The 72,089-nt window shown below is 38.9% G+C and overlaps 3 protein-coding genes and 3 pseudogenes across 3 annotated transcripts; all 6 read right to left on the bottom strand.

The window, feature by feature from the left end:
* Positions 1 to 19,473: 19,473 nt before the first annotated feature.
* On the bottom strand, positions 19,474 to 26,853 carry LOC103435990 (chloroplast envelope quinone oxidoreductase homolog; annotated as a pseudogene).
* Positions 26,854 to 27,718: 865 nt separating this feature from the next.
* On the bottom strand, positions 27,719 to 28,396 carry LOC103435991 (chloroplast envelope quinone oxidoreductase homolog; annotated as a pseudogene).
* A 10,402-nt stretch (positions 28,397 to 38,798) lies between these two features.
* LOC103435993 (chloroplast envelope quinone oxidoreductase homolog) lies at positions 38,799 to 39,929 on the bottom strand (annotated as a pseudogene).
* A 2,932-nt stretch (positions 39,930 to 42,861) lies between these two features.
* Positions 42,862 to 43,976, bottom strand: LOC103435887 (chloroplast envelope quinone oxidoreductase homolog). The gene is made up of 2 exons (XM_029103487.2): positions 43,964 to 43,976; positions 42,862 to 43,650 (listed from the first exon to the last, which is right to left on the bottom strand). Exons 1-2 carry the CDS (start codon positions 43,974 to 43,976, stop codon positions 43,019 to 43,021), a joined length of 645 nt encoding a protein of 214 aa, XP_028959320.2. The 3' UTR covers positions 42,862 to 43,018.
* On the bottom strand, positions 43,899 to 46,621 carry LOC103435886 (UV-B-induced protein At3g17800, chloroplastic). The gene is made up of 2 exons (XM_008374315.4): positions 46,017 to 46,621; positions 43,899 to 44,873 (listed from the first exon to the last, which is right to left on the bottom strand). Exons 1-2 carry the CDS (start codon positions 46,355 to 46,357, stop codon positions 44,075 to 44,077), a joined length of 1,140 nt encoding a protein of 379 aa, XP_008372537.3. The 5' UTR covers positions 46,358 to 46,621; the 3' UTR covers positions 43,899 to 44,074.
* A 19,902-nt stretch (positions 46,622 to 66,523) lies between these two features.
* LOC139196192 (cyclin-dependent kinase inhibitor 3-like) lies at positions 66,524 to 67,292 on the bottom strand. Its single transcript, XM_070821859.1, has 3 exons — positions 67,075 to 67,292; positions 66,923 to 66,983; positions 66,524 to 66,652 (listed from the first exon to the last, which is right to left on the bottom strand). Exons 1-3 carry the CDS (start codon positions 67,290 to 67,292, stop codon positions 66,524 to 66,526), a joined length of 408 nt encoding a protein of 135 aa, XP_070677960.1.
* Positions 67,293 to 72,089: the final 4,797 nt, after the last annotated feature.

Here is a 72,089-nt window from a genome sequence, read left to right as displayed (position 1 = left end):
CTTGGAACAAAATTCTTGAGACTGTTGAGGTGTGCCTTTATAAAGCATATTCTTAGCTTTTAATGATTAAGGTCTTTATGCTTAATATATTTTTGTATGTGTAGCATCTGCTTGGAAAAGGTTTCAACTTTAATGTCTGTATGTGTTATTACTCTTCACTGATTGTCAAGAACTATGATTAAAGAAAAGCATCCTTTGAAGTTTAAACTAGAAGGGGGCATGTTATAAATTACAGGTGAAATGAAACTAGAAATATATAGTCTTATGATTTGTGTCTAAAAACATAATAAAGGTTATTACGTCCATCCATTATAATAATAAGATTGTTATTTATGTGGTTATGAGTTTGAAGTCTCTTTGATTAAACATTTTCTTTCTCACTCAGGGGTTTACCATGAACCACCTCTTTTTGCAGCTATTGTACTTTGATTAGGAAGAGATTGGTGGGTTGAGCCTTTGCCTACAAGTACCAAGACTTTTCATCCTTAATTTTGTTTGATTATGAACTATTAACGTAGTTAGGCACTACAATAAGATCATTCCTTTGACTGAACTATAGAATATAGATTTAGAGCTGGGTGACAGATATGATGAATTGAAGAGTGGAGTTGGGGGTAGATAGGAAAATGGTATAGTGGGTTTTCAAGAATAGCTATGCGGCTTGGGAGATGAGACAACTATGGTGGTTTTGGTGCCTAGGGGAATGAATATTATAGGTTCATATTTTTTGGATAGGCCTATGAGGCTGCGGTATGAGAGGTTGCTTATCATATGAAGGTCACCAATGATTGGTAGGTTTGATTTTTTTGTCAATTTCTTTACTGTTATCCCATTTTTTTTTTATAATTTTAAAGGTTCTGAATTGTTAATAGATTTACCCTCTATTTTTTTATTTCAGAATTTTGGGTCGTTGGAGGAACAACTTGGTTGCTTGACATTTTAAGGTATATAATTTGCTATACTTTTGTTTTAGGTTCTTCAGTTAAATGTAATGTCGCATATTTGAGTCAAAATTTTCTCACCTGTAATGGTTTCATTGTAGAAACTGATTCCATGATGTTTGAATAGGAGCTAAAGGTTGTTGGTTGAGATGTTAATAAGCTTTTCTAATATCTGGTTTTAGCTTTTGAATTCTGCTTGAACAAAACTGAAGTCTATTTCATCTGCTTGATTCAGTACAGTTTTTGGGGAAAGAAATCGAATTCTATATGCTTATTCTATGGTTGCTTTCTTGCATTTAAAATTACTATCATCTTAAGCAATAAAGTATTTATTTGGTATGAATTGCCTGTGATGGTGGAGAAATCTTCATGCAGGTCTATCTGGGAAGCAGTATGTATCTTATGCTGTCCAATGTCATTTTCTTAATCGAAGGTTTAAGTCATTTATCTTTATTTAACCTTTTCCTAAGTATGATATATTAGCTGACATTGTAGAATATTCAATTAGCATAGGTGATTGTATTGTTAACATAAGGGATCTCTTTAAATTTTTTATTGTGTACTGACCAATTGCAGGTAAACGGTTCTATGCTCACATAACTTTCCTGCTTGATTATTTGGATGCCTTCCGTGCAATGTTTGATGGTGGCATAATTATCTAATTTCCCCTTTGCAACAATTTCTTCTCCTTTGCTTGCATTAATTTTGTATTGTTTTTTTTTTTTAGAATTTTTTGTGCATATTTTTGGGAACTTTTATTTGGTTAGAGAAAGGGGAAGAATATAAGGAGAGTAGAATGATTTCCTTCGAGTTTCTAGAAGTTTTAATGCATTTCGCGTTCTGCATTTTTGTAACGTTCGTACAAGTTGTCACTTAGATCTTTTCGTTTCTGGCTACTTTAGTTTTTCAGCATTGAATTGTAGGATTAAAGTTTTTGATTGAGTTCTTATTTAATTCCAGATTGGAATGGGTACAATCTGAGCACTCCTAAAACTGAAAAGTTCTCCAAAGATTGTGATAATGGCTGTGTCAAATATGGTTTATCGTCCATGTAAGGATGCTGTACCACAATGAAGGATGTTGTGAGTACATTAAACTTTTCTCTTCCTATTAGAAGTTTTCAAACATAAATTCTTTTATGACTATTCTCAGAAGTTTTTACTGTTGTATCATTTTCTGTCTTTATTCAGCATGCTATAGTTTGGATTCAACTGAATATGATTTTACTTGACATGTTCAATTGATTGCATAGATCTAATTCCATTACCGGATTATTATATGTCCTTAGTCTGAATGCGTCAGTAAACATTGTTTGTTTCACCACCAAGTACGATTACAGAAAACATATATAATAGAGAATTTATTTACTTTTTGACATACTAGAGAATTTGTAAACATGCTAATAGAAAATACTCCTGATAAGCACTAGAGAATGATGTGATACATATTCCGGGTCCTATACATATAGTTAGTTGCTGTTCCTTATGGAAACAGAACTTTTTTGGCAACCATGTCTTTGTGATCAAGAGCGTTTAGTTTCTTCTTACTAATTATGCAATGTCTTTACATGTTAGCTTAGTTGAATGTATAAAAAAGTGAAGCTGCTTATCTTATCAACCTTATTCACTCATGTGTCCCTCTGTTCTTTCATGATTCTGTTGAATTTATTCAGGTTAAATGTGTCTTGTTCATACAGTTATGCCTGAAAGAGTGGTTCCCGCCGCAACACACGAGCTTATTTTCTAGTATATACTAAAAGAGTAAAATTTAACTTAATTCCATTTTATCCTTTTAGACTCAAATTATTGTTAATTCTACAGTGGATTTTCGATTTTGTCCTTGCCCATTTTTCTTTTATTTCAACTTTACCCTTTTTGATTTGCTGTCAAATGAGTAATGATTTTGTGATGCGTGAGATCCTCGATTGCTTCCTTCCTTCTTCCCCTTCCCTCCTCACCTCATCTGGCAAACCTTCATCCTTCTTCACCTCATCTAATACCATGAGTCGGAAGAGAGACAAACCCTACTTCTCCCACCACGCCCCCTACTCTGGGTTAAAACCCGGTCGTCCCTTGCCTCTACATCCGAAACCCGAACCTGAGCTCGACAAGCCCACTTACAAGCAACCTACCGTGCCATCGACTCCCCTCAAGCTGCCATCGCTGCTTCTCTTAGCCCATCATTCGGTATCACCATCAAAACCAAAAAAGTACTGATCCTTTCTTTTCAATTGACCCAAAGAAGCTTTTTTTTTATAATTTAATTTCTGGGTTTTATTACGCCTTAAGCAACCCAAAGGTGGGAAGGTAAGCTCTGTGATAAATCTTCTAATTCACTTTATATTTCTTTTTTCATCTGGGTAATTAACTAATTTCAGGCCAGGTCCAAACGCCGCAGCGGCCTCGCGCCATTTTCCAAAATCCTCTTGTTCGGGCAGAAATTTCACTGGGAAGGGTCCCTGGCTCGAGCACGCAGCTCCCCGAGGAGTTGGCACTTTGGTTTGCTGTCGGGCTCTTGCTTGCTCGTCGGGCTACAAGAAGAGGACATAATTAGTTCTGAAATGTGCCTTTGTCGGGCCTTAGGTGTAGGCCGTGAGGCTCACAATCAAAACTAAGTAAGTGCTGAGGTGTGCCATTGCTATCTCTATATGGCAGATGTAGCATGAGTGTATTTAATCTGATTACTTGCACCCCAAGTTACTCTAACTTTTCATTATCAAAGGATTGTTGTGGATGAGTTAAGTCCACATTAAGTTCTTTTTTATGCCTTGAAATTAAGGCATAAAAGTTTATCTTGTATGCTTCAAAGGGTGGAGGTCTAGATCTAATCAAAACATCAGTTTCATTTACTTTCACGATAGTAAAAGTACTAAGTGAACTAGATCTGAGAGTTAATAGAACTTCGGATCGTTAAGAAACCAAAAATGACTTGCATATCTACTGAGGGATACATTATAATACCATATCTATAAATGGAAAGGCAAAAACAAAGAGAGTCGGGCAAGATTTCACCTTGTCGGGCAAGGTTAAAATGTCTTGCGGTCTCTTCCTTTAGTAGTTTACAAAAAGGATTGAGTACTAAAGGGGATGACTGGAAATGAGTTTACACATGAAAGATAGATACTGCAACATTTAGGGAAAAGGTAGCAGAGCTTTTACATAGACATAAATGTCTTTCTAAAGAAGTTTAAGGCTAAAAAGGTGCAGAGTTTGGACAAAGCATGACTTTCAGGGTATTTGCTTAGCTGAGAGACAAGTTTTATGTTTGTTTGTTTGTTTGTTTGATTGTCCTTGTCTCTGGGCCCTCTTCCTCATTTTATAGACGAATTAGCCCAACTGTGTCATTTCTGTTCTTGCTCGAAAGCAACTGAAGGGTAGTGAGTCACTAGTCCTTTTACATGTTTGCCATCCAAAAAGTACTTTTGGGCCGAGAATTGGTGATCTTCCATCGGTTGTCACTTTTTGTAAGCAACTGGCATTTGCATTGATGGGGAGCTGCCATAATATCTTCGGGCAAAACCTTATTTATTGAATTCTCTTGGGCTTTCCTTCCTGAAAGCCCAAGGTTTAAATATTAACCCAAACAGTGCCTTCTTCAATCAATTTTAAGCATGCAGATCGATGCGTAAATAATGATTGAACAGCTGCTTCTTCAGTAACCACCTTTGCACGTCTTTACTCGGAACCTGTGCCTTCTTTAACGCAACCGTTTATACACTGGATCTTTTGCACTAACCCATGAATTTTAATCATTAATTAACCGCTGCCTCATATAAATCTCTTCTTTCAAACCTTTTGGTTAAATATCTCAATCTTTCCAAGTCTTCGTATTTTCTAGATACTCAGGCCCTTAAATTTTCCCAGATTTTCCTATTTCATCATCTTTTCCATATTCACCTTCTAAATCTGTCTAATGGCCTCAGAAACCATTCAAATTCAACCTTCCTATGAATCTGGCGAAAGTATCGTCATTATGCGTCGCTTACTTAACGACCTTCATCGTTCTCGGGCAGGCCTAAGTACTGAACTTCTTTTTGAAGAAAATAGGGTGCATTCCTTGGGTTTTGCATGGACCTCTCGGGTTCCAAGTGTAGTAGAGACTAACATACCTAGGGACAATTGGTTCGCCCTTAACCCATTCACGGTTGAGTCAGGCATTTCTTTATTTAAGTGGTCGCAATATCGTTGTGGCTTTCCTCTGATGAACGACCCGGCATGGGTTTAGTGGATAAATGATCTTGAGCCAATTTTTAAACGGAAGTGGATAAACAATGACATCTATGAGTTGATAATGCTTTCGAAGACTAGTTGCCAAACCTGAGTTACTCACCATTGTTTTGGGCACAAATACCTTCGATTTTAGGATGGGCCCTATGTCCCCAACGATTCTAGATATCGTACAAGTCTTCGGGCTAAGCCTTCGGATAGAATCGTGGATGTTACTCATGGCTAGGCTCCTCCTTCACGTCCGACTACTGAGAGTTCTGGTTCTTCAGCCTTTCCAATCCAATTGGAATATAACTCTGCAACTTTCAAAAGCTATAAGACTTCTTTCAAAGGTTTCATCCTTTTTGTGAAAAAGAACTTTGGTGCTGGTTCTTGTCATGCAAGCTTAGCTCATGAGCACATGTACTTCATTTTATACTAGTTTAACAAGCATGCCTTCCTCAACAAATCCAAAGGAGTAAAGGTTGAATGGATCCCTTTAGTATAAGCTCTTCATAATTTTGACGATGTTGCCACGGGCCCGTTCGTTCTGTCCTATATTTACCATCTCCTTTTGTAGATGACTCGGGATGAACCATCCGAGACCAACCTTAATGGACCAATCCGGATTGTTTAATTATGGTTGCAATGGTACTTCCCAGAATTTTGGGCAGCTAACTTGGAGTTCCCAGAAGGAGTGGCCCCTGCCCGAATCCTAGCCGAAGCTCCTTCCACTGATCATTCCATATTTGCCTGCTTCTATTTCTTTAGGGTCTGTAGAACTCGGGCATACTTGGAGTGAGGGGCATCCGTCTTTAGGAAGTATCCATGGTTCTCTGATCAAGCCTTTCAAGATGCTTTCGGGGAAGATGCCAACCCTTCTTGCAATGAGAGATTTATTAGTTGTATTCAATTAAGGGACATAGCCTAAGGAGTCCGTAGTGATCGCCATGAACGCAGGTTGGAAATTTATCATCCAAACTTCTGCAACAGGCAGCTAGGTTTCAGGCAGACCATTTCAATACCATTTTTTTTTAATTTTATCCATTGTGGTACTTCTTATCACCTTCACTCCCCTCATGAAGATATCTTCCGAGCTGCCCGACGTAGCCTCGAAGTTATGAGCAAAGTTGCCCATAAGCCTTTGGCCTTTAATTTTGAATGTACCTCGACTTTCTCCATTTGGTGGGAGGCTAAATGGATCAAAAAGTATGGAGGGGACTTACGGGAGGCTTACGACCGTCTTTTTAACCAACTTTCTCTCAAATATTACCCTAGCTTGGGCAAGCTTGAGAATTAGAAGGAAATGGTCTATCAAAAGAACCAGCTTCTTCTGATAGGTACTTTTCTGTATTTTCAATCTGCATTCTAAGAAAATTTTGTGAATCTGCTTATTCTTTACTTCTTTTTAACATTCGCAGCCTAAGGGACTACTGAAGCGGCGGACATTAGGTCAGAGGAAGAATCCGCCGATGCACTGATCATTCAGAGGGCTGTAGCTGAGGCTAAAAGGCAAAAGGCTGGAGAATGTGGGGATATCTCCGAGTTATTGGGAGAATTGGAAGCTGAAGAAGAGCTTGAAGTCAATATCCAAGCACCTAAGTGGGCACAAACAATTGTGGTGGAAACTTATGATTCTGAGCCTGAAAAGTAGCCTAAACCTAAGTTGGAAACCTTAACTAGGAAGAGTACAAGAGCTCAAACTTTTAAGTCTTTAAAAGCTGTCTCTGCCTCAAACCCTTCTACCATCGCGGTTCTTGTGGTGGACAAGCGAAAACAGAAAACCTTCAGTAAGTGCTTCTTGCCTCATTCTTTCACCTGTAACTTGCGTTTGAGGGTTTACCAATTCAATTCTTCTTGCCTCTTAGGACTTTAAGCATCCAAGAAACCTACTATTGTTTCAAAGAGGGATCCATTAAGAGCTCAGATGTATCAATAGACTGATGCATTTTGAGAGTTATCTTTTAAAGAGCTGGAGGTACGATCTGCCGCTCTTTAAGTGTTACTTTTTTTTTTCTAAGTATTTGCCCTTAATAACTCTCTGTGCCCCACCGCTTGTAATAGGAGATTTGGGCAGAAAAGATATCACCGACCGAAACTTCTTCTTTCTTACCCCAGTCGAAGCAAACTCCTTCTTCTCGAGCAAAATCTATTCCCTTGGAGGTGACTCCAATTTCTCATTTTGATCGTTCCACTGGGAAGGTGACAAGGTGACACATTATGTGGAGGACGACAGCAATTCGGTAAGTACCTCCTTCTAATACCTTTATACCAAGCAACCTTCTTCTTAGTACTTAATAACTTTTATCTTTTCTAGCCTTCTCAAGCATAAGAATTCCATCAATCACTAGCCTCTAATTTCGGGGAGCCCATAGTCGCTGAAATTCCCACGGTTTTAGAGGTGGCTAACCCACAAGTCTCGCAGGCAACTTCTGCTGATGTATTTGAAGTGCTTGCATTCGAACCTCAGGTTCTCCCTTAGGTATATTATTATTCAGACTTTCTGTTTTCTTCAAAACTTATCACTGACTTTACTCTTGCTCTTGTCATTTGTAGGTTTTTGTTGAAAGATTGAGCACCGCTTCTCCTTCCTTAGTCGGCCATGACAATCTCTTTCAGCAATCAATTGAAGTAACCCCTAATTCCAAGGCTCTAGACTCAACTTAGGTAAATTTGCCTTGTCTCCATTCGTCTTGTGAGTTCTTCTTTTTAACATATTTGTCTTGGCTGCAACAGGGTTCTGGAGAAGGTTCGGGCAACTCTCAACTGCGCCTGATACGTAAAAGAGATCTTCCACGTTCTTTTTTCGACCTCTGGGGGTACATGAACCTTCATTCCTAGGCCTGAAAAACGAGCCAATACCACAACAGCGACTACTCTCATTCTTGCACCTGCTTATGCTCTTGCTTCTGCTTTTACGATCTCTCCTTTTTCTTCAGTTGATGTTGCCCCTTTTGTTATGGTTGAAGGTACGAGAGGTGAACCTTTTGCATCACCAGCATCATCCTTGCCTGACTTGGTAAAGAAATTCGGGCAAATCAAAACCAAATTGCAGTCCCCTTCACCATCTTCAGAGTCTCCTTCCTGTTAGTTTGCAGTCATATCTTCAAGGATTGGACAAAAAAAGATTTTACAGCTTCCTTTAGTCTTAAAACCCTCAATGACGCAGATAAGACCCTCATTGAGCTATTCCAAGCTCAGTTATTGTCCCAGGTTCAGTACAAATCTTTTCTAAGTTTCTTTGAGAATTTGCAGGCATTAAGGGATCGACATTAGAAGGCGGAGCGGGCAACAAATCGAGTGAAGTGTTTTCAAGAAAAGCATGTAAAAAGCACAACCATGCTTCGTCAGTTAGTGGAGGAAGGGACAATGATGAAAGGAAGGATTGCAGTTGTTGACTACAAAATCCAGCGTTTGGAGGAGCATTTGGCTTCTCTTAAAGCTGAGAAAGTAACACTTACCAACCACCTTTTTCAAAACGTAGAAGAGATGGAAAAGATTTCCTAGGAGGTTGAGGATTCCAACTTCCAACTTGTGAACAACAACATGTATTTAGGAGAACCAAAGCAGATTTTTACCATCATGCAAACTTACTTCTCTAAAGTAGTTGCTCTTACTGAAGATGTAAAGTTATTAGACTAAGATCCCTGTAACCCCTTTAAGAAATGGAATGAAGCCTTCCTTTATTTGAATTCCACTTTCAGAACTTTTTAATAGTAAAAGTCTTTCTTTTATGGCTACTTTGGATTTTTCGGGTACTTTGAGAGTTTCCTCTGTGGATCCTTCATTCTGCTTCTGCTTCCCAAGTGGCTTTTCTTCTTTCTTTCTTGGTCCATATTAGGTTGACTATGTTTATCGGAGCTTTGGGAAGGGATTCGTGTCAATCATCATGTTGGCTTGAGGTTTCTCCAATAACAATTTCCCTTTAATGATGAGATCCTGTATCCAATCTCTAAATTGGACACAGTTAGTAATGGAGTGATTGAAGGTGTAGTGTAGCTTGCAATACTTTTTCCCTCTTAATTCCTCGGGCTTAGGCAGCTTTTTAGTGTTGTCGAGCATAATCACTCTTGCCTGCACCAATTCTTCATAAATTTATGTGGCTTTGGTCAAGTCAAAAGAATAGCTTTGGTGTTTTAAGGGTTTCATGAGGACGAAACCACCATCATTCATTACTACCTTCTGGTCCTTGACCGGTTGAACCAATCCTTTAACTATCAAGGGGGTAAAGGGAGTGGTCATCTATGCTGCACACATGTCCATTGCTTCTCTCCCTCGACCATCATCTTCTTCCGACTCTCCCTCAAACTCCACTTGGTGAATGGCGGCTTTACTTTTGTAAAAAGGTGGTGTTTTAGAGGAGTACTTTAGTTGCTGCTCTTCAATCAACAGTTTCTAATACTGAATGGCTGCAATCACGAACTCTTGTAGCTCATTAAACTGTACATCATAAAACTTTTTCCTTAAGGGTAGTCTTAAGGCATTCTGAGCGATAACTATCAGCTGGACATGGTTGATAGGAAATTGGCATCTCATCCTTGTCCTTCTAAACCTCATAATGAAGTCTTCAGTGGATTCATGCTCATATTGTTTTACCTCAACTAGATCGTTAATGGTCATCTCTGGTTCCATCCTGTAACACTGCAAATGGAACGCCATTTCCATCTGCCCCTAGTCAGTGATAGAATTTGGGGGCAACAAAGAATACCATTGAGATGCTAAGCGTACCAAGGAGTTTCCAAACAACCTCAACTTATAGTTGAGATTGTTTTCAAATGTTACACAGTGGTTGGAGAACTTGGAGATGTGATCCCTGGATGACAAATTGTTATCTTCTCTGCTGAATGTTGGAAATGCAGGCATCTTGAAGTTGAGAGGAAAGGGATTATGTTTATCGATAAACTCCGGGTAGGGCTTATGATAAACGATTCTAAATAGCGGGCGAGCTTGTGGTTGGGCATTCTTCTTAACTCAGCCAACTCATCTCTGAGTTGTTGGTTGCTCGTATTATTAGGTGGAGTATAAGGACGTGGTTTCCATTTCGGTCTACAATCATTGCCCCGAGTTAATCTCCTTTCTTGGCTTGGGCTTCTTCCCCTTGAACTCTCATCCTTTACTGGCCATTGGTGGTGGCCTATAAGGTGGAGGCTTATCTGCTTTGGTAAGCTTTCATTTCCCACTAGATTCCCCGATCCACTAGGGCATTCCATACTTCATTCTCTCTTGCTCACTCTGCCCTCTATTATTTAGTGATGATAGGGGGTCAGGCAACTCTGCTTCCAGTATTTCTTCTAATATTGGTTGACTGGCTTCAGATTCTTCCTTATTCTTTCGTTTATCCCTTTTTTCCTCAAGTAAAGGAAACAAAGGAATAACTGGTCCCTTTATCGGGCTGACTTCCCTCATGGTTTCTTTAGCACGATCATTTTCCGGGGTCGGGTACTCCAGATCCAGCCTCCTTTGTAGATATCCTGTTAAGGAATAGAGTCTGCTTACTTCCTCTCTTGTTTGTAGAGAGTTCCTCTCTATGCTCCTTATCACAACCATTATATTAGCCTGTAAATCTTCATTTGTGACCTTTTCTCCTGATTTCTCAGAGGGGTCGGGCTTTCCGTCAAGATGGATCCTTGCAAGTTTTCGGGGATATTTGCCATACTAGATCCTAATGGTTTTTTTGTTCTTTTTTCCACCTGAAGGTTTGTTATTTCCTTCGTCATCTTGGCATACAATATCTTTGAATCCCACCGGGCGTGCCAAAACTATGTTCGAGGTAGGAATTTCACTGGGAAAGGTCCCTGGCTCGAGCACACACTTCCTGAGGAATTGGTACTTTGGTTGGTTGTCGAGCTCTCGCTTACTCGTCAAGCTACAAGAAGATGATAGAGTTAGTTCTGAAAGGTGTCTTTGTCGGGCCTCAGGTGTAGGCCGTGAGGCTCACAATCAAAACTAAGCGCTGAGGCGTACCACTGCCATCTCTATATGGCAGATGTAGAATGAGTGTATTTAAGCTGATTACTTGCGCCCCAAGTTACTCTAACTTCTCATTATCAAATGATTGTCATGGATGGGTTAAGTCCACATTAAGTTCTTTTTTATGCCTTGAGATTAAGGACTTTTGTTTATCTTGTATGCTTCAAAGGGTGGAGGTCTAGATCTAATCAAAACATCAGTTTCATTTACATTCATGATAGTAAAAGTACTAAGTGAACCAGATCTGAAAGTTAATGGAACTTCAGATCATTAAGAGACCGAAAATGACTTGCATATCTACTGAGGGATACATTATGATACCAGATCTATTAATGCAAAGGCAAACACAAAGAGAGTCGGGCAAGATTTCACTTTGTCGGGCAAGGTTAAAATGTCTTGCGGTCTTTTCCCTTGGCAGTTTACAAAAAGGATTGAGTACTAAAGGGGATGACTAGAAAGAAATTTACACATGAAAGATCAATACTACAACATTTAGGGAAAAGGTAGCAGAGCTTTTACATAGACAAAAGATGTATTTCTAAGGAAGTCTAAGGCTAAAAGGGTGTAGAGTCTGGACAAAGCACGACTCTCTGGGTATTTGCTTGGCTGAGAGACAAGTTGTATATTTGTTTGTTTGATTGGTTGAGTGTTCTTGTCTCTGGGCCCTCTTCTTCCTTTTATAGACGAATTAGCCCAGCTGTGTTGTTTCTGTTCTTGCCCGAAAGCGACTAAAGGGTAGTGAGTCACCAGTTTTTTTACGTGTTTGTCATCCAAAAAGTACTTTTGGGCCGAGAGTTGGTGATCTTCCATCGGTTGTCACTTCTTGTAAGCAACTGGCCTTTGCATTGATGGGGAGTTGCCATAATATCTTGAAATGGATGAATTGGGCTTTATTCTGGGCTTCGGGCAAAACCTTCTTTATTGAATTCTCTTGAGCTTTCCTTCCTGAAAGTCCAAGGTTTAAATATTAATCCAAACACCTCTTCACTTAGGTAAGCAATTTAGACTTTTGGTTCAGTTTTCATTATGCCCACTTGGGGTTACTGAAATAGGCTTGATCGATGAGTGCTGCAGCACTGCCATCCTTGAATCAGAAGATACTCGGAAGGAAGAAGAAGAAGAAGAAAGTCGTGGAATATCGAAAGCTTTTAGCTTTATGAATTTATGCTTTTTCCAACTCACATAGATTACGATTTCACATATGGAATTATTAATGGCAATTGTATGATAGAAGAAATGGGATTGGAAGAAGAAATTGAGTTGTTGATTTGTGGGGATTAGAAAATGATTATCATACGAGTGATATATATATATATATATATATATATATATTTTTTTTTTTTTTGTGGATTATTACTGACATATCTAAAACTATAAGCTTTTCAGTTTGGGAGATAAAACCCAAAAATTCAAATCAGACAAAAAATAAAAAATAAAAATTTTAACCAAGCAGCATTATCCATATATGGATGTTGACGGTACACAGGAAAAATCCTTTTTTGACGCCATATCTAGAGGAGCATAACGACAGACTTGCATTTTTGCAGCAAGGAAGAAAACAAGTAGAAGCGAAGGCTTAACTGTTTGGGTATTTATCCTAAACCTAATTATTCTTATTTAAATGGAGTTTACTGTAACATATATGAATTTGTATTCTGTTATTCAACTGTCTGTGGAAGTCTTTTAATGCAAGCAATTAGATTTTCTTTTTCAATCAATAAGTTCTTTTATTGTCATGTAAACATATTGCTATAACATGTCCTTCAAATTATTCCCCATTTCTTCATCATAAACCCAAATTTCCAAATTATTCTCTGATTTCAAAATTTTAAATAAGGTCTTCAAGGTGTACGCGCAGCTATGGAAAATTCAACAAGTTACTGATATCTTAGGCTTTTCTTTCTCATGAGGTACCTGCCGTTGGATTCCGTTAGTTGTCTGATTTTTTATTTTTTTTTGAGTTTGTTGGGATTTATTCGATTCAACTGGGTCAGGTTTTTTAGTTGTTTGGATTTTCACTTAGCCAAAATCTCTTCAGTTTCAACAGCAGCGGTCACCACTCTTCCCTAAAGGTAAATTTCTCTTCTCTTTCTTGCATTCGGAATCTTCAAAATCCTCATCTATATCGTTTGATTTCTGCAATTTTGATTCCACTACATGGACTTGCTTTGTTCTCTCTGCAACACTCCCCATTTTCCACCAAAATCACATCTCAAACTCTTCCAATTTCGAACACGATGACATGCCTGGCGAAGGTCAATACCCTCACTCATACCCAATTTACCCAAAGATAATTTTAATATCAATGATGGGTTTTTAACAGGGGCTTCAATCGAGTTAGGGTTTTGTTCAGTTAAATCTCATTAGTTTGTTTCTAATTCAATAAATTTGAGTTAGGGTTTTGTTCAATTCAATTTCATTAGTTTGATTCTCATTCGGTGAATAAATTTTCTTTCATAGTTTAGTCAATTTATTTATTTTCTTATTTGGATTTAAATTTTGTATTTGTTTACTTTGCTGCAATTATTCAACTTATGCCGCTACAATATTTGTTTCCTTTTGTTTTGTCTTTTGCATTATGTCTATGTAGGACTAACATTTGGATCATGTGAATGACAACTTTCATGTATATTTTTGTAGCATCTACACATGATCAGGATGTCTTCAGCTTCTATGAGGACGAGCAACATAGTAATGGTTTCAAGGAAGTATTGACTTGCAGTTGTTGCTTCCTCTAGCCATTGTAAGGGTTAATATGTGTCTTTTTCGTTCCTTATTGCAGGACCTACATCTTTGCACCAACTATTAAGATGACCATGACAATAGGCGAGCTAAAAAAAGGAACGAGATGATCAAAACCATTTGCTGCATGAATTTCCTCTTAATATATTTTCAATTCATAATCTAATCTTAATTTGTCTTCAATTTCTTTTAGAAATAAGAATTTCAATTTCAATTTTATTTTGAGAATTCATATACTTACCTTTCTTTTACATATTCATGAAGCTCATGATAAGCCTTCCTCTTTAGATATAGATATATCTTCATTTAATTAGATGCTTTAATTTTTTTATGAACAATTTGTATGTGCAGAGTAATGAACTCTATCATTGGCATTCAAGCACATCTATCTAATGAATGACTGAAAGCATGGATATAATATGCATTTTCTTTGTCATTTCAATGCAGTGATAAGCTAGGTTTAAGTGTTGAATTGGGTTCCTTTAATTATGTTATCTATTGATCTCACAATATTCTCACCTACAATGAAGCAATGAAGAAATATTATGTACGAGTATTTTGTTGTATTTTTTACCAATATGCATGTTTAGCAAAAGTCCCAGCCCTCTTCACACAGTAATGTGTGTATTGGATCATTTATTTTTAAATACAACTGTCTTATCTTAAAGTGCCAATTGCTAAAATATAGGAATCCAATCCATTTTTAAAACAATTGAAAAGCATGCTCTAAGACAATTTGGTTCTTCACTTCACCATCTTCTAAGACACCGTAGACCCTAACGGGTGCATCTTTGAATCAATGCTTCATGTTTTTCTACTGAATGGCCAAGTGGGTTTCTTTATCCTAAGAATTTTTTTTCTGCAATTTCTTTTGGATTCTCTTTTTTTTTTGTTGTTGAACAATTTTCCTCTTAGTTGGGCTGACTATTTTCTTTTGGGTTTTCATTTGTGTTGATTATTGTCGCCTCTTCAGCTATCAAGGCCACCATTTTTGAGGTATTTTTCTAATCTCTCATTTGTTTACCCAATTCTACTTTTGGATTTGATTCTTGACTGACGGGATGTTGTGACGATGTGTAATAATGTTTAGTATTCTGTAATTTTTTTTTTTCGAATTTGGGAAATCAAATTATCCAATGAAAATAAACTGTTACTTTACAGTATGCCATCAAGTTTAGAACGATAACCATGAATGCCCAAGTCATGATTAATGCCTCTATTAGTTCATTCGCATTTGATGTTCTCTCATATGGTCAAGAAGTATATACAACTGTCTTTATACTTGAGAGAAATTAAGTACATTGGACAACATCATTCGTCCTCTTTGTTTTTTTAATTACTTTTTTAAATCTATTTTCCCCCTCAATTTTTCTGCCATGCCCTTTCATTTGGTTTTCTTATTTTCCTATAGGTTTTCATTTGAAAGGAAAATATTACATTCGTATGAATTCTACGTGGCTACTCAGGTTTATGATTTTTTCTTTTTTGTTTTTTCCCTTGCTCAGGCATTATTTACTTTTCACTGCATATTGATATTGACTTTCTGTTTGGAAATGCCTCTGTTTTTCTTTCACTTGCTGAAAATGTCTTTGCCAAATTTTTTAGGCCTTTTCTTTGTTTCTTCTTATCTTCATCTTTCTTTGTCCAATTATAAAGTAGTTCTTCATTTTTGTTGCTATAAAGACCTTTTCTTTATCCAATTATGCCTAACCCATGTGAAATCTCGTTCCTGGATTTCACTGTTATAATCTACGTAATTGTATTATTGAGATTTTATGTTATTTTTGAGAAATTATATTAATTTATTTGGATTTAGATTTTAATTAAATTAGTTACGAAGTTTGAAGTTTAGAAAGTAATTATCTAAAATTCGTAGACCTTTCGAGGTCACAATTTATATTGTTGAATAGATATCGAGATCACGAACGTATAGGCGAAAGTCATTTTCGAGTCCGGATTATAACGGTATAGTTACAGATGTTTAAAGTTGTTGCTAAAAAAAAAAAAATTGAAAAGAGAAGAAAAAGCCATGGGAGTGGCTGAAAAAAAAAAAAAAAGGAGAAAAGAAAGCCACGGGAGTGGTGAGAAAAAAAAGGAAAAAGGAAGCCTAACCTTCCTTTGCACCCGTGCACCAACCCAACTCCATTTCCGGCGGTCTTTGCAATTCTTTCTGTCGATTCATCACCATCCATCGCCTACAACCTCTTCCTCAACCTTCCCTTTACCATCTCCATCCATATTTGAGAGTTTTTAGGCCCAATTTCATGAAGAACTTCACCGGGTTCACGGGTGAGTTCGACAGTGATTCCATCGTTACGGTGACTTGCACCACTTACCACCACCCTTAATCAACTTCCCTTGGACCCCGAAACAAGACCCAACTGGTGGTTGGAGCGTTGGAACACCAAGGAAGCCGAATTAAAGAACACCCACCTTAGGGTTTTGACGGGTGCGAGCCAATTTGAGGGCCTTCCTGGCCAAATTGGATTTGGCCACATGTATAAAGTTTACTCTACTTGTTGAGACCTTCATTCTTGTAAAATTTGAGAATTTTTAGAAAAAGTCGAATTTTCCGATGTGTGACATTAGATATATGAAATACTTCTTTCGTTACCAAGCATCTAGACCTCGAAGGGAATTATAGTTGAAATGACATCCCTATTAATCTTGTGCTTATTTGAGTGTGTTTGGTTGGGGTTTAAGAGTTTAGATTGTTTACTAGTAGTTATATTCAAGTTATTAGTAAACGATCCAGTTTCTCTTTATATATATATATATATATTGCCGCATATACATGTCAAAAGGGGTAGTGGCATGAGTGAAGAGGTGGTGTTTTAAGTTGAAAAACCATTAACTTTGGGTTGGTTTATTAAAGGATGGAGAATGAAGGTTACAAGCATAGGAATAGAAGGTTAAAATGTTGATTTCATGGATGAGAAATAATATGTATGGTTACTAGTATAAAAAAGGTGAGTGACTTTAATATATGTGTTATAGGTGATTACTCTAGTTTCATAATTATTATCCTAAGAGGGTATGAGACGGTTATATGATTATGTTTCCTATAAAGTGCCATCGTTATAGTTTATGATGTGAGATTTGACGTGCATATTAGAAACATGGTTTGCTTTGTATGGTTGGCTTGATGTGATGACTTGTGAGGACTAGTGATGGACTGTGAACCCATTGTGATTGGGGATTTGTTGCTTCGATATTGTTTCCCTCTTCATTGATTCGTTTTAAATTTAGCATATGTGTCTTATTTCCCTTGGTTAAGCTTTTGTAAATTTAGTAGCTTGTGCTTGTCTCATTTCTTTGAGCCGTTGTACATTATGGTTGTTGGCCTTCCATGATTCCGTTGAGTGATGTTCCAGAATCGTATCCACTTGGATTCCGTGAGAGATGGTCCGGAATCCCTTCTACTCCGCGATTCCGTTGAGTGAAGTTTCGGAATCGTATTCACCTTGGGTTTCATTGAGTTTGGATTGAGATAGCTTTAAAGGTATAGGTTTCGGCCAAACTATGTCGCTCTAACCCTACTTTTCATGGTGTTATATGAGAATATGGTTGTGAGATGTTGTGATTGTTTCAGACGAACCGTTGGATGTTTGGGTGACTCTTTCGGAGTTTGTGAAGGTTTGGTATTAATTTCTTATGAATGATTCATATTCAAAGTTTATAAACTATGATTTATGGTTGGTTTTATCACTATTATCACACTTTGTATTATTGTTGCTCACCTGAGCTTCACAACTTATCCAAGTTTTGAATTGCCCAGTGCACCATTTCCATGATGTAGGCACTGATTTTACATGCAACAGGTCTGGATAGATTACGAGAAACCGATTGATATTTTGGTTCCATTGAGTGGTCCGGAACCCGATGTGGTTGGATTCCGTTGAGTGGTCCGGAATCCTTACTCTTGCACATTCCAAAAGGTTAGTCTAGAACCCTAGATTCGAGCGAATGGGAATTATCCATAGACCTTGTGAATATAAATTAGAATTACCATATTATTACTCATAACCCAAGTAGGGAATTATATAGAGTTCTCTAATTGAATTGGTGAAATGGTATGTTATCTAATTGATTGATTAAAGTAGTTAAATGCTAAGATCATGCATCCTTGATTTATGAAGGGATTAATTGACGGGAATTGTGGAATGACGTTGGATATAATTGTTATTATTATGATTATTTAGTGATCAATGTGGCTTAAGAATAATATTGGGCTTCGTTGATTATTGGATAAGTTACATGCTGTGGATGGAGATATCACGTTGAAAACATAGTGATTTATATGATGGATGGAATGGAAACCTTGAATGTCATGTGGATTTGTTATGTAACCATGAATCTAGTAATTCATGCTTGTTAAGTTCTAATAATTGATTGAGGAATGCTATGCTTTTCGATTTGAACGTATTGTGATAAACGTCGAGGTGTAATGAATGGCGAACTACGAATGGCTTGATCCCAAATGAGGGTACGTAGGCAGTCTAACGAGAAATGCAGCCATAAAGTATACGAAAAATTCTATGCAATTCGAGGCATGGCATGTGCTTGATACATATCCCGGGGGACGGGTATGTTAGATATGTGGTTATTTGATGACGTCACGTGTCAATCTCGAACGTATGTCGGGATTGGGGCGTGACAACCCAACTCTTTCTAATTTAAATGCACTCATTTTGTTGCACATTGTATTTGATAGAGCAGATGAAAAACGGATTATATATGCTCCTTCATTATTATATATAAAAAAAAACTCCATCTTACCTTTGGTTGTGTGTCCCCCATTTGTTTACTTATATGTTCTACTGCTTCTTCATCAAATTAATCACAGCATATTATTATATCATCGTCGTAACGATTATATACCCTCTTTACTATTTTAATTTCTACGTACACATTTGTTTTTTACTATTTTTGTTGCTATAAGTGATTTATTTGAACTTCCCGACTCTGTCTAATTAGTATCACTGAGATTTTTTTGATATATGACTAAAGTTCGAAAAATGGGTTGGTTTGAATGCACTCATTTTAGTCTTATTGCATTTGATAGAACAAATGAAAATAGAGGGAAACAAAAATTTCATTTGCACCTTCAGGATCACAAATGAACTCTATCTCAATTTTACGTATATGTCCCCTTTTTGTTTTCTTATATGTTGGCACTAACGACTCTTTTTTTTGTCAAAATTTGCAGGAACTAGCTAAAACCGTAAACCTCAACATAATGAAGGTGAGGATGAGCTGGAAACAGTGAAGTAGGAAAATCTAGATTCTGCAACATGTTCATAGTTTATCTAAATATTTCGAATAATGAGCATTTTATCCTTTGATCATTGTAATGTGTTGCTCATTTACCTTCTCAAACACCAGACATGTAAATATTGATTTATAAAATTTATATATTAATAGTATTGTCTTAAAAGGTATTCTTAAAACCCGCAGCAAAGCGCATGCATTCAAGCTTGTGTTCAACTAAATGCTTCAGCTAAAGCTTAAAGCTTGGTCTCAACTCATGGGGTATTAATACATTGTTGTATAGAAGTACATGAACTTTACTTTAGTCCCAAAAAAATTGCAGTGTCTGAATATATTTTGTCCACTTAAAGCTCCAAAATGATATTCCCAGTAGCATGTCCATCGATACTCTTAAGCCAAGCATCTTCAGCCTTGCTCAGAGGATGCATCGAGTCAATCACTGGCTTCAGCTTCCCTTCCTTCACCAACTTAACAAGATACTCTAGGTTCACATCCTTGGGAATCATGAGCAGTGGCACCTGCTGCTTCTTCGAGAAGGTGAGTTTCTTCATTACAAAAGTAGCTAAAGAACTCACATCGGAGAAATGTCTACAACCTTCCCTTTGTTGTGCTAGGATAGCACCAAACCAAATGGAACCAACTCAAGCTAACCCATAAGAAATTTATAAAATGAAATGCAAGAACAAAAATATAAAAGACACCAAGATTTTAACGAGGTTCCTCAACAGTCAGTGTAACTGGAGTACGTCCTCGGAGCAGTAGGAGCTCACCCAATAATCCACTATAACCAATTGGGAGTTTACAAAGTGTTGGCAATCTCACAACCTAAATAACCCAATACACCCAATAGCTCTCACACACCACATAAACAAATAGAGAAAGAAATATAATGAATAATTTCTTCTCTATACATATAGCTCAAAGCTATTACAACGATAACTACTTTGGTGGATGATTACTAACCAAATGAAGCAGCAGTTTCTCTTTCTTTTTGGGCTCTCTGCAAATCTCCTTGCTTTCGGCAGCTCTCACTTATCACTTCAAAAAAATGAGCCCTCTTCTTCTCCTTTTTTCTTCTGCACGAAACCAATAATTATGGCTTTGAAAAAGCCACAAAACAAGCCACAAAACAAGGAAACATAATCATGTTGTCCTTTTTTTCTTTTGCTTTGTTTAATAACCGAAAGCATTTTGTTTTGTTGTCCACTTGGCCACTTATTCAACAATCTCCACCTTGGCCAAGTTCTGAAAACGCCATGATAAGCTAACCAACACAATCAACACAAAAATTACTCCCAAACACTAGCAAGAGAACAACTCATGCCGAGCCAAATACTCCAAAACTCCTACTGCTCAACGCCTTCTTTATATAGGCAAAATGTGAGCCAAGTTCAAGGAATGAACAAACTTGGCTACACCAATAACCTTAGTCAACATATCAGCAGAGTTGTCTTTAGTTGGAATCTTCTGGAGAATAATCTTTCCTTCACCAATGACTTCACGCACAAAGTGATAACACACATCTATGTGCTTGGTCCTCGCATGATGAACCTGATACTTAGCCAAATAAATGGCATTCTGACTATCACAATGTGCCTTCACCTACTTTTGATCAACCCCCAAATCTCTAATCAGCCCATGTATCTAAATGGCCTCCTTTATAGCTTCAGCAATTGCCATATATTCAACCTCTGTAGTAGACAAGGCAACAGACGATTGCAAAATGGACCTCCAACAAACTGGCCCTTTAGCCATAGTAAACACATAGCCTGTAGTAGACTTTCTTCCATCCAGATCACCTGCATAATCTAAATCAACATAACCAATTGCAAAATGACCAATACCAGAGTTATCTCTCTCAAAGCATAAACCAACATCTTGAGTACCATGGAGATACCTCAATATCCATTTAGCTGCTTGCCAATGCTCTTTACCTGGATTATGCATATATCGACTCACCATGCCAACTGCATGAGCAATATCCGGTCTAGAGTATACCATTGCATACATCAAACTACCAACCAAATTTGCATATGGTATATTTTTCATTTGCAGCTTCTCTTTATCAGTTTTAGGACATTGTAGAGAACTCAATTTAAAATGAGGAGCCAATGGGGTACTAACCGGTTTGGTTGAATAATGAACTCCAAACTTCCGAATCAACTTCTCAAGGTATTGTCTTTGATTCAAACTGACCAAACCCTTCGCTCTATCTCTAGTGATCTCCATGCCAAGGATCTTCTTCGCTTCACCAAGATCCTTCATCTCAAACTCATTCTTCATTTGCTTCTTCAATTTTTCAATCTCTTCAACATTCTTTGAGGCAATCAACATATCATCAACATATATCTACAAATAAATGAAAGACCCATCTTGCAACTTCTTGAAGTACACACAATGATCATATTGACTTCTAGAATAATTTTAGCCTCTCATAAATTTATCAAACCTCAAATACCATTGCCTTGGAGATTGTTTCAAGCCATAAAGTGATTTCTTCAATTTGCAAAACAAATTCTCCTTCCCTTTCACTATATACCCATCCAGTTGACACATATAAATCTCTTCATTCAAATCGCCACGTAAGAAAGCCGTTTTCACATCAAGTTGCACAAGCTCAAGATCATACTGTGCAATAAGAGCTAACATAATGCGAATTGAGGGGTGCTTCACAACTGGAGAAAAGATTTCATTGTAGTCAATGCCCTCCGTTTGTGCATACCCTTTAACAACTAATCTTGCTTTGAATCTCACATTGCTTTTCTCATCAGCATCTTCCTTCTTGGCATACACCCATTTGCAACCGATAGTTTTCTTGCCCTTAGGCAATTTAGCTAACTCCCAAGTCTTGTTCTTCAAGAGAGAATTCATCTCATCACCTATGGCATTGCATCACCTCTCATTTTCTTCACTCTCAATAGCTTCCTCAAAATTGGATGGAATCTCATCAATGATAATAGGAAGAGTAAAAGAAACATAGTCACGATACCGAGCTGGCTTGGTAATTTGTCTTTTTCCTCTGTTCTTGGCAATAAACTCTTGAGGTGAAACTTCCTCTTCAACTTGAATAGAATCTTTAAGTTCAACTTCTTCAACATCCTCATGGTCTCCAACTTCTTCACTTGTAGTGGATTCGACATCAGCGGAAATAGGATTTGAAGTACCAGAGGCAACTTTCTCAAGCTCCACTTATTGGACATCTTTCACATTCTTCTCAGAGCCTTTGTACATACTTTCTTCATCAAATGTCACATCTCTGCTGATTACAAGTTTCTTCATCTTTGGGCACCACAACCTGTAACCTTTGACACCACTACTAAAACCAAGAAAGATAACCTTTTTGGCTCTAGGATCAAGTTTATTTTCAGTTACATGAAAATAAACAGGTGAACCAAAAATACGAATATGATCATAATCAGAAGAAGGTTTTCCAGTTCATACCTCCATTGGTGTGTTACCCTGAATAGCAGCTAAGGGTAACCGGTTGATGATGTGACATGCATAAGTAACTGCCTCTGCCCAAAACGACTTTCTCAAACCTGACTGAGACAACATGCATCTAACCTTTTCAAGCAAGGTTCGATTCAATCTTTCTGCAACTCCATTTTGTTGTGGAGTTCCCTTGACACTGAAATGTCTTACAATCCTTTATTCTTTGCAAACTTTCAAGAAAGGGTCGAATGTGTATTCACCACCATTATCCGATCTCAAAATCTTAATCTTTCTCCCAATCTGGTTCTCAACCATTTTCTTCCAACACAAGAAAATGCTTAATACCTCACTTTTGTGCTTCATAGTGTAGACCCAAGACCTTCTTGAATAATCATCAACAAAGGTCACGAACCAATGTTTACCACTCAAAGAGGGAGTCTTTGTAGGACTCCAAACATCCGAATGCACATAATCAAGAATGCCCTTCGTCTGATGTACAACAGTACCAAACTTCACTCTAGTTTGCTTCCCCAAGACACAATGCTTGTAGAAATCAAGCTTACAAGTCGTGGCACCTTTTAGAAGACCTTGTTTCACAAGCCCTTGTAGAGCTTTCTCACTGGCATGGCCTAATCTCATATGCCATAGTCTAGTAGTATCAGAATCGGATGTGCCCATATTTTCTGAGACTACAGATGCTTCACCTGTCACAGTGCTTCATTGCAATAAATACAAATGGCCACATCGATGAGCTTTCATCACAACAAATGCACCATAAGTAACTTTCAATGTATGTCCATCTGAATGAAACCTGAAGCCCTTGGATTCCAAAGTACCCAAAGAAATAAGATTTTTCTTCAAATTCGGTACATACCGAACACCTGTCAACTCTTTAACCATGCCATCATGCAACTTCAAACGAACTGTACCAATCCCTTTTGTTGTGCAAGGATTGTCATCTCTCATGAACACAACGCCACCATCAAACTCTTTCAAGCTTGAAAACCAATCCTTGTGAGGAGTCATATGATGAGTACAACCCGTATCCAACACCCACTTAGTAGCACAATCAAATGATGAGGAAATGGTTAAAGCAAAATGAGAAAAATCTGTTTCAACCTCAGCAACATTAGCTTCAGAACTTTCTTTGCTTTTAGTCTTCAATCTAGGACAATCTTTCTTCCAATTACCCTTATTACTACCAAAGGCACATTCATCCATTTCTAAAGGTTTTCTACCTTTAAAGTTTCCTCTAGGTCAAGACTGTGATTTTTTCCTACTAGAAGATGATCTTCTCTTCGATGATCTACCTCTAACAAATAAAGCTTCAGAGGTACTATCATGGTTTTTATCTCTATGCCTCATTTCATAATTCATCAAGGCATTTGACATATCTTCAAATTTCACAGTTTCTTTACCATGCATAATAGTGGTAACAAAATGCTCATAAGAGTCCGGCAAGGAATTCAACAATATTAAGGCCTTATCTTCATCCTTAATATCCTCATCTAAATTTAACAAGTCGGCAATCAACTTATTAAAAACATCAAGGTGTCTAATCATTTTTGTACCTTCTTTGTATTGGAAGTGGTATAGCTTTTTCTTCAAGTGTAGCCGGTTCTCTGCACTCTTCGTCATATACTTGTCTTCCAATTTTTGCCACAACACACTTGCTAATGTCTCCCGCATCACAAAATACTTCTGAGTTTTTGCAAGGCACAACCGAATTGAAGAGCAAGCCCACAAATTTAATTTCTCCCATTCCGGCTTTGACATAACTTCCGACTTTTCTCCCAATGTGGCAAGTAGATCTTGTTGAGCCAACACATCTTTGACCTCACATTGCCACATCCCGAAGTTGTTTGTGCTATCAAATTTTTCCACTTCGAACTTTGCATTTTGCACCATAGTTCTTGCAGACTCGGAGCTGCTTCCAAAAGGATTTTCATCTTGCCCGTCTGACATCTTTGGCAACTAGACAGTACCCAAGAGGAACTAGTGCTCTGATACCAATTGTTGTGCTAGGATAGCACCAAACCAAATGGAACCAACTCAAGCTAACCCACAGGAAATTTATCAAATGAAATGCAAGATCAAAAATATAAAAGACACCAAGATTTTAACGAGGTTCCTCAACAGTCAGTGGAACTGGAGTACGTCCTCGAAGCAGTAGGAGCTCACCCAATAATCCACTATCAACAAATTGGGAGTTTACAAAGTGTTGACAATCTCACAACCTAAATAACCCAATACACCCAATAGCTCACACACACTACAGAAACAAATAGAGAAAGAAATATAATGAATAATTTCTTCTCTATACATATAGCTCAAAGCTATTACAACGACAACTATTTTGGTGGATGATTACTAACCAAATGAAGCAGCAGCTTCTCTTTCCTTTTGGGCTCTTTGCAAATCTCCTTGCTCTCGGCAGCTCTCACTTATCACTTCAAAAAAATGAGCCCTCTTCTTCTCCTTTTTTCTTTGGCCCGAAACCAATAATTATGGCTTTGAAAAAGCCACAAAACAAGCCACAAAACAAGGAAACATAATCATGTTGTCCTTTATTTCTTTTGCTTTGTTTAATAGCCGAAAGCATTTTGTTTTGTTGTCCACTTGGCCACTTGGCCACTTATTCAACACCCTTTTGCATTCAAATTAGACTCAAAAGTTGACCAAGGATTGCCTTTTCCACAGTTGATTACAAAATCATATTTTCGTCCAGATGGGCTCTTTAGAGCTGCCCCATCCGCAGTCCTGTATTCAAGAACCTCATCTGCCCCTTAACTCTTGACCAATTCGATGTTACACACCCCACATGTGGCTGTAACGTTAGTATCCCAAGCTTTGCTAGTTGGACTGCATAGTGCCCCACGCCACCAGAGGCAGCAGTGATCAATATGTTCTTTATTTTGACCAGTTCCGTCAACCTTGACCCCTGCACATTGGGTGAGAGCCTGGGGAGCTGTGAGGCCGGCAACCAGTAAGCATGCGCCTTCGGCAGCTGAAACTTCAGGTGGCCTAGCAACCATTAATCTCTCATTAGTTGCAGCAAACTCAGCCAGTCCTCCTCCACTCTATCAAACACATGAATTTTACATGTGAAAATCCTAAGCATAAACAAGTAGCCCTTAAAGAAAAGGGGAATAAGTCGATCGAGCACTTACGAAATGGCTGAGCAGGACAACAACTTTGTCACCGAATTTGAACTTTTTGGCACCTTGTCCAACTTCTACAACGTCTCCGGCCACATCAGTTGCTGGTCATGTCATGTGAGAGAGAGAGGAGAACTAAAAACCGCCTACACTAAAGATTTTGCACTACAGATAGCAGCCTAGAGCTCAAAGACATTGAATGCTTAAATTCCCAAAACAACTCATCCTTCAACATAATTTTGTTACAGAATCCTATTAATCCATCAACGCACAACGCTGGACGTGTTCCACGTACTTATCGAGCACAAATGAGAGATTATATTTAGTGTTCTGACATAAGTTTTATTTACAAATGTTGAAGAGAAAAAATTATAAAAACATCACAAATCACATGAGAAACAAAATTACCAGGTATTTGAGGGAATTTGCCGGGGAAAAGAGGCCGCAACTCGGCTTTCTGATTTTCCAATCAACTGGTTGAGACTATCTGCTTCCAATTTCAGTAAAACCTCATTCTGCTTCAGGGCGGGAATCAGAACCTCAATGTGTTGCAACTAAAGTTCTAAAAGACGCTAGGCCAGGTGGTGGCCTGGGGTCAGATCCTAGACGGCTAGGCAAGGGTTAGGCGGACTAAACGGATTTAAGTAAATTTATTATATATCGTATAAATAAGTGTTTATGCTTATACTTAAAAAATATATACTTTAACGATAAACTGTAAAATAGAATGACATACATATTACAAAGTATTGAATCATAGTAAAAACATGGAGAACAAGCATATAATGTGTGTTCCTCTTCAACTAGTCTCTTACAATTTATTGAAAAAAATAAAAAGCAAAATGAAAGTTATCTATTTTTTTATGTGAGACACGACCTAGGTGGGTTTGGGAGGGTTAGGACGCTTAGGCGGTCTAGGTAGGCGCTTAGGTAGGTTTAGGTGCCATTTTTTTATTTTCAAACGTTTAAGGATTAATTGGGGCGGTGGCCAGCCGACTAGCACTTAGGTTGGAGTTTTTAAAACAATGCCTGCAACAAACATAAAATTTACTTAACGAATCACCACTTCATCTCAATCTTTAAACACTTCCATGGCAGGTTGTACTTGAACTGCATACATAAGCTCTCCGCCATGGTTGCCAAACTTCCGAGACACTTTGAGAAATGTGGGCCTTTTTGGTTATAGTTGTTTGAAAGCTTTGTGCGCGTGACGAGTCAACACTGATAATTGTTGTATTGGAGCAACTTGTTCAGTTAGTATGATTATCTCGTAGGCTTTTTTTTTTTTTTTTTTTTTTTTTTTGTCAATATTGAAAAATTAAGGAAGAAAGACTTGTTCAGGAGACAAATATGTTATGTGAACGGTTCTTTCAGCCTGACTTTGTTGAAGACAACGCATAGAATATAATAAAGCAATTGAGTTCAGAACTTGTTGAAGCTTTGCCTTGATCACGAAGCAAAATCTAACCACGAAGCCGCCCGGCCCTGCTTCTTTGGATCCCGCAACTTCAGCCCAAATTTAAATTTAACGACTAAGGGTAAGGTGTGCAACTCGGTTAGATAAGACTTAGCATTCACCCTTGCACTCAAGGTCCAAAGAGAATATAAAACAATTAACTGCTTTTGGGATTAGTTTCTATGATAAAACAATTGGAAACCCATGAATTTGATGCGTTTACATGTTGTCTTATAAGGACTAGTTGTTTTCTTGTGTCATCATCATCTGGGAAATTCTTGAGAGTTTTCTAGTGGATTATTCTACTAAATAATTATTATTATCATCATCATTTGAACAAACTAATTAACAGTTGAAAACGAACATTAATCCTAACCTTGTTATTTATAATATCAAATCATGAAAAAAACCCAAAAAACAAAAAAATAAATCCATAATTTATACATATGCTTTATTCTGTTGCATATGAAGTTTACAAGCCTTACAATACTAAAAGAAAAAAGAGAATAAAAATCATGAAAAGAAGAAATTTTGCCTGCGTAGTTAAGCTCCACGATGATTCCCAGTCCAATGGCTATTGATTCTCTAAGCCCAAGCCTCTTCAGCCTTGCTCAGAGGATGCGTCGAGTCGATCACCGTCTTGAGTTTTCCTTCCTTCACCAACTTCACAAGACAATCTAGGTTCTCAGCCTTGGGATTTATAATCAGTAGCGCCAGCTTCTTCTTGGAGAAGGTGATTTTCTTCAGAACAAAAGTAAACAGATTGCTTGCACCAATAATAAGGTCTATTACCTTCCCTCTTGCACTCAGGTTGGCCTCAAAAACTGACCAAGGAATTGCTTGTGAGGCACTGTGGATCACGTAATCATATTTCCGACCAGACGGGCTCTTTAGGGCTATCTCCTCGGGGGTCTTGTAGTCAAGAACCTCATCTGCCCCTAAGCTCTTGACCAATTCAATGTTTCTTGCTCCACAAGTAGCCGTTAGATGAGTGTTTCCCAGCTTTGGTAGTTGAACTGCATAGAGACCAACGCCGCCAGCAGCCCCAGTGATAAGTATGTTCTTCAGCTCACCGGTTCTATCAAGCTTGAACCCTGCATCCTTGGTGAGAGCCTGCCTGCCTGTCTGTCTGTCTGTCCGCATTGCGGAGCCTGCCTGTCTGTCTGTTCGCGTTGCAGAGCCTACCTGTCTGTCTGTTTGCCTAACAGAGCCGGTCCGCATCTGCTTGTTGGCAAACTCATGACATGTACCACCATGAGTTTGATGGGGGGTGTTGGAATTTAAGGTTTTTATTTGAGTTATTGTTTTGGGTATTTTCTTTGTTAGAGTATTTTCGTTATTTTGTTTATTAGGGTTTGCTTGAGGTTTTACTATTTAAACAGTGCTTTGTATTAGGTTTGTTCAAGTTGTTCAATAATATGTTTCTTTCCATTCTGTTCATCTGCAACTACTGATTTCTCTTTGGTTGCGGCTAACTCAGCTAGTCCACCACCATTCTATTGATATGATGAATAACAAAAACATGAACTTAATTTTTATTGAAACTTCTATTTTTTTATACGATCGGTAATGGGGGAGAACTCCACCGTGTAAGTTTATCTTACATTGCCGGTCCCAAGCCCGGATAAAGGAGGACGGGGAGGGCGTCAGGTAGTCGACAGCCGGCACTCCATGATTACGTCGAATCCTTATGAAAATGAATCCAGAACGAAATCGCGCTAAAGGTAGGGCATCACCCGTAAGTGGCGCGCTGTGTGGCCCGAGCACAGTGATAAGTGAGCAAGGGTCGCTGTATCTCCATCGGCACCCGGATGCAGTGTTAAATGAGCAAGGGGGCTATAGAAACTTCTTTTCGAACGACTCCACTCAAAGTTGTTTGGGAGCATATGCTCTTATCAACTTTACACGGGACACACAAAAGAAGTACTTTGATCCTATTAGACGGGGAAGGGTGAAGAAGCTAGGACAGAAGGGTAGAGTTCAAGAGAGCAAAATGCGTTTAGGAACGTGGAATATAGGAACCTTGACGGGAAAATCTATGGAAGTAGTAGAAGTTATGGTGAGGAGAAGGATAAATATTATGTGCCTACAAGAAACTAAGTGGGTTGGTCGTAAGGCAAAGGATCTAGAAAACTCAGGGTTTAAACTATGGTATTCGGGCACAAATAGAACGAGAAACGGTGTTGGCATCATCGTGGACAAGACCTTGACACAAGATGTTGTAGATGTCAAGAGGGTAGGAGATAGAATCATGACAATCAAGATTGTAATAGGACAAGAACTTATCAATGTGATTAGTGCGTACGCACCTCAAGTAGGGTTGGATACGAGTTCGAAGGAGAAATTTTGGGAAGACCTTGGAGACTTGGTGCAAGGAATTGCTCAGACGGAGAAGTTATTTATAGGAGGAGATTTAAATGGACACGTGGGCAGGGAGACAGGCAACTATGGAGGTTTTCATGGTGGCCATGGTTTTGGGGAGAGAAACGAGGATGGGGAAGCTATCTTGGATTTTGCAATGGCCTATGATCTCTTCTTAGCCAACACCTTCTTTAAGAAGAGAGAAGAACATGTGATCACCTACAAGAGTGGGTCGTCAAAAACACAAATAGATTTTCTTCTAATGAGGAAAGGGGATCGTATAACTTGTAAGGATTGCAAAGTTATACCAGGAGAGAGCGTGGCTAATCAACATCGCTTGTTGGTGATGGATGTACATATCAAAAGAGTGAGAAAAAAGAACAAGACTTGGAAGTGCCCAAGGACTAGATGGTGGAATCTAAAAGAAGAAAAACAAGCCATTTTCAAAGAGAAAGTAATCACCCAGTGTGTGTGGGATAGAGAGGGGGAAGCTAACCAAATGTGGGATTTCATGGCTAGTTGTATCCGAAAAGTAGCAAAAGAGGTATTAGGAGAGTCCAAGGGCTTTGCCTCACACCAAAAGGAATCTTGGTGGTGGAATGAGGAGGTACAAACAAAGGTGAAGGCTAAGAAGGAATGTTGTAAAGCCTTATACAAGGATAGGACCGATGAAAATGGTGAAAGGTATAGAAAAGCGAAGCCAGAGGCGAAGAAAGCTGTGAGAGAAGCTAAGTTAGCGGCTTATGACGATATGTATAAGCGACTAGATACCAAAGAAGGAGAGTTGGATATCTATAAACTAGCTAGAGCAAGGGAAAAGAAGACAAGGGACCTAAACCAAGTGAGGTGCATCAAGGATGAGGATGGAAAGGTTCTTGCTACAGAGAACGCGGTTAAAGACAGATGGAAAGGTTATTTTCATAATCTTTTCAATGAAGGACATGAAAGGAGTGCTTCTTTAGGGGAGTTGAGTAACTCAGAAGAGTGTAGAAACTACTCTTTTTATCGTAGAATCCGGAAGGAAGAAGTGGTTGTAGCTTTGAAGAAGATGAAACATAGAAAAGCAGTAGGCCCAGACGATATACCAATCGAAGTGTGGAAAGTTTTGGGAGAGACAGGTATAACATGGCTCACTAGGGGTGGGTTAAAAAAACCGAAAACCGAAAAAAACCGAAAACCAAACCGAACCGAAACCGAAAAAACCGAACCAAACAAAAAAACCGAACCGAATTGAAAAAACCGAAACGAACCGAATTCTTTTGGTTCGGTTCGGTTTTAGTGATCTAGAAACCGAACCAAACCGAACCGAATTAATTAAATTAATTTTTTATATAATTATTTGTTTTGGGTATTATTTTCTAAACCCAATTTGTAAGTTAAAATGTGCTAACCCAATGTGTTGCCAAACTTTAAGCTCAAAATATTAAAAAAAGGCCTATAAAAACTCTAAACCCTAACCTATTATTTCTCCCCCATATAAGGTTCCGGAACCAAACCTCTTCCCGAAGTACCTACATCCATCTCCATAGCACTGTCTACTTCTGCGCCAGCTTTCTTTTCCAAATCTACTCTCATATAACATGTAACATAATCCATAAACATTTATTTCGGGTAGATTACTTGGATAATTTGTGATGGAAAAGAATCCAACACACACTAAATAAATCCACCCACGCATTACCTTTACTAATCAAGTTGTCAACATGCAGTTACAAGCAAACAACACTGATCTTTGAACAACATCATACAATTTAACTTTTCTAAGTCATTTGTACGATTTTTGTGTGATTTTTGTGTTGTGAGGTTGTTAGTTTGGACTTTGAAAGACTTGATTGATGATTTTAGTTCAACTTTAAATGTTTATTTTCATTGTCTTTGATTCTAGTTATAATGTTTATGTTATGATTGTGTTGGATATGTTAAAATTTAAAATTTCAATGTTTTTCATTTTTTGAAAAAAAAATAAAAACAAAAAACCGAAACCGAACCGGAAAAAACCGAACCGAAAAAAAACCAAACCGAAAAAAACCGAAAAAAAATTGAACCGAACCGAACCGAACCGAAATTTCGGTTTGGTTTCAGTTTTGGCAAAAAACCGAACCGATTTAAACCGAACCCACCCCTATGGCTCACTGACCTTTTCAATAGGATTTTGAAAACGAAGAAGATGCCAAATGAGTGGCGAAAGAGCACTTTGGTGCCTATTTACAAGAATAACGACGATGTACAAAATTGCATGAACTATAGGGGTATTAAGCTAATGAGTCATACAATGAAGCTCTGGGAGAGAGTCATTGAGCATAGATTGAGGCAAGAGACACGGGTTTCGGACAACCAATTTGGGTTCATGCCAAGGCGCTCAACCATGGAGGCAATCTATCTCTTACGAAGATTGATGGAAAGATATAGAGATGGGAAAAAGGATTTACACATGGTCTTTATAGATTTGGAAAAAGCATATGATAGGGTCCCAAGAGACATTCTTTGGAGGATTTTAGAGAAGAAAGGAGTACGAGTAGCATATATCCAAACTATACAGGATATGTATGAAAGAGCAAAGACTGTCGTAAGAACTCATGAAGGACAAACCGAAAGCTTTCCCATAACTGTAGGATTACATCAAGGCTCATCCTTAAGTCCTTACCTTTTTACGTTGGTAATGGATGAGTTAACAGGACATATTCAAGATGATATTCCTTGGTGTATGCTTTTCGCAGACGATATAGTGTTGATAGATGAAACTCAGGACGGGGTAAATGCAAAACTTAACCTTTGGAGAGAAGTGTTGGAATCTAAAGGTCTTCGCCTAAACCGATCAAAGACAGAATATATGGAGTGCAAGTTCAGTGCAAATGGAGGCCAAAATGAGTTAGGGGTGAGGATCGGAGATCAAGAAATACCAAAGAGCGACCGTTTTCGTTACCTAGGATCTATCTTGCAAAAGAACGGAGAACTAGATGGAGATCTCAACCATAGAATACAAGCTGGATGGATGAAGTGGAAGAGTGCATCCGGCGTGTTGTGTGACCACCGTATGCCACTGAAGCTCAAGGGAAAATTTTATAGGACGGCAATAAGGCCGGCGATGCTGTATGGCACAGAATGTTGGGCGGTGAAGCATCAACACGTACACAAAATGGGTGTAGCAGAGATGATGATGCTTCGTTGGATGTGTGGGCACACGAGAAAGGATAAGATTAGGAATGAGGATATCCGGGGTAAAGTAGGAGTAGCCGAAATTGAAGGAAAGATGAGAGAAAATAGGTTACAGTGGTTTGGACATGTGCAAAGAAAGCCTACTGATGCTCCGATTAGAAGATGTGACTATGGGACAGAGGTTCAGGGCCGAAGGGGTAGAGGAAGACCTAGGAAAACTTTGGAAGAGACCCTAAGAAAAGACTTAGAGTACTTGGATCTAACGGAGGATATGACACAGGACAGAACACAATGGTGTTCTAAGATTCATATAGCTGATCCCACTCAGTGACTTGGATTTTCCAAGCCTCCAACCGAGAAGTTTTCCTCACTCGGGAAATTAAGGGAACACTACCTCAACCTACATGCTCCACTCATAAAGCTTCAACATACAAGCTTCAACAAAAGAAAATTCAAAGAACTTAGTGAAGAAGGCTTTTGTGTATTTAACACAATACGTTGAAATGAAGGAAAGCTTATTTATTGATATCCCCGATAAGTTACAAATATGTACATATACTTGAGTCAAAATAAACAAACAAGAGGGAGCCTTCACAAAGGTTGCTTAGGAGAAGTCTCAGCAGTCGGTAGAGCCCCAGAAAGAGAAGGCACCGGAGGGGGATCATTCGGAGCCTCAGTACTGGACAGAACCCTAGAAGGAGGAGGCATCAGAGGTTGATCATTTGGAGCTTCATTACGCGGTACAGCCCCAGAAGACGAAGGCAATAAATGCCTTTGGAACAAACCCACAAATCTCTGATGATCAAGTAAAACCTGACCATCAGATTCCTTCATCTGGTCAAGCTTCCTCTTCATGTTTGTAGCATAGTCATGTGCGAGCTGGTGCAACTGTTTATTCTCATGCTTGAGCCCTCTAATCTCCTGTTTGAGACTCATCACTTCAGCCGCCAATGATTCAACTTGGCGGGTTTGAGCAAATAGGTGTTGGGCCATATTAGACACAGAACCTGCACACTGAACATTGAGAGCCAGAGAATCCTTAACAGCCAACTCATCAGACCGTTTGGAAAGTAGTCTGTTATCTTTGAGAGTGAGAAGGTTCCTGGCCACTACCGTAGCGGTCATATCATTCTTCATCACGGAAGCCCCAACGGTAAGAGGACCAGTAGGGGAGACGAAGGATGGGCGCCATATGTTGTCTGGAGAAGGCGAGGCTGCCTCTTCAACAAGGTTCAAGTCAAAACGACGGTTGGAGGGGCCAGACATTTTCAAAGGTGTTGAAGAGAGAAAAGGTCGGACAAATCAAGATCTTAGAAGTGCAAGAATGGAGCTTCTACTCGTGGATATTCAAGTGTGCTTTGGAACTTAATGTCAGCCCCTATAAAAATCTGCACTCGACGAAGCTTCAGAAATCGAAGAGGCGCCTGCTCAGAAATCGAAGAAGCGTTTGCCTTCTTAAAAGCTGGGCTGCTCAGAGACCACGAGGGTCGATCTCAGAAATCGAAGAGGCGTTTACTTTCTCAAAAGCTGGGCTGCTCAAAGACCACGAAGGCCGATCTCAGAAATCGAAGAGGCTTGCTTTCTCAAAAGCTGGGCTGCTCAGAGACCATGAGGGCCGATCTCAGAAATCGAAGAGGCACCTACTTTTCCCGCCTTATCAGCACCTGTCACACGCACACTTAGCTTTGCGGAAATTATGGGCATTCTGTCGAAGATTTCTGGCGAAGTAGAAAGCACATGAATCGTACTATTCAATCACCCACTTCCCACACGCAACAGTAGCTCATGGGTACCACAGATAACTTTGCCAAAGTTCTCTGACAAAGTTGAGACACGTGAAGCTTGCAGCTCCCACTACATCGCTCTGACCAAGAAGGGTAAAAGAATAGCAAAGAAACAACACTAACAAAGTTTAGACACATAAATTTTGAAGGTCTAGCTACCATATTATTACCCACAAGGGTAAAGGAACAGTACCACTGCTGGATAATTGGAAAGTCTCGGTGTGTCAACCTCTGTGCTTCGTGGCAAGGTAGACTAGCAAACATGCCCAACCTTTACTCGCATTCGAGAAAACACTCCCAACAAGATTGCTTGCTCCAAAATCGAAGAGGCACCGCCCTCCGAATCTCGAGAGCCAGACTCCCAACATGATTACTTTCTCAAAAATTGAAGAGAGGGTAAAGGAACAGTATCACTGCTGGATAATTGGAAAGTCCCTGTGTGTCAACCTCTGTGCTTCGTGGCAAGATAGACTAGCAAACATGCCCAACCTTTACTCACATTTGAGAAAACACTCCCAACAAGATTGCTTGCTCCAAAATCGAAGAGGCACCGCCCTCCGAATCTCGAGAGCCAGACTCCCAACATGATTACTTTCTCAAAAATCGAAGAGAGGGTAAAGGAACAGTACCACTGCTAGATAATTGGAAAGTCCCTGTGTCAACCTTTGTGCTTCGTGGCAAGGTAGACTAGCAAACATGCCCAACCTTTACTCACATTCGAGAAAACACTCCCAACAAGATTGCTTGCTCCAAAATCGAAGAGGCACCGCCCTCCGAATCTCGAGAGCCAGACTCCCAACATGATTACTTTCTCAAAAATTGAAGAGACACCGCTCTCCGAATCTCGAGAGCCAGACCCCCAGCAGGATTGCTTTCTCAAAAATCGAAGAGGCATCGTTCTCCGAATCTCGAGAGCCAGATCCCCGACAGGATTGCTTGTTCGAAAACCGAAGAGGCACCATTTTCCCAACTTCAAGAACTGGATCTCCTTGGATAAAGCTTGTCTGTAATCTTCACACGCAACATCAGCTTTCCAGATACCACATACCACTTTTTCAAAGTGCTCTGACAGAGTTAAAACATGTGAAGCTGGCAGCTCCTACTACTGTACTATGACCAAGCAGGGTAAAGGAATAGCATTATTACTTGATGTTAGGGAGACTCCTATATATGTCGACCTCCATCCCCAACGGACAGGCAGACCTGCAAAAATGCTCAACCCTTCCTCTTATCTGAGAGGGCACTCCCAACGAAGCCTTTCGAAATATTCAGCTTTCTTTCCCCCCGATAATACCTCTGTAAACAAGCTATACTAGAGCAAGAATATCTCATATCATCAGGGTTAAAAGCAAGAGTATCCCATATCATGCTTTTTCCCTGTCTTTTCCTTTGGCCTTGTTCTTACCTGCAAGACAAGGAGAAAGAGAGCAATCAGTCAGCACTTGGAATCAAGCTTCCAACCAGGAACTGACTGCCTGGAACCCCTTACCTGATTACTTACCTGGCATTGCTTTCGAGTACTCATCTTCAACATCTTATGCTTCCAGGGAAGATACCGCATCTGTCTGAGGAACAGATAGGGCAAGTGAGAAGGATACAAGGAAGCATGTGGAGACAAGCGTAACAGCACACGTGCCGATACATCCACTACTCTGTCAAAAGTAAAAGTATCCCATATCAGCAGGGTCGAACGTACACTAGATTTGATGGACTTGTTTTGACCCTCAAATTCTTCAGTCGGCCTTATACTCTGGAGGAAACCAGAAAACCCTCCAGCCCAGTTCAAGAATAAGCCTGTGGAAAGTTACTTCTTCAAAAGCAAAAGTATCCCATATCATCTCTTCTCATTTTTCTTCTCTTTATCCTTCATGCTGCCTGCAAGATAGGGAGAATGTGAACAATCAGCCGGAGCTTTGATTGCTTACCTTGTCTGTCACCTCTTTCAGCAGATCCCCTAGCTCGGCAACTTGGGGGACTCCTACTACATGGTTCGTATCGCGCTTGACCAAGCCTGAAACTACAAGTAAGCTTCAAGTGAAATTGATACATTACCTTGTGCATCTCCACCAGTTACAGATACCATCCCTGGATGGAGGAAGAGTACTTCCAGAGAAGATGCCACATCTACCTATGAGACAGATAAGGCAAGTCAAGACGATACCACACTACGGTACTTAGAAGTTTCGTGGTTACGAGATCATTCCCCCACAATATTTCCTAATGTCATTTGTATTAAATCATTCACTTGTACTCACTAAAGGAGAGCTTGAACCTATGTACTTGTGTAAACCCTTCACAATTAATGAGAACTCCTCTATTCCGTGGACGTAGCCAATCTGGGTGAACCACGTACATCTTGTGTTTGCTCTCCAATCTCTATCCATTTATATACTTATCCACACTAATGACCAGAGCAATCTAGCGAAGATCACAAAAAGGGACCGTTTTCACTACCTAGGATCTATCTTGCAAGAGAACGGAGAATTAGATGGAGATCTCAACCATAGAATACAAGCTGGATGGATGAAGTGTAAGAGTGCATCCGGCCTGTTGTGTAACCGTCGTAGGCCACTGAAGCTCAAGGGAAAATTTTATAGGACGGCAATAAGGCCAGCGATGTTGTATGGCACAGAATGTTGGGCGGTGAAGCATCAACACGTACACAAAATGGGTGTAGCGGAGATGAGGATGCTTCGTGGGATGTATGGGCACACGAGAAATGATAAGATTGGGAATGAGGATATCCGAGGTAAAGTAGGAGTAGCCAAAATTGAAGGAAATATGAGAGAAAATCGGTTCCGGTGGTTTGGACATGTGCAAAGAAGGCCTACTGACGCTCCGGTTCGAAAATGTGACTACGGGACAGAGGTTCAGGGCCGAAGGGGTAGAGGAAGACCTAGGAAAACTTTGGAAGAGACCCTAAGAAAAGACTTGAGTACTTGGATCTAACGGAGGATATGACACAAAACCGAGCGCAATGGCGTTCTAGGATTCATATAGCCGACCCCACTTAGTGGGAAAAGGCTTTGTTGTTGTTGTGGTAGTGGGGGAGGGGGGAAACCTGACTCAGGTTCTTAGGTGCACGAGTAAATATTCTTTACCAGTTGAGTTACAAGTCCCTTGCACATGTGAAACTTACACTTCAAGAAAGGAATAAAACGAGAACTTACGCTAAAGCTAAGTAATGCCACAACTTTGTCACCCACTTAGAACTTCTTGACTCCTTGTCCAACCTCTACTATCTCTCCAGCTACGTCAGTAACTATAACCGACACATAATGTCATCAGCAAAAGTTAACAATCAACCTACTGGCCCAAGACTTGACGACATCAAATTCATAAATCACAAAACAGGTCTCATTATCTTTGTAATTTGCGCTGACGCAAAAGAGAACCAAATTACCAGGTGTGTGAGGCAATTTGTGCAGTAAAAATGGGCGTGCGAGGCCCTTCTGAATTTTAAAATCACCTGGATTCAGACTAGCTGCTTCTAGTTTCAATAGAACCTCATCTTTCTTGAGGGTAGGGATTGGAATCTCAACATGCTTCAACGAAAATAATTAAAGAGACACAACACAGATGGCCTAAAGGAACCACCTGCAAAACATATGTTTGATGCACTCTTAACCGAAAAATCCTCTTGGTATATTTGCCTATGCTAGAAACATAAATGCGAAACTGAGGCGAAATCTAAATAGGTTATATCAGGGTAAAAATTATAAAAAAAAAATAAAAAAAAAATCGAGGAAAAAAGAAAGTTCCAAGAATTCTACAAAGAAAAGTATGATAGAAAACATAAAGAAAAGGAGCAGATAACAAAGAACCTTCAAGCCAGAAGGTCCTCCACCAAAGCTTTTGTACTGAACCGCATGCATAAGCTTCGCTGCCATGGCTGCCAAACTCTGAGATTGAGATGGTGAGACTCTGAGGAAAGAAATTTTTGTATGCTTCATCAAGTGAACCCCATATTATATAGACCAATGCATCATCATGTGAACTGCATATATATATATATACTGTGACGTACTCGGTTTATAAATTGTTCGAAAATTTTCTGTGCGTTCAAAGTCAACCCCTGATAATTGTTGTATTGGAACATTTTTTTTTATTAATGATGATCTCATTTGACAAAATTGAACATGATTTATCTTTTCATTATTCTATGAAAATTGTCTTCGAATCACATAAATTAAGAAAATTGTATTCTGAACTTGTCCTGCATATATCTATAACTCTGTCTTGGTCATCAAGCAAAATCTAACCAGACTATATATTGTTGAATAACTGTATTGTTTTCTTAATTACTGATTCATTATTCCTAAACGTTTCGAGTAATCTAAGACACATTAAAATGAACATTAAGCCGAAAGTTAGTACTTAAAATTTAGAAATCCAAAGATAATTTCTCTGATTAAGGTTCCACAATGATCTTTCCAGTAGCATGCCCATCTGTACTCTTAGCCCAAGCATCTTCAGCCTTGCTTAGAGCATACTTCGAGTCAATCACAGTCTTGAGCTTTCCTTCCTTCACCCACTTAACAAGATACTCCAGGTTCTCAGCCTCAGCATTCATGAGCAGCCGGCACCAGCTGCTTCTTCGAGAAGGTGATTGTGTTTAGTACCAAAGTAAGCAAGGCGCTAGGAGTGACGCTAATGTCTATAACCTTCCCTTCTGCACTCAAATTAGGCTCAAATGTTGACCAAGGAATGCCTATTTCCTACCAGCTGTGCTCTTGAGAGATGCCCCATCAGGGGTCTTGTTCTGCCCCCAAGCTCTTGACCAATTCAACGTTACGTGCTCCACAGGTGTCTGTGACATGAGTGTTTCCGAGCTTTGCTAGCTGAACTGCATAGTGGCCTACACCGCCAGAGGCAGCAGTGATCAGTATGTTCTTCTGCTGGCCCGATCCATCAAGCTTGATGCTTGCAGCTTGGGTGAGAGCCTGAAGAGCTGTTAGACCGGCAATAGGTAAGCCAGCGCTTTCTGCTGCTGAAACTTCTGGGGGCCTAGCAACTGTCAGTCTCTCACTGGCTACCGAAAACTCGGCCAGTCCACCTCCATTCTTTTTCAATATTTAATATAACAGCAGAGATGATATCAATAACAAACATATTAAAATTCATGTGAAACTTATACCTAAGATAAAATGAGACTTACAAAAAGATTGAGCAACGCCACAACTTTGTCGATGGCTTTGAATTTTTTGAAGCCTTGTCCGACCTCTATGATCTCTCCGGCCACATCATTAACTGTTCTAGATAATCTCATCAGCCAAACATAACAAAGCAACCTACCAGCTTACGATTCAAAACCGGATTATGGGTAAAAAGGTGTAACGAAATTACCAGGTATGTGAGGGAGTTTTCCTGGAAAAAAAGGCCATTGAATTCCTTTCTGAACTTTCCAATCAGATGGATTCAGACTAGCCGCTTCCAGTTTCAGACACACCTCGTCTCTTTTCGGAGCGGGAATTGGAATGTTAACATGCAGCAACAAACATAAATCAACTTTAAGATTCTGGTACTTGAGATTGTGAAATGATTTCTTCTCAAAACTACAATTTAGCAGATTAGAGAATGTCCACAAGCAAAAATCAAAACAGGAAGAAAAAAAAAAGGCAAACAAATTAAAGAAGCAGAAAAGTTAAGAAACCTTCAAACCAGAAGCCCCTCCACCATAACAGTTGTACTGAACTGCATGCATAAGTTTGGGTGCTGCCGGCACAGCTGCCATAACTAGAAACAGAGAGAATGAGGGTGGGGAGACAGAAATTTTTGCAGCCCCATCAAATGATTTTATCAATTGTTGGACAACTTTGGCTGGTCGGGGAAGTCAACGATGAGGTCTGAGCATTTTGTTTTGATTCAAGGGTAATTTCACATTAGTATATCCTAAGTTTGTAATTTTGTCTGACATAAATCCTCACACATCAAGTTGTGAAGGTTGGGGACAACATAAGTGCTACGAAAACTGCTCTCGGGTTACTAATTTCTAGATGTTAGAATCCCTTTAGGCGGCCCTATTTTGTAACTCACATGCATCTATGGTTAGAAATCACTTGAGTGCACGAGCGACTAGCTGCAGTACTCTTTAGTGCAACACGGCCAAGTCAAAATCTTCCAGCATATTTCTACGTGCTTGAGTCTTGCAGTAGTGTCCATGAAAAGAGGAAGAAATAGGAAATATACTAACATTTTCTTCTTTTCTATCTCAAAATCGATACAAATTTCGTTCTTATGCTTTAGGATGCACAAATATTACAATAAATTGAAGATGTCTTTACAAACAATCAAGCATTCTCTGTTACATATTCAAACGCATCCTTAAAATCATTCCACGTATTATTCACAATACGATAAACCATCTCAGAAAACCCCTTCGAAACCTCTGGAAAATCAGTGAGCAACCCATCGACCGATTCAAGAGAAGTCTTTGTTTTCTCCACGAGACCTACAATCGCAGAAGTGGTAATGCCAGCAAATCCTGTGACACTTCCTTTCAGAAAATCAAAGAAAGTAGAGATTGTAGCACTTATTGCTTCCATTACAAGTCCCGCAAAGTACTCAGAACATGACTTGATAACCTCGGTGACTAGTTGCAATGTGCCATGGATGGCTTGGCCTGGTGTTCTGAATCCCTGGATCAATAACACGAGAATATGAGCCGTCGCAGAGAAGATCAAGCGCGTAACCAAGTTCGATACGAAGCTCAATGCGAAGAAGATGAGTTTGAGAAGGAACACAACCATCTTTGCTGATTGTTTCGAGTCTTCGGGGTAGCTTTTAGTGTAGGAAGCAACTTGGTTTATTATATACGTGTGATCAGAGTTGAGGTCACAAGGCTACGCTGGCCTATACGCAATGCTAGTCGTTTACCATTGGAGTGGAAAACCCTTAATTTTAATTTGTTGGCTGTAATTTTTTAAGGAGCAGTTGTTGAATCGTTATCTTCCGGGAAATTGCGAAGTCACTAAGAAATATAAATGGAGCTTTCCTATGACCGATTCTAACTAAATCTAATAGTAATTAACTGAATCAAATGGTTTCGATTTGATGTAATTGCTTACTCAAAACATAATCAAATCAAGTCGGGGTTATCAAATAATTAAATGAGTTGAAGTCTCACATACAACATGAACAATGAAGTTTCCTTCGGATACATTAAACGCATTAGTACTAATCTGCGGATTATGATCCAAAATCCAACTCAAGCATGAGAACTTTACTATCACACATATTACTAGTACATTATACCAAAGGCACGCATAGATAACCAAAAACAGAATTCAGAACTGGGAACCGAGAACATAGAATTCAGTTCAAGTAAAATTACCCATGTCACAATACCGGTACTTTCTGTCATCTAGGTCTAGTCTAAAGGTCATACCCAGTGCACAAGGCTCCCGCTTTACGCAGGGTCTGGGAGAGGTGAATGTCGGCTAGCCTTACCCCCATTTTATAGAGAGGCTGCTTCCAAGTCTCGAACCCGAGACCTACCGCTCATGGACGAAGGCACTTGCCATCACACCAAGTGCGACCTCTCATCTAGGTCTAGTCTGTGATGGAAAAAGAGAGTGATTTCCCAAACACTTGAAAAGTGATTAAACCGAGCACTCCATGCAATTTATCAGGATACAGAATCTTTTGAAAAAAAACCTCACTACACAGATCAAAAGATAGGACGAATGACCGATTTTCAGAACTCCGCTTTGCAATCCAATATACAACTCCACTCAAGAATGCACCCCTGTTTTGCAACAAACTGACCTCTTGTGAAACATTAGGAGCTGCAGTAATTTTTCTCCAAGAGTTCAATTAGGCTGTAAACCTCAACGCCAAGTTTCTTGCCCAACCTCCTGAATGCTCACCACCGTGAAACCCAAACCAGAGAGCAACCAAACTGCTTTTGGGCTGAATGAGGCCCTCGGTAAGTCTCTTGAGTTTTCTAATCGATGGATTCCAAAGGTATACAGAGCAGAGGAGCCTTCTCGCTTTTAGGTTTTGTAACACCAGAGATACAAAGTAATTCATTGCAAGAACCATGAATGCTAAAATCAGGCTTGTCCTTAGGAGGCTCTAAATCCAAACACTTGGCAAATGTTTCAGCATCAAAGAGTGACAAGCAATTTAGCTCAGCATTGCGGATAAGCAGATAATCACAAGAACTTTTCGCAGCATTCCTTTCGAGATGGAAGTTTATGAAACTATAGCTGCTGACTAAATTGTTCTAAGATTGGCATACACACATACACCGTAAAAGAGATTTTGCAGGTAATCAAACACTACTTCTTGCACGGATTTCTGGTTAAATTTGTGAGAATTGCAAAAGATAGGCTAAAAATCATTTCGTGGTACAACGATAAGAACTTACAAAAATCTGGCTAGTTATCAAAATTTCCAGAACGATCTTTCCATTAAATCTCCATAATGATTTTGTGTCACAATAAAAAAAAAAAAAAAAAATTTACCCACGCATACATAAATCACCAAACATTATTCTGTTGCACATGAATTTTATAAAATCCCAAGATATTTTGTGTGATTAAATCTCCACAATGATCTTCCCATTAGCATAGCCATCAGTTCTCCTAGCCCAAGCATATTCAGCCTTGCTCAGATGATGCTTAGAGTCGATCACCGTCTTGAGCTTTCCTTCCTTCATCAACTCAACAAGATACTCCAGGTTCTCACGTTTCAGATTTATGATCATCGGCACCAGCTGCTTCTTCGAAAAGGTGGGTCTCTGTAGAGCACAAGTAAGGTCTATAACCTTCCCATTCGCACTCAAATTCTGCTCAAAAGTTGACCATGGAATGCCTGCTGATGCACAGTGAATCACAAAATCATATTTCCAATCAGATGAGCTCTTGAGAGCCGTCCCATCTGGGGTCTTGTAGTCAAGAACCTCATCTGCTCCTAAGCTCCTGACAATGTCAATGTTACAAGCTCCACAAGTGGCGGTAACATGAGTGTTTCCAAGCTTGGCTAGTTGGACTACATAGTGACCGACGCCATCAGAGGCACCAGTGATCAGTATGTTCTTGAGCTGGCCAGTTCCGTCAAGCTTGATCCCGGCTGCTTGGGTGAGAGCTTGGTGAGCCGAGGGGCCGGAACTAGGTAAGCCTGCACCTTCAGCTGCTGAAACTTCTTGGGGCCTAGCGGCCGTCGAGAATCCTTAATTGAGTGTCAAAACTGATCATTTTATTGATATAATATTAGTTGAACAGAGTTTACTCGTGTACACATCAAATCCTATGATCAATCCTATGATCATGTGCGTTCGAGTTGTGTAACATGTGTCCGAAATTGTCACCCGTAGCGAATCCCTATCAAATTCATTGCCTTGGGTCCTAAGTTAACCACTCCACCAAGTAATCTCATACATAAATTCGCAAACCACCATCCCACATAAAGGGTGAAAATTGACTGGGAATCAAAAATATGTTTTATTTATAACCATGATATACACTATACAATAGAAAGTCACCGGGTGCTTCCATGGCAGAGCCAAAAAGCGGAGTACGAAATCCTTGCTATTTACGAAGATAATTAACCCAAACCATATTCGGGAAAAAAAACAACTAACCATATCTACTAATCAGTTCTCCTTAAGCTTATATACTGTCCCAATGCATTCTTCGGTGTCCCAGAGGAATGAACCAAAGGCGACAGCCTCTAGAACCAGCCTCTTCAGGCTTGAATAAGAAGTTAAGATAACTTCATCGGTCTCAGGCGAACCCATGCTCTCATCATCGCCAAAGAGTGCACAACAGTGATTCTTAATTAAATTCACAGCGACCTCGGATCTCAGTTTTGCGCATCTCTGAAGTGTATCAGGTTCAAACCCCATCACGTAACACCTCAACTTTCCATGAGTCTTCTCCTGCCTACTTGACCTTTGAAACTTCGCTTGAATGTTGCCAATGCGGCCAAAGAGAAGATTTTTGTTTCCATTAGGACACATTTCCAGAAATTGAAGAGAGGTTCTGTGATTCAGAGGAAGGTCTTGGCTCTCCAGAGTTAGAATGCAATCCAGGCTGTGTCTCAATGAGGCAGATTTCAGAAAGTAACCATATAAGATGGAAGCCACATATGCTTGACCAAGTGTTTGACGCGTGATCTTTGTCATTGCCCAATTGTCTGTGACGCTAGACTTTGCTCTCAAGCCAATGACTGTGCTTACATGTTCCCTTATCATCTCCAAAACGTCCATGCTGTAAAGGGACTCTAGCTCCCAATCCTTTGAAGGCCATATCTCCAGTCTCCCATTGTAAATGCATCTAGAGAGCTTAGGAACCAAATGAACTTTGATCTCGGAAAACTTGTAAAAGACTAAGAGGTACATGAAATCTTCCACAACAGTCTCGCACTCCTGCTCCTTCAGTTGTGCAATCCTCCTGGCATTTCAGTAATATATTAGGTCAAAGAAATAGATATGATTCTAAGGAAATCTAATTGGAAATTCCACATACGAGAGCTTCAACCCACCAAGAACTTACAAGGATTCGTTCACCAATTTACTTACGCTAATAGGGTAAGGGTCGCTAGGCAAGAACACCCAGCAACATGACTGCAGTCACCGCCTGCCTATGTGCACAGGTAAAAAGTGCATGTTAGGCATAGCAAGTGCATTCACGAATGCCCTACCCAAAGATCATCATTGTCGTTCCTACACCGACAAATTTAAAAGGTAACAACATAGAAAGCAACAATTTCCTTATTGATGAACTAGCTTTCACATATCATTATAAACCACAGGGCAATCGAGCCCTTCATATGAACATAGTTAGTGATTTCCTAACTAAGATACAACAAAGGAACCTCTCCATCCTCCAACACTGTATGTCATAGTCAATTATGAGTCTATCCATCTTCCAAGCAGAATTTTGAACAGAGCAAAAAGAAAAGGAAGAAGCAAAAAACAAAACTTAGTAGAATAGCTTTTAGGGTAGTGACTTTCATACTCCGGTTTTATCCTTCTGCACTCCTCCTGTCTTTCTTTCCGTGCCTAATTCACCCTTTGAATTATTCAATCCAAAGGCTAGACAAACAGGGAGGAGTGCATGGGGAGAAACGGGGATTGCAAAATACACTACCGCAGCTCATATCACACACACAGCATACTAAAGAGCAGCACTTGATCATCTTGGTAGAGCATTAAATTACAGTACGCCGAAAACCCATCATGTTCATTACAAATGCTTACGAAATAATGAAAAAGAACAAGTTCTAATACCATGGTAACAACTATAAAGTTGCCACTTTTTACTCATTAGGAGATGAACAGTTAGAGGGATTAGAATTTAGATTCTAGTAATTTTTTCAGTTAAATTTCTTAAACATCAAATCAACAAGTATCAACTTAAAAGTTTCAATCTGTACGAGAAAAATCAGAAGGAAAAAAACACATTAATCAGGAAAAATAACTGTAAAAATAGCACATTAACATGTTCCTATGAAAACAGAGAAGTGATATTTCAATATCTACCCAGAAAAAATTAATGAATAAATAAATAAAGCGATGAGATTTTGGCAAATACCTATGAAGGCAGGCTTCATGAGAGGCGGCGCTGAGAGACGCACGAGAGAGAGCGAGTTCCCGATCATCGGCCAACTTCTTCAGCTCCTGAGCCACGGAAAGGTGGAACAGCCGCGGATGGTTCTGCAAGACGGTGCAGAGGTCCTTTCCGGGTCGGGTCCGCGGGTCGAGCGGCGAGTTGAGGCTGCTGAACTCGCAGTGGCTCGCCCCGGCTCCGGCGACGACGGTCAACGGCCTGAAGAACCGATTTGCGGTCAGCGATTGGACGGCGGAGCGGGGCGGGGCGAAGGCGGGGGTTATGCAGAGCTTGAGGGTTGAGAGCGGGGAGAGACTATGGTCCATCAACGATGGCTGGAATTTGGATTTTGAGAGTGGGAGTGAAAGTTGAGAGCTGTATTTTTTTTAAGGGGGAGAGGAATATATGGGAAAACTTTGGATAGGGTTGTCCGAGTGGTTGAGTCAGAGAGGGAGAGGGATTGGGCGGCTGCGATTGGCAGTAGTGTTGCGTTGGGACACGTGGCGCGATCCTAACCGTCTGTGTGTTATACTGACGTAAGAAAAGATTGAAGGTTTAAGTTGTTATTTTTTCATACTTTTTCGTTTCATAGTGTTATTTGAACTCAGAATAAAATTTTGTAGAGGAAGGATAAGCGCGTTTGTAAGACTTTTATGCGGTTTAAGTGTAAGTAGAGAAATTATTGTGCGCGTCAATCATGGCAAGTAATCTGTATTACTCATTATTTTATTCCTACAAACCTCGATTCAAATGTGTCGTTCATATGAATCAATTAAATAAACTAAATGGTTCAACTATCAAACATAAAAATTTATACAAAACTAAGTATCAATTTATTAACGAGTATATATTAATATTATCCTCACTATATGTTAGCCGAACTTGATAGGTACTACTCTAAACTGTACAAAACACTATAATTTGGTATCAAATTTATCATTCATGCTATAATAACATCGCATGACAATATTAGAGCTAAAGCAAAGACTTTCCGAATTTGAGATATTCCCTAGTACCTCCACTGGTCAATGGAACAAATATCACCAGATGGTTGGTATTCATTGATGTTTAAGGAATAAACAAATCTAGGGTAATGTATGGCCCACAAGCACATTGGTTTGCTGTGGACCCTATGTGTTTGTATATTTCGATTGCACCACGTTGACCAATGACCGCTCATTTAACCTCAATTATTAATTTTTGATAACGATTAGGATAAGTCGCTTTATTAAGTAGTAAAGTTGTAGTGAGATGGGAAGTAATAGTATAATAATCGATGGATGATAAATCGTTAGACCTAACCCAATTCTTTATCATTTTTGTATTTTTGGAGTTGTACTCAACTACCCGCAATGCTTTTTTTTTTTTCTTTTTTTTTTTTCTAAGAAGAATCGGTAGTTTTAATTGAAAGAAAACTAACAAAATAACTTAAAAATTTTAGTTTTTAACTGAAAGTACAAAATAAAGATGTAAATAAATAGTACCATGAGTGACTTTTTAAGCTAAAAATGTCATTAACGTTAAAAGTAAACAATATCAGAAGTGTTTCATTAAAACTCTTTTTATTGAAAGATCAAAGAGAACATAAGTCTTGGTTGAAGCACATCCCAAATAGAAACTCGAGGTTTCTCAAACTAAATAATTGAGCTACTACGAGATAAACTGTCATGCCCCGATCCTGACATACGTCTAGAATCGACATGTGACGTCATCAAATAACCATATATCTAACATACCTGCCTCCGGGATATGTACCAAGTACATCTCATGCCTCGAATTGCGTAATACAAAAAATTACTACGCAATTTTTTTGTATGCTTTATGGTTGCATCTAACCTCCTGTTAGACTGCATACGTACCCTCAATAAAGATCAATTCATTTGTAGTTCGTCATTTTACTACACTCAAACATTCATCACATAAATCGCTATGTCTCAACAATATATCACAATGCATACCATGCGATATGTCAAAGAACCAATGACGAAGCATAATATTCTTCTCAAGCCACATTGATCAACTAAAATAATCATACTAATAACATCCATATTGTGAAATCTCGTTCCTGGAATTTCAATATTCTTTACGTATCTCGTAGTTTAAATTTGTATTTCGCGATTACGTTATCTTTAATAGTTAATTTTAATTCTGTTTATTTTAGGAATATTAATTGATTGGCTATCGAGTTTGAAGTTTCATAATCAATCTTTAGCAATCGTCGACCTTTTGAAGTTACAACTAGTGTTTTCAAATAGATTTCGAAACCATGAACGCATAAGCGAAAACCGTTTGCGAGTCCGAACTATAACGATATAGTTACGGATGTTTGAAGTTGTGATACTATAGATTTTAGGGAGTTTTAACAAAAAGCTCACGGTACTGTTCACTTTAACGAAAAACCACATTTTTACACTAAAAAGTCAAACCTGTTACTATTCACTTTACTCTTTATTTTGTCCTTATCATTAAAACTCAAAGTTTTCAAACCCTTTTCATTAGTTTTCCTTAGATTTTAGGAATTATTTATCTCCTAATTTGTGGGTAAGAGGCCCAGACCGATATTTGGATTAAGGGACCAATCAGTTAGAAGAGGGAAGGGACCAATCAGATTTTAGAAGAAAGGTTAGGCAGCAGCCAATCAAAAAAGGGAAGAAAAGAAAAGAGGGATTTTTCCACTTCCATTTCTGTTGACCATACACCCACGACAACACCTTTGAGCCGGTTCTAATTCCAACCATTTCCACCATATTTTTAGGTGATCTTCAACCATCCCACATCTGCCACCTTTTCCATTACTTCTCATCTACCATCTCCACCCAATTTTGAAGGAATTTTAAGCCCAAAAACCGTATAAACTGTGCAGGTGCCCGGAGGTTTTTCACGGCGATTCCGCCGTTCCAGCGAGTTTCACCACTCACCACCACCTTTAATTAACTTCCCTTGGACCCAGGAACAAGACCCAATCAATTGTAGGGGCGTTGAAACACTAAGGAATTTGAATCAAGGAACACCTATTTCTAGGGTTTCCGAAGGGTTTGGATGAAATTGGGACACTTCCTGGCTGAATTGGACTTCACCACAAGTATGGAAATTGCTCCCCTCATTAAGATATACTTGCCTGTAAAATTTGGTAATGTTTTAAAATACTTGAATTTTCCGACGAGTCGGGGTGGCCGACAGCCACCCACGGTGGCACGTGGACAGTGGGCTAATGATGTCTTCCTAAGTTCAATTAGATGCCCTGATTCCATAATTGATGTCCATATGATATAATTTGATTGTTTGAAGTTAGTTTCATTACGATACATTACTTGATCAAAATATGAATCAACAATCTGACTGTTAGATCGTCACCAAACCTTAATGCGTAATAGAACATAATATTTGAGGATAACTAGAACTGACAGATCTTCTTGAATTAGATTTCTAAGTTAGTAAAATTAATTGCTAACCGCCACCTAATTCTAGCAATTGGCAAAGATCCGACCGTCGGATCGTGATGAAATTTTATTATGTTGTTCTAGAATCATAATGTGTATTTTAGAAGGTTATGGACCTGAAATCCGATATGCTGATTGATCGAGAGTTGACTTTTGGTCAACATGTCTCGAATCGTTTATAAAGTTAAAATTAGTATTAATAAAGGCTCAGTGAGGCTTTGTGGCTTATATCGGTGAGTGACTTTAATATATGTGATATGATGATTACCCGATTCTTAATATTAATATCCTTTGTGGATATGACTTGGTTTTATAAATGTGTTTTCTGTTAAAATGTGACTTAGTTTTATAAATGTGTTTTCTATTAAAATGTGATTTTTAATAATTGGTCATCGATCTATTTTTATTAAATGTGAATTGATTCATGGATTGATAATATTTGAAAGTGATTTAATTGCATATTGAAATGTTTGTTAAATTGAGGGCTAGTAGGAGACCATGACCTTACTTAGCTAATTCGCGATAGGGGGTCACGAGTGGTCCTGCTTGGTTAATCCGCGATAGAGGACCATATTATTTATGGTTAATTGATAGGAGCACATTTATGCGACTTAGTTGGCTTGTTCTTGTGCATTTATGTCGTGTTTCCTTAGTTATTTTAATGTTTAAAGTCATTTTCGTGTGTTTTCAGATTTTATGGACAAAGTATGCAAGAAGATGCATTTTGGAGCATGTTTCGGGCTTGGAATGGATAGCAAATGCATGGGCCAAGTGGATGGACGAATTTGAGAACTAAAGAGGCCAAGAATGTGAAGAATTAGTGTCCAAAAGATAAAGAATTCAGCCCAAATATTTGTCACTCCAAGTTGCACACTCCTTGCCATGCAAAACACATAGAATTCCCTTTGGATTCCCATGCCATGCTTGATCACTCTTGTCCCCTACATAATTTCTGATTTCATGCTTTAATTCATTTAATTATTTCACTCAATTGCTTGATACCTCTTGTTCCCTTCACCCATTAGATTTTAGACAACCTTTACATCCATTACATGCACCAATTGATGCTCCATCATTCACATTTGGAATCCAATGGCATGTGTCACACATGTTGTTGCACCTTTGACCCATTTGTTGACACATTTCACCTCCCTTTCCATCTCTATGCAATGTTCACAATCATTCATGCTCCCTAGCTACAACACCACTCCATTTTACCCTTCACACTTTGTATCATCACTTCATTTTCACCCTTGGACCATTGCACACCACACACACCAACTTGCCATGCATTTCATCCCTAGCCTAACTTGATTTTCTAAGGTTTTTGGGGCCTATAAATACATGTTTACACCCCTTGGCCAAAGAACAATCCCCCATATTCATCATTTTATCACAGAAATTCGTCCATACACACCCTAGGAAGCAAAACACCCCAAAAACACCATTCTAGTGCCTAGAAAACATAACAGCCACTCCACCTTCTTCCACCCTCTTTGCCTAGTACTCCACCACCTTCCAACCATCAAACACTCTTCCACACTCACCCTAAACCCCTCCATATCATTCCCCATCCATTCTACACCATAAATCCACCCAAAAATCTATCCACAAGCTTCATGCCGCAACAAGGAGGAAGGGAGATCCATTGATGCACTTGCTTTCCAAGTTGGAGCATTTTAGGTGTTTTCTTTCCTTTGATTTTAATGTCTAATTTTATGTATCTTTGTATTGCAAGAATGAGGAACTAAACCCCCTTAGTTGGGGGGTGATTCGAAACCATGTACATGCTTGCAATATGATTTGATTACATTCAGTTGTTATTTCATAAGTTGCGGATTCAATTCGTTCATCTACTTGATTGATAACTTATTTGTGTATGGTGATTGAGAGTGCACGCTTAGTTTTCATGCATGAATATGATGCTAGATTATGAGGGAGTTTCACCTAATAGCTACAATCTTATAATCACAAGTAGTGAAGGTCGCTTGAAAACGATCGCGTTGAATGAATTCTTGGCACTAGTTTCATGCTCATCATAGTAACGAATGCCTCGTCAACACTTATAGTTCTCATTGTGCTTCATGATTCTTGATTGTATCTTTATTGTGCTCATCACGTAAGGAACCTTTGAGGAATGCTTTGAATTGTTGTATGCACTTTTCCATCCAATTCATTAACTTAAGGAGAACTTGAAGGTTAATTTAAGCGTATCTAATTAACTTGGGGTGTTGAGTTTCATAATTTATTGAAAGAACAACTGAAAATCATTTTGTTTGCAAGTGTGTCATGTGTGGAGAAGAACCTCCTAACTAGCCTTTTATCCATCCTTTTCATCCAAAAACGTTTTACAATCTGTTTTGTTTTAAAGTTTCTGTTTTGTTTTCAATTTTCGTCCAAAACAAATCCCCCTTTATTTTGAAGTCTTAGATTAGTTAGAAAGTGTTTTGATTTGTGTTTCTAAGTGTTTTGATTCAAGTTTTCATCCAACTTCGTCCAAGTTCTTGTTAGGTTCTCAAAACTACCCAGAAAGTGGTTTTTAGGCAGTTTTGAGTCATTAGGTTGCTGTTTTGAATTTTATGTTTGTTTAAGTATTTTAAAGTATAGTTTTGCATTCTTTGAGTCTAGTTTAGTGTTTTAAATTTTGTTTTTATGTTTTTAAGTCAGTTTTCAAGTGTTTAGCAATCCCTCCTAATTCCCGGCCTAGAACGATCCCTACTTACATACTTTACTACATTTGATAAAAAGAGGGTTTAATTTTGTGTGTTAACTTATTTTTCACATCATTAATCCGCGATAAGCGATCCTTATGGCCATACATACTTAGAAGTGATCATGTTTGGTTAATCTGCGATAGGTGATCACTTTCTAACAGTTTCGTAGGTGTAACTCTGCTTGGTTAATCTGTGATAGGGGTCACTATCTACTTAGTTATCTTGGTCCTGCTTGGTTAATCCGCGATAGAGGACCATGATCATGCTTGGTTAATCCACGATAGGGGACCATATTTTCTATGGATGGTGCTTGGTTAATCCGCGATAGGCGATCCTTATATCTTTGGTATGGCCATACACACACACACACACACTTAGGGGTGATCATGCTTGGTTAATCCGCGATAGGTGATCATTGCCTAACAGATGCGTAGGAGTGACTCTGCTTGGTTAATCCACGATATGGGGTCACTGCCTACTTGGTTACTGCATGGGTGGTTCTGCTTGGTTAATCCACGATAGGGGGCCACTTCCTGTTTGGTTACATATGTAGGCTTTGGCTGAACTACGTCCTTCTAGCCCTAGTTTTTAATGCACATATGAACGATGGTTTTTGGGAATCTTGTGGTTTGAATTAGAAAAAAAAAGTTGGATGTCTGGGTGACTCTTTCAGAGTTTTCAGAAACTTGATTATGATTTCATAAAGCATGATTTTATACTTGATGTTTATAGATTGCGATTGATGGTCTGTTTTTTTTTAATATCACATACTTGTATTATTGTCACTCACCCGAGCCTCGCAGCTTATCTGAGTGCCTGATTTGCCCAGTGTACCAGTCCCATAATATACGCATTGATTTTACATGTGACAGGTATGGGTAGATTACGAGAAGTAGCTTGGTATTTTAGTTTCGTTGAATGGTCCGAACCCGAGATTGTTGGATTCCGTTTAGTGGTCCGGAATCCTTGCTCTTGCTCATATCCATAAGGTTAGTCTAGAACCCTAGATTCGAGTGGATGGGAATTACCCCTAATAGACCTTGTGAATCTAAATTAGAATTACCATGTTTATTACTCATAATCCAAGTAGGGAATAATATAGAGTTCCTTAGTTAAATTCATGAAATGATATGTTATCGCATTGTTTGATTAACATAATTAAATGCTAAGATCGTGCATCTTTGATTCATGAATTGATTAATTGATGGGATTGTGAAATGACACTGGATATGAGTGTTGTATTATGATTATTTTAGTTGATCAATGTTTCTAGAGAATAATATTGTGCATTGTTAATTCTTTAATATGTTATACGCTATGAATTGTGATTTTATGTGGGGAAACATGATGATTTATGTGATGGATGAAGTGGAAATGTTAATCGTCATGTGGGATTGTTATGTTGGATATCATTGTTATTTTTATGATTAGACTTGTTGATAAATATAGGTAGAGAATATGATTGTGCATAGTCATTTGTTCTTTGAAATATTGCATGATATGCATTGTGGTATATTGTTGGGACATAACGATTTATGTGATGAATATTCGAGTGTAGTGAAATAATGAACTACGAATGGCTTGATCCCTATTTAGGGTATGTAGGTAGTCTAATAAGGATGTTAGATGCAGCCATAAAGTCTACGACGAATCATTGAACAGTTGGATTTTAAGTTGTGTTTTGCCATTTCCCGGAGGCGGGGTATGTTAGAGATCCGGGTATTTGGTGATGTCACATGTCAATCCTGGACGTATGTCGGGATCGGGGCATGACACATATCCAAAGTCATTCCGCAATCCCATCAATTAATCAACTTATGAATAAAAAATGCATGATCTTAGTATTTATTTATGTTAATCAATCAATGCGATAACTTATCGTTTCACGAATTTAACTAAGGAACTCTATATAATTCCCTACTTGAATTATGAGTAATAAACATGGTAATTCTAATTCATATTCACAATGTCTATTAGGGATAATTCTCATTCACTCGAATCTAGAGTTCTACACTAACCTTATGGAAATGAGCAAGAGCAAGGATTCCGGACCACTCAACGGAATCTAACAATCTTGGGTTCCGGACCACTCAACGTAACTAATATACCAAGCTTCTTCTTGTAATCACCCCACACCTGTAATATGTACAATCATGGCTACATCAAGGAGATGGCACACGGGGCAAATCAGACACTCGAATAAGCTATAAAGCTCGGGTAAGTGATAATAATACAAGTATGTGATATCTAGTAAAAACAAGCCATTGATCACAATCTATAAACATCAAATATAGAATCATGCTTTATGAAATCATAATCATGTCGCTGAAAACTCCGAAGGAATCACCCAGATATCCAACGACTTTTCTAATTCAAATCACAAGATTCCCAAAAAGCATCGGTCATATGTACATTAAAAACTAGGGCTAAATGGACGCAATTCGGCCGAAGCCTATATAAGTAACCAAATAGGAAATGGCCCCCTATAACAGATTAACTAAGCAGAGCTACCCCTGAGTAATCATGTAGGTAGTGACCCTCCATCGCGGATTAACCAAGCATGATCACCCCTAAGTATGTATGGCCATAAGGATCGCCCATCGTGGATTAACCAAGCAAAGTCACACCTACAAAACTGTTAGACAGTGATCATCCATCGCGGATTAACCAAGCATGATCACTCCTAAGTATACATGGCCATAAGGATCTCCCATCGCGGATTAACCAAGCGCGATCCATAAATAATATGGTCCCCCATCGCTGATTAACCAAGCAAGACCATCCATGTACCACTGCTACATGGTGCAGACTCAGTGTCACCTAACCCCGTGACACTAGGGTAACAATCTCCTACTAGCCCTTGTATTTCTCAACATTTCAAATGTATATTTATAACACAATTCATAAACATTTCAATATGCACTTCAAATCACCTTTTCAAAAATATTTCTGTTGATGCACAAAATCAGTGAAGACTTTGATACAACAAAAAGTGTTAAGTTTGTGACCTTCGCTAGATTGCTCCGGTCACTAATGTGGATAAGTATGTAAATGGATAAAGACGGGGAAGTAAACACAAGATGTACGTGGTTCATCCAGATTGGTTACGTCCACGGAGTAGAGGAGTTCTCATTAATTGTGAAGGGTTTACACAAGTACATAGGTTCAAGCTCTCATTTTGTGAGTACTAGTGAATGATTTAGTACAAATGACATTAGGAAATATTGTGGGAGAATGATCTCCTTTTATAAAAGAGAGTTTCTATCTTTGTTCTGACATTGACATGTGTCGATTGGCTTCTGATGTTGACACGTGTCGAGCTATGATTGGCTTCTGATGTCGACACGTGTCATGCTATGATTAGCCTCCTGGTTAGAGAGAAACTCTTATGGGTCCTTAACGGTATAACGTTGACCGGTGCTTAGTAGTTTCTGGATTGGTCAAGTATGGTACAAACAGTGCTCCCTTAAGTTCCCAAGTGAGGGAAGCTCATTGGTTGGGGACTTGCAAGATCCAAGCCACTGAGTAATCACGAAACTTCTAAGTACCGAAGTGTGGTATCGTTTTCACTTGCCTTATCTGTCTCATAAGTAGATGTGGCATCTTTTCTAGAAGTACTTTTCCTCCATCCAAGGGTGGTATCTTTAACCGGTGGAGATGCACAAGGTAAATTATCAATTTCACTTGAAGCTTACTTGTAGTTTCAGGCTTGGTCAAGCATGATACAAACCATGTAGTAGGAGTCCCCTGAGTCGCCGAGCTAGGAGATTTGCCGAAAGAGGTGACATACAAGGTAAGCAATCATAATTCTAAGCAATCAGTCCCAGATCAGAAGTTTGATTTCGAGTTCCGGCTGATTGTTCTCATTCTCTCTATCTTGCAGGCAGCAAAAAGGATAAAGAGAAGAAAAATGAAAAGAGATGATATGAGATACTTTTGCTTTTGAAGAAGTAACTTTTCACATGCTTATTCTTGAACTAGGCTGAAGGGTTTTCTGGTTTCCTCCAGAGTATAAGGCCGACTTAAGAATTTGAGGGTCAAAACAAGTCTATCAAATCAAGAGTGCGTTCGACCTTGATGATATGTGATACTTTTGTTGTTGACAAAGTAATAGATGAATCGGCACATGTTCTATTGTGCTTGTCTCCACATGCTTCTTTGTATCCTTCTCACTTGCCCTATCCGTTCCTCAGACAAATGTGGTATCTTTTCTGGAAGCATAAGATGTTGAAGATAAGTACTCGAGAGCAATGCCAGGTAAGTAATCAGGCAAGGAGTTCCAGGTAGTCAGTTCCTGATTGGGAGCTTAATTCCAAGTGCTGACTGATTGCTCTTTTTCTCATTTTCTTGCAGATAAGAACAAGGCCAAAGGAAAAGACAGGGAAAAAGCTTGATATGGGATACTCTTGCTTTTAACCCTGATGATATGAGATACTCTTGCTCTAGTATGGCTTGTTTTCAGGGGTATTATCAGGAGAAAAGAAGCTGAGTATTTCGAGAGACTCTGCTGAGCGTGCCCTTTCGGATGTGAAGAAAAGTTAAGCATTTTTTTTATTTGCAGGTCTACCTGGTTGTGGAGGATGAAGGTCGACATATATAGGAATTGTCCCAACAGCGAGTGGTAATGCTATTCCTTTACCCTTCTCGATCATAACAATGTAGTAGGAGGTGCAAGATTCATGTGTTTTAACTTCGTCAGAGCACTTTGAAAATGTGGTCTGTGGTATCTAGAAAGATGATGTTGCATGTAAAGATTGCAGACAAGCTTTATCCAAGGAAATCTGGCTCTCGAAGTTTAGAGAGCGGTGCCTCTTCGATTTTCGAACAAGCAATCCTGTCGGGGATCTAGCTCTCGAGATTCAGAGAACGGTGTCTCTTCGATTTTTGAGAAAGCAATCCTGTTGGGAGTCTGGCTCTTGAAATTCGGAGAGCGGTGCCTCTTCGATTTTTGAGAAAGTAATCATGTTGGGAGTCTGGCGCTCGAGATTCGAAGAGTGGTGCCTCTTCGATTTTTGAGCAAGCAATCTTGTTGGGAGTTTTTCTCGAATGTGAGTAAAGGTTGGGCATTTTTGCCAGTCTGCCTTGCCACAGAGCACGAAGGTTGACACACATAGGGACTTTCCAGTTATCAAGCAGTGGTGTTGTTCTTTTACCCTTGTGGGTAATAATAGGGTAGCTGGACCTACAAAATTTATGTGTCTAAACTTTGTCAAAGATTTTTGGCAAAGTTATTTGTAGTACCCAAGGAGCTGATGTTGCGTGTGGAAATTGTCGACATATTTTACTCAGGAAAATCCTTTTCTCGAAATCTGGAGAGTGGTGCCTCTTCGATTTTTGAACCAACGGCCCTGTTATCCTTTCTTTTATAGGGGCACCAATTGTGTGCAAGAAGTACATTCAGAGAGTTAAGCTTGTAGGAATGTTCCCCTTATTTTTGTACTTCAGAGATCTATTAGACCTCATTTCTTCTTCATAATTTCTGAAAATGTCTGACCCATCCGACCGTTGTTTTGACTTGAACTTTGGTGAAGAGGCATCTATGTCTCCTCAAGAAAACATGTGGCGCACATCCTTCTTATCCTATACTGGTCCTCTTACCGTTGGGGACTCTGTGATGAAAAATGTTATGAGAGCTGCGGTGGTGGCCAAGAACCTTCTCACTCTTAAAGATAATAGACTACTTTCGAAACGGTCTGATGAGTTGGCTGTTAAGGATTATATGGTTTTAGTGTGCAGGTTCTGTGTCTAATATGACCCAACACCTATTTGCTCAAACCCGCCAAGTTGAATCATTGGCGGATGAAGTGATAAGTCTCAAACAAATTATTAGAGGGCTCAAGCATGAGAATAAACAGTTGCACAGGCTCACACATGACTATGCTACAAACATGAAGAGGAAGCTTGACCAGCTGCAGGAATCTGATGGTCAGATTTTACTTGATCATCAGAGGTTTGTGGGTTTGTTCCAAAGGCATTTATTGCTTTCGTCTTCTAGGGCTGTATAGCGTAATGAAGCTACAATGATCAACCTCTGGTGCCTTCTCCTTCTAGGGTTCTGCCCAGTACTGAGGCTCTGAATGATCACCCTCTGATGCCTACTCTTTCTGGGGCTCTGCCGACTGCTGAGACTTCTACTGAGCAACCTTTGTGAAGGCTTCCTCTTGTTTGTTTATTTTGATTCATGTATATGTACATATTTGTAACTTATCGGAGATATCAATAAATAAGCTTTGCTTCATTTCAACGTATTGTGTTAAATACACCAAAGCCTTCTTCACTAAGTTCTTTGAATTTTTTCTTTTGTTGAAGCTTGTATGTTGAAGCTTTGTGAGTGAAGCATGTATGTTGAGGTAGTGCTCCCTTAATTTCCCGAGTGAGAAAAACTTCTCGGTTGGAGACTTGAAAAATACAAGTCATTGAGTGGTCGTGAGACTTCCGAGTATTAAGGTGCAGTAGTATATGGTAGGAGTCCCCCAAGTCTCCGGTCGAATGAGTTGGCGAAAGAGGTGTATTGCTAGTAGCCAAGTTTCCAAAGTAACAAAACTTCACCATTTTCCTTTCTAAGTGGTAGCCCAAAACTCCTTCTTCATATATATTTATTATGAAAGTTGTTAGGCCCAAAGAAGAGGAGGCCTAGGCAATTTTTTTTTTCGAATTTTCGAATTTTTTATTTTCTGAATTTTCGAATTTTCGAATTTTCAAATTTCCGAAAAAATATATATATATATATATATTTTAAGCTTTGTTGGTGAAGCTTTGGTGTTGAAGCTTTGTAGGTGAAGCTTTGAGGTTGAAGCTTTGTTGGGTACCATGAATTGATTTTGCTTCATACTATCTTGATCAAGAGTGTGTGAAGCTTTTGTAGGTGAAGCTTTTGTGTTGAAGCTTTGTAGGTGAAGCTTTTGTAGGTGAAGCTTTTGTGGGTGAAGCTTTTGTAGGTGAAGCTTTTGTGTTGAAGCTTTGTAGGTGAAGTTTTTGTAGGTGAAGCTTTTGTGGGTGAAGCTTTTGTAGGTGAAGCTTTTATGGGTGAAGCTTTTGTGGGTGAAACTTTGGAGTTGAAGCTTTGTAGGTGAAGCTTTGGAGTTGAAGCTTTTGTAGGTGAAGCTTTGGAGTTGAAGCTTTGTAGGTGAAGTTTTGGAGTTGAAGCTTTGTAGGTGAAACTTTTGTGTTGAAGCTTTGTAGGTGAAGTTTTTGTTGGCACCATAAATTGGTTTTGCTTCACTCTGTCTTGATCATGAGTGTGTGAGGCTTTTGAGAATTGTAGTTGCCCTTCATTGATGAAGCTTTTTTTGGCACCATAAATTGGTTTTGCTTCACACTGTCTTGATAAAGAGTGTGTGAAGCTTTTGAGAATTCTAATTGAACTCCTTTGATGAGGCTTTTGTTGGCACCATAAATTGGTTTTGCTTCACACTGTCTTGATCAAGAGTGTGTGAAGCTTTTGAGAATTGTAGTTGCTCTTCATTGATGAAGTTTTTGTTGGCACCATAAATTGGTTTTGCTTCGCACTGTCTTAATCAAGAATGTGTGAAGCTTTTAAGAATTGTGGTTGCCCTCCATTGATGAAGCTCTTGTTGGCACCATAAATTGGTTTTTGCTTCACACTGTCTTGATCAAGAGTGTGTGAAGCTTTTGAGAATTGTGGTTGAACTCTTTTGATAAAGCTCTTGTTGGCACCATAAATTGGTTTTGCTTCACACTCTCTTAATCAAGAGTGTGTGAAGCTTTTGAGAATTATGGTTGCCCTCCATTGATGAAGCTCTTGTTGGCACCATAAATTGGTTTTGCTTCACACTATCTTGATCAAGAGTGAGTGAAGCTTTTGAGAATTGTGATTGTCCTACATTGATGAAACTCTTGTTGGCACCATAAATTGATTTTGCTTCACACTGTCTTGATCAAGAGTGTGTGAAGCTTTTGAGAATTGTAGTTGCTCTCCATTGATGAAGCTCTTATTGGCACCATAAATTGGTTTTTCTTCACACTGTCTTGATCAAGAGTGTGTGAAGCTTTTGAGAATTGTGGTTGCCCTCCATTCATGAGGCTCTTGTTGACACCATAAATTGGTTTTGCTTCACATTGTCTTGATCGAGAGTGTGTGAAGCTTTTGAGAATTGTGGTTGAACTCCTTCGATGAAGCTAATGTGTTCACCTCCTCCCCTTTTTTTTCGGATTTTTTTTTCTCTTTTTTTTTTTTTTTTTGGAGGGGGAGAGGGGGTGTTGTAAGTTTGAAATTTGAAAACTCCCTAGCTTGTGTGGAAGTTTGAAGACTTTCCATGTGGGGTTTTCTCATGGTTTGAATTTTGAATTTTGAATTTCTTTGGCCATGTTGAACCCTATAAGAATGATAAGTTTCCACTTTTTTCATTGTCTTCATTTGCTCATTTTGTAGTGATTTTTTGAGACAGAGTACTCTTATAGTTGAGAGGGATTCCGGCATTGCTTTGCACCATCTTCAGGTTAGTAGTCTTCTCAACTAGATCGCATGCTTTCATTCTTGTTGAACTGTTTGAGTGTTCATGTATTTGGTTAAGAACATAATGAACTGATTGAGCTTTTCTCCATGCCCTAGGAATTTCCTTATGTTTCAATCTTTCATGTGGTGATAGAGTTTGTTTCTGTTTGTTGTAGATGTCAGAGTCTAGAAGTCCTAGTGATGAGGGTTCCCTAACTCTAACTCTAGGTTTGAGCTTGCAATGTTGGAGTCTTGTACAAAAAAATTTGAGATTGGGTGATCTTCGCAATTGTCAAGCCTTAGCCAATATTGGTTCTTCCTTCTTCATGTCAGTGGATGGGGGGGTTATTTGTGACGCCTGATGCGAAAATTAACTTAACACACAAATTTAACCCTCTTTTGACAATTGTAGTATAAGTATAAGTAGGGATCGTTCTGGACCGGGGATTAGGGGGGTTTGCTAATAACCTCTAAACTGACTTAAAAGCATAAAACTAAACTTAAAAACACTTAACAAGACTCACAAGACTCAAAGCAAACTTAAAATACTCAAAACAGCTTAAAACAACTAAATAAACTTAAACTAGACACTAGGAATGACTTTGGACGAAAATTGACTTTGGACGAAAATTGACTTTTACTTGAATCAAAACATTTAAAAACACAAATTAAAACAGATTCTAACTAATTAGACACACTAAAGTAAAGGGGGATTGAGTTTTGGACGAAGTTGAAACAAATAAAGAAGTATGAAAAACTAGACAGATTGTAAAACAAATTTGAGAAATAAGATGATGGATGTGATAGCTAGAGACTTTTTCTCCACATATGACATGTATGCAAATAACTTGATTTCCAGTTACTACTTCATTGAATTATGAACAACAATGCCCCAAATTAACTGTGATATCACTAGTTAACCCTCATATTTTCCTTGTTTTATTGGATTGGATGACATCATTCGACAACCCAAAACATTCTTCTAAAGTTCCCTACATGACATCATAATAGAGATACAATCAAAGATCATTACGTTTAATAAAAATCATAAGCATTGATAAAGCACTTGCGACTATGACATCATGTCACTCATGCTAGGAATTGAACTTAACGCGATCGTTTATAAGCGACCTTCACTACATGTGAATATAAGTTTGTAACGATTATATGAAACTTCCTTATATTCTAGCAACGGATTTATGCATGCCAATTAAGTGTCGACCCCTAATTAACAAATACAAATAAGTTATCAATCAAATAGTTAAGCCAATTGCATTCACGATTCAAGAGTTCATAACTGGAATTTATCAAATTATATTGCACACATAATCATGGCTTTGAAATCACCCCTAGCCAAGAGGGGTTTAGCCACTCATATTTACAACAAACGAAAGGAAATTAATTTAAACATTAGAAACAAAAGAAAGAAAACACCTAAACGCTCCAACGATCCAAGTTGGACAACAAGCACGTCCAAGCACTTTCCTTCCCTTCCTTTGCTACGGCACAAGATGTTGGTGAGTGTTTGAAGGTTTGTTTGTATGGAGGAATGGATGTGAAGATGAATGGATGTGTTGAAAATGGGAGTGAATGATCTAACAAAGTATGAACTCCATTTATGTTACACACACTTCCTTTTATAGAGGAAGTGCAAGGCAAAACATGGGTAAAATGGAGTGGTGTTGAAATGATTCAAAGGAGAAAGTGAAGTAATGATGCAAAGCATGGGTAAAATGGAGTGGTGTTGAAATGATTCAAAGGTGAAAGTGAAGTAATGATGCAAAGCATGGGTAAAATGGAGTGGTGTTGAAATGATTGAAAGGTGAAAGTGAAGTAATGATGCAAAGCATGGGAAAAATGGAGTGGTGTTGAAATGATTCAAAGGTGAAAGTGAATTGATGATTGAAAAGCATGGGTAAAATGGAGTGGTGTTGAAATGATTTAAAGGTGAAAGTGAATTGATGATTGAAAGTGTGGGTAAAATGGAGTGGTGTTGAAATGATTCAAAGGTTTGTTATGGTACAAGGAACTCTTAATTTGTGTCCTAAAATGCATGTGAAACCTTTAATGTTGCTGGAACTTAGGGACATTTAGGATTTAGGAAAGATCAAACCAAAATAGGAAACCTTGACTTAACTTTCCTACTTCAATTAGGAATCCTCATCTTTAGGTTTTCAATTTCGTCCATTCCTTTAGTTCCAAGCATGTGATATTTATTCCAAGCCCAAAATTGCTCCAAAAGGCTCCAAAATGCATATTTTTGCATACTTTGTCCTTAGAACCTGAAATTGCACAAAAATGACTTTAAACACTAAAACAACTAAGGAATAACAACATAAATGCATGAGAACAAGCTAACCCAGTCGCATAAATATGCTCCTATCAACGCCATACCCATATTTCGCTATGAGTTCACATCAGACCATTTAGTGCAAAACTTGTTAAATAGTGAAAAACAGCTTGAGGCCCTAAGGCGGTCATGTAGTATCCCCCATAGTGCAGGAATGCTTTTGGTGCATCAAGAAAAATTGTCTTCTGAACCACCCAAGGGTCATGTTATGTTCTATACTAAGATATTATTGACTTTAGGGGTGAAGCTGCCTTTGCACCCGTGGTTGCAACATATGTTATCCTTCATTGGATATGCGCCTGGGCAACTCTACCCTGGTTTTTGGGATACTTTGATGGGGCTTTATATTATTTGGATGGAATGTGGGTTAGGTGATCCTTCCTTTCATCAGTGGCGCTACTGCTATAAGATACATCTGGTGAAAGCATGCACTGGGTATGCCGAATGTGCATGTTGGAGTGAGAGAAAACGTATTGTCTTTGGTAAGAAAAAGGCATATTGCACTTGGAACCGTTAGTGCTTTCTTTATAATGATTGGGAGTATGCTAAAGGTGTCACGCCTGAGCGACGTGTTCCTACTCACTTCCAGACTGTAGGTTGTAATGTATCCATTGTTTGCATTATTTACTATTTGTTGTGATTTTCTCTTGCTTCTAACATTTTTCTTCGTGCAGTGACGCGAGGGACCATCAAGCTGTCCAGATGAGAGTTAGCTGACATAGAGAAGGTGTTGAGGGTGCCCAAAGAGGATAGACATTTGGGCAAGCTACGACCCTTATTTCGAAAGTACGATTTCCAACCCCTAATGTCGGAGTGCCAGAGATGAGCAAGTAAGTTGTGTCTTTCATTTCGCCCCCTCTTTCTTTTACAAAGTTTCATTCCTTACTTTGATTTTTCTTGTTTAGTGGAGAAAGTGGGCAAGAAAGGGGAGACTAACACCAAGAAAGGGAAAACACCCATGTTAGTTCTCGTAGACGACATTTTGTTTCACAAGGGAGCTCGTAAGCACCGGGTAAGGCCAACTCCTAAACCTAAGTCGTAAGAGGAGGTCCTCAAGATTGCTGCCTCAAAGAAGGCTGAAGCTGAGGCCATTAGGTATGCTGCTGCCATAATTAGAGGGGATAAGAGACGACTGTTGCCTCCTCTTCCTACCATCAATCTCATATTTCCTCCAACCATGGAGTCTACTGACCAAGAAGGTGGCCCTAGCTCTAGCCGTAAGAGAAAGTACAAGGAAGAGGTTGGCAGCATTCTTTGGAAGGACTTGAAGGTTGCCATGCAGCCAAGTAGTTTTATGTATGTCAATAATTGCCTGGCAGGACGTCGATCCACTATTGATGAGCTTGGCGAGCCGTTAGATGAGAACGAATCAGATCGTGAAATTGTTTGTTCAACTCATTGAAGGTGAGAGAGAGATTATCAGTAAAGAGAGAGTCTGCGAAGGTTTTCTGGAAAAGCCCAAAAAGTGAGGTTTTTTGGGTTATTGGGTTGTGCAGATTCGCGGTGGTGAGATGAAAAAAATGAAAGAGAACCGACATAGCTTTTCATGTCATTTCCCACAGACGGTAAAGAAATGTTGATGCACAAAATCCGACGAATCTTGGACCAACGTAAATCCAACCGTGAATCACACAAACGCACAAGAACACAAAGATGTATCGTGATTCACCCCAATGTTTGGGCTACGTCTACACTGATGTTGATTCCATTTCACTGTATGAATGTATGGATTATAATAAATCGGCAAATGAGCTCTCTGTGGATGCAGCCCTTGCCATTTTGCTCTCTATTTGGCTGAGAGGGTATTGCTCTCTATTGTTGTGAGGGATGTGAGACTCTGTTTTTCTCCCCTTAGTGAAGGCGAGAAGGATCCCTTTTATAGAGTAAGGGTTTCCTCCTCTTACATGGGTTATGGGCTCAATAATGAGGCCCAAAGACGATGCCCAATATATGGTACCAACCAGAGTCCCCCAAGTCTTCAGTCAAGAAAGTCTTTTGGCTGGAGACTTCAAATCCAGTCCATGTGTGGGCCGAAGTGACTAGATATTGTCCTGAACCAGTACTCAACACAAGGTAATGCTCAACATAAAGCAATACTTGGCTAGAGGTATCACACATTGCGAGACTGCTCGGTTAGAGGCGATGCTCGTTGTGAGGCTACTCGGCTAGAGGTTATGCTCGCGACGAGGCGGTTGCTCAGTTGGAGGCGATGCTCATTACTCGGCTACTCGGCTAGAGGTTATGCTCGCTGCGAGGCGGCTCGACTCGTGGTGTTCCTTATTAGTATGTACTTTATGTCAACGTGCACTCAATATGAGTTGATTCTCGACATGATTTGAGTCCGTTTCTCGGGTTCGCATATTGGGTACGCGGATCGGGTCCGCAAGTTGGGTCTTTGAGTCGGGGCCATACGTAAGGTCATCGAGTCGGGGCTATATGTAGGGTCTTTGAGTTGGGTCCAGGCACATAGGTGTCCAAATAAGCGAGTGTCCGAGCAAGTGGGTGTCCGGTCAGACAAGAGATCACCGTTCGGACTGAATCTTTGTCACCATGAGCACGTGGCTTATCAGTTTATAAGTTGGTAGACTTCTTTAATCAGCAACAATGTTGATCAGTGGATCTAGTTGCTCAATAATTCTTAACAATAAAAGACAGTATAAGTATGACCGTATAATGAATAAATCAAATTGACAAAGTTTGTTAAGGCAAAATATTGTACTATGTGCCTTCTATAAATAAATAATTTATTCAGTCGTGTGGTAAGTCACATGTTGTATAAGTGATATAGTTTAAAGGCAATCATATATAACTAGGTAATGAATAAATATTGCACATGTACTCGTGTTAAATATATGTCTATGTCACTAGGTAATGAATAATATATATATATATATATATATATATATATATATATATTATATTTTCATTCAAGTTGTTGATATCCAATTTGGTCAGATGAGGTGATAAAATAATTATATAATGCGAATGGTGTAGTAGGCTGTTAGACATGAATGATGGTAATGAAATAACAATAGATTCTTTCTCTTTTTTCCTTTGTGGGGTTGTTCTGTATGGTGCGCATGTGACTAATAATAATAATGTCGGATTAAATAAACAAGTTGTTCTGTAGAATGCACATGTAATGATCAGGAATGATTTAAGATAAATAATAAACTATTAAATAATAATATAAAATATTAATAGGAATTAGGTTTAGATGATGGCTTATCTTTCTCCCATGTTGGTGGTCGACAAAAGCCATCAGTCCTGATAATAAAGTTCTTATCTTCTTTGGTGGTCGACATAGGCCATCATCAAGTATATCAACTTGACTCATTGTTCGAAAAGCATATCTCGGCTTTCTTATTTTTTTTTTCTAATCTTCTTTTTTCATCCCTAATCTCACAGTTGGCGCACTAGTTCCAGATCCTCCAATGTTTTTTTCTAGAGGTGGGGGTGTCATAAGCGAGCCAGACGGTGGAGAACTGACCCCAACCGAGCTTCTTCTGAGCCACGTAGCTGCCGTCGTTGAACTAATCATCGATGCCCTCATCGTAGGAGTCGATGCCCTCATCGTCCTCTTCCGACCCAGATAAAGATGAGCATGACATTGATCCAACCAGGTTTTTCTCATTTCCCGATCCAAATTCGAACTGGGTTTCCTGAATAAGAACCCAAAACCCAAAAAGCAACGAACTTTATCTTCCTTGTGTCAGAGATTAAAATGGAGGATTGTGTGGTCGTTTGAGCTTAATAGATTGAAAGGGAAATGGGTTTGTCTCAGCAGCAAGATACTTGAGGACGGCGAAGAGGTATACGGGGGCATCGGCGCCGACACACTTGGCGTACTTGCCGGACTTAAGAAACCAAGAGATACGGCCAACGGGGAACTGGAGGCCGGCCTTAGAAGATTAAGAGACGGACTTGGATGCCTTGCGCTTGCCTCTGTCGCCCTTAGAATTCGGCAAACTCATATTGGAATCGGGATTGAATCTGAAACCCTAGAAGCGAAAAATTGAGAAAAATAGCGGACAACGCGAACGGCGTAGGGTTTGAAATTGTGTGATGGTTTTTCAGTTTCTACCTTTTGGGCTCGAGCCGCTTGGTCATAAGAATTTGGGGCTTCTCAAGTCGATGGCTATGGAGCTGAAGATAGGAGATAGAGGTGACAGGTTGAGCCAACGACCTCTGGAGAGCTAAGGTTTTGGCTCGAGTACGAACCCCAAAAGAGGGTTGGGAGTCTGAGACTTCCATGATTGCTACTTCCCTTGTGGGCTTGGACTTTTTCATGTACTTGCCCATTTCCTGCTATTTTTTTTCTTCTTTGGTGAAATTGTTTGTTCAACTTATTGAAGGTGAGAGAGAGAGATTATCAATAAAGAGGGAGTCTGCGAAGGTTTTCTGGAAAAGCCCAAAGAGTGAGGTTTTTTGGGTTATTGGGTTGTGCAGATTCGCGGTGGTGAGATGAAAAAAATGAAAGAGAACCGACATAGCGTTTCATGTCGTTTCCCACAGACGGCAAAGAAATGTTGATGCACAAAATCCGACAGATCTTGGACCAACGTAAATTCAGCAGTGAATCACACAAATGCACAAGAACACAAAGATGTATCGTGGTTCACCCCAATGTTTGGGCTACGTCCACACTGATGTTGATTCCATTTCACTATATGAATGTATGGATTGCAATAGATTGGCAAGGGAGCTCTCTGTGGATGCAGCCCTTGCCATTTTGCTCTGTTTGGCTGAGAGGGTATTGCCCTCTATTGTTGTGAGGGATGTGAGACTTTGTTTTTCTCCCATTAATGAAGGTGAGGAGGATCCATTTTATAGAGTAAAGGTTTCCTTCTCTTACATGGGTTATGGGCTCAGTAATGAGGCCCAGAGACGAGGCCCAATATATGGTAACAACAATTTCCAATCGACGAATCAAATCACATTTAATAGAAATAGATCGATGGCCAATTATAAAATCACATTTTAACAAAAAACACATTTATAAAACCAAGTCATATCCACAAAGGATACTAGTATAAGAAAATAGGGTAATAATTATATCACATATATTAAAGTCACTCACCAAGACAAGTTCGCAAAACCTCATTGAGTCTCTAGTAATACTAATTTTAGTAATTTAAATGGGTCAATACCTATTGACCAAAAGTCAACTTTCGATTAACGGTGGGGTCCACATCCCTACGTAATTTGATCCAAAAGATCCGCACATCGGATTTTGGATCCGTAATCTTCTAAAATCCACATTATGCCTCTAGAAAAACATATTAAAATTTCATCACAATCCGACGGTCAGACCGTCTATTCATATTTTGATCAAGTAATGTATCATAATGAAATTAGGTTCAAACGATCAAACCACGTCATACAAATATCAAATAAAAATTCAGGACATCTAATTGAACTTAGAAAGGCATCGTCGGCCCACTAGCCAAAGCACTGCCACCAGTGGCGGTTCGCGGCCCTGACTTGTCGAAAAATTCAACAATTTCCAAAAATTACCAAATTTTACAGGCAAGTATATCTCAGTGAGGGGAGTAATTTTCATACTTGTGGCCAAGTCCAATTCGGCCGGGAAGTGTCTCACTTTCATCCAAACCCGCATGAAACCTTAGAAATGGGTGTTCCTCGATTCATGGCCAAAACAAACTCCGACACCACATCCAATGCTTGCGCCTTGCTCCGGGGGTTGAGGGGAGTCTATTAGTGGTGGTGATAGACGGTAATCATTGTCGGAATCACCGTAAAATGAGAAAACTCACTAGAAAACCCTCGGCACTTTGTGGCTTCAACCTTGAAAAATGGAAAAGAAAAATGGAAATGTAACACTACATAGATGTAGGACTCGTCAAGAACTTTCCATGAACACCAAGATCACCCAAAACAGAAGTCGGATGAAAGAGATATGGCTAGGTCAAAAATAGGGGTTCGGGGGTCAAAAATGACCCATTTCGGGTCTCCCCTCTCCCTTCCTTTCCCCCATTTCCATTGGTAACTCTTCCCCTCCTTTTCTCTCCCGCAACCTCATCTTCTTCTCTCTCCCGCTGCCACCTTGCAGCATCCAGTCCCTCATTTTTTTCTTTTTTTAATACCAAAACGTCTCTAATTTTTTTGTTATAGCTTTGTTTCACGAACGGTTTGCACCTACGCGTTTGTGAGACCGAGCTCTATCCAAAGATATAAATTTTTACCTTGAAATGCCTAGGAGTTTTAAATAAATAATTTCCAAACTTCACTTTTTCGTAATTTAATAAAAAATCTAGATTCAAACAAATTAAAATAAATTCTCGAAAAATAATATAAAATCTCAATAATGCGAATACGTAGATTATAACAGTGAAATCCAGGAACGGGATTTCACATAAACTTAGCTTGGCTAGGTAATTCGTCACACCATTATAAGATAAACTACCGGTAATGTTATGGAGACTACATGTGTAAACTAAATTTTGTAAACAAGGAAAGTTGATGATTGCGATTATTACTTAATATTGATTAACGTACTTATTTTTTATTGATGACACATTATTTAGTTTACAGTTTAAAAAATTAATCTACCAAACGTTAAGGGAATAAGATTCTCTTTCCTCTATCTGACTTTTCTTTGTCTCTCTTTATAAAAGTAACACAAGGAGTCATAATTCTTCAATAATTAAATCTGGAATCCTCTCTTTGAAAGTAGTATATATTATAGGAATGTAATTTTTAATTATAAGTAGTGTAGGAGATACCTCAAGAAGTATACTCATGGGCATTTCAAACACGAAGTCATTCATCATCTGTTTGCTCCTCGTCAGCATGGTAGTGCTAAACTCTAGAGTCAAAGCTGAAAGGAATCGCATTGACCCCGGAGTCCTCGGCCCATGCAAAGGACCGGGAGGGCTACATCCTGGTTGTAATGGTAACGCCAAAAGTCCTCCCCAACCCGCGAACCCCTTATAACCGCGGTTGCTCAAAGTTTTTTTGGCGTCGCGGTGGTCATGATTAGGGTCATAATCACAAGGGTTAATTGACGATAAAGAAGCTGGGTTAGGTGGATGAAGATTGTTGGGAAACATTATTTTACAAATTTATGTAGCAACTATTAGGTTTTTTTTTTTTTTAAAAGAAATGTTTTTATCTACACTAAAGGAGAGAAGGGTGAGTTTTAGCAACTATTATGTACTTTGTTTCTATTATATAACGAGAATAAAGGTCTTACTTGGTGAGAAAACCCTTGGGGTGTAATACTATTACGTGTATTGTATAACAAACGTTATTGAAAATTGAAAAAAAAAAAAAAAGTATTCTACTTCCTATAATGTAGTATAAACATGGACATCCATGACTGAAGCCTAACATTCCATAGAGATCGACGATAATTTCATGTATGAATCTATATTTAACGTGAATTTTTGTTACTCGATTTTATAACACCATCGTACCCTTGACATTGGCCAAACCAATTAATTATATTTTAAATTGTTGTTTTTTGTCAATTGCACCTAATCAAGAAATGTTTATCCTTATTTTGTGTATTCATCTAAGTTGGCTACTGCAATGTTGTTTATCCGTACTTTTTTTTTTCAAAAAAAAAAAAAACACTTCGTTATATTTGTAATATGTTGTATGTTTTTTTTTTAAGTATGTAGTATGTTTCGAGTATGTAGAATGTTGATCTCTAATAATAACTACAAAAATGACCTAAAAGGCATTATAGTTGTAAGATTTAGAGCAATTTTTATAACTCGAATACACTGCCTACACAAAACCCCTGTTACACTTTCACTTCTTTCCACATGTATTTACTATTTTGTACCTGCTACGTTACATCTCAAGGTGAAGAGCATAATGCAGTGCTTGCATAGAGATCCTAATTAAAACTTGAAACTTAGCCCTCATGTTTTCTTCTTACTGTTTCTGTGGAGATAATTACTCAACTATTAATAAAGTTAAAATTTGAAACTTAACCCTCATGTTTTCACTTCTTTCCACATGTAACTCCTATTATGTAACTGCTACCTTATCTCTCAAGGTAAAGAGCAAATAAAACCCTAGACAAAGTTCATATATATGGCCAGTGTCTTATGCCAATACAGAAACACAACTAAGGGCATTTCAAACATGAAGTCAATAATCTTCTGCTTGCTCCTTGTCAGCATGGTTGTGATGAACAAAGGAGTGGAAGCTAGGAAAAAATTCATCGACATCGGAGCTGACGACCCCTGTAGAAGACCACGAGGGTGGCATCCTGGTTGTCCTACTCTTCCTAAACCCTCTAGGCCCTATACCCGTGGTTGCTCAACAATACTTCGGTGTCGACATGACCATAAGAGAGGTTAATTATGTTCTATCTTTGTGCTGGCTATGCAAACATAATGAAATTTTACTAAGGGAGCCTATATGTGGAAAACATTGCCATGCATTTTGACGTAGGATCTTTGATACAGGTGGACCGAACGTAGGAAGACCACTCTCTCCAAAAGCTCCAATTTTATGGTGACATGAAGTCTTGAAAGTTATATACTTTGAAGTTGATTCCACAAACCACCATCATCAGATTTCATGAATTCGTTGGAAATAAGAAATCGTCATGCCCTTAAAACTTTTTATTCTTTCTGTCAGAAATTATATTGTCATCTTAAATAAGATGGTTTCTTTTGCACATGATGGAAAGATTTAAATATAAAATGTAACATTTGATTTCATAGAATAAAAATTATCCTAAGATTAAAAATAACCATTTTCTCGGTTTTATTCACATTTGTCACATTCGTCATTGGACAACGGCTTACATATCATGGGTTCACCGTCATGTGACGTCATGAGCCAATAAAACAAAGACATTTAGACAAAAATAAGTTGCACATGCCTTTATTTCATTAGCACTGGATGCCACTATGACAGTCCCTTCGGTGATTAAACATGAAGAAGGAGACACGTCTTATGCAGAGGAATAGGATCCTCTCCAGATCATCTTTGTCGGGATCCAGAGAATCAATCAATCGTGTTCGTTCATCGTACATCGTGCGGTTAAAAATTATTTTAAAATTTTAATTTAAAATTGAATATAAATAGTACCTAAAAAAATTTGACTGCACGATA

The sequence above is a fragment of the Malus domestica genome, chromosome 05 (genome assembly GCF_042453785.1).
Source record: "Malus domestica chromosome 05, GDT2T_hap1".
Classification (NCBI taxonomy): domain Eukaryota; kingdom Viridiplantae; phylum Streptophyta; class Magnoliopsida; order Rosales; family Rosaceae; genus Malus; species Malus domestica.
The sequence above is the reverse complement of the archived record's forward strand: the minus strand, read 5'-3'. Positions and strand labels throughout refer to the sequence as shown.

What these genes read in the sequence shown, in the direction of transcription:
- LOC103435886 (XM_008374315.4), bottom strand. Translation starts at nt 46,357, where the DNA reads ATGGACCATAGTCTCTCCCCGCTCTCAACCCTCAAGCTCTGCATAACC. An exon ending in CATGAAGCCTGCCTTCATAG is followed by an intron (nt 44,874 to 46,016) that starts GTATTTGCCAAA and finishes CTGAAATGCCAG; the next exon opens with GAGGATTGCACAACTGAAGG.
- LOC139196192 (XM_070821859.1), bottom strand. Translation starts at nt 67,292, where the DNA reads ATGGGCAAGTACATGAAAAAGTCCAAGCCCACAAGGGAAGTAGCAATC. An exon ending in AAGCGGCTCGAGCCCAAAAG is followed by an intron (nt 66,984 to 67,074) that starts GTAGAAACTGAA and finishes CTAGGGTTTCAG; the next exon opens with ATTCAATCCCGATTCCAATA. An exon ending in GCGACAGAGGCAAGCGCAAG is followed by an intron (nt 66,653 to 66,922) that starts GCATCCAAGTCC and finishes GTTCTTATTCAG; the next exon opens with GAAACCCAGTTCGAATTTGG.